This window comes from Theropithecus gelada, chromosome 6, assembly GCF_003255815.1.
Source record: "Theropithecus gelada isolate Dixy chromosome 6, Tgel_1.0, whole genome shotgun sequence".
In the NCBI taxonomy this organism is placed as follows: Eukaryota; Metazoa; Chordata; class Mammalia; order Primates; family Cercopithecidae; genus Theropithecus; species Theropithecus gelada.
Window position 1 is genome coordinate 4,747,978 of NC_037673.1, and position 72,089 is coordinate 4,820,066.

Consider the following 72,089-nt stretch of genomic DNA (forward strand, 5'->3'; position numbering starts at 1 on the left):
ATAGATAAAGTATAATAAAAAGAGAAAAACAAATAAGAGGACAGAAATAGAGAGATCATAATTTTAAAACAAAGCAACTTTCAGCATGAGCAAGGCAGGCTGAGAATAAATAAAAAGAAGCTACTTCAGAGTAGAAAATCAGATTACGGAGTTCATGACTCCAAGATTTTTACCAGTAAGAAGGGCAAAAAAGTAAAACTGGTTTGAGTAAAAAATAAAAAGCAGTTCCATAAATGAACCTCAGAGGTCAATGTCAGGACAAGTAAAAAGGCTATTTCATAGAATATCCCAGGAAACTATTGTTGGCAACAGAATGGTGGGCTTCATGGACCCGGCTTCTGACTAGAAAAGCAACTTCTCTCTCTTGGTTTAAACCTCAGCTATCTAGATTATAGAACTTGTGTCAGAGAGTACGGGTCATGCACTTGATATTAATAATGAATGCATAGATGGGATTGGTTTTTTACTGTGAAAATATGAAATTCATTTTCTCACCTTGCTTGAAAGTTCTGAGTACTTTAAACCCAATAACCGGCTGATCTCTGGATTGTCTTCATGGGATTCTTACTCAGAGCTTCTCTGAGCTGACAAACAGATGCTTCAACAATGGATGTCTGAGGAATTATAGAATTCTACCTTGTGAATGGAAAATTGAATAACTCGGGGTTCTGAACTTGAACTTGAAACACCCTTGAGAAAAGTGACCAGTCTGAAAAAGAATGTAATCTAAATTCCCATGCTTCCATGGAAATATGCCCTCTGGGAAAGTTCAAAGAGGACCAACTGGTTTTCTACAATGAACTTCGGTTTATAAATGCATTCTAAATTTGTCTGTCACCCTGGGATTCTTGTAATACAAGACAGCAAAACAGCAGGATGCCTTCTGCCTCTCTCCTCTGTGGTGGTTGTAAAGGACAACTGACATCCCTTACCACTACTTGGGATCAGGCCAGGAAGGGTCCAGAAATAGCATTTATGCTAAAGGCAATGGCTCTGAATTCATCAGCCCAGCTTGGATTTGCAATCCTTCTGTACATCTGGAGAAACAACTACCTTATTCACATGTATATATATGTTTGATGGATGTAAATAGATGACATAGATATAGACATAAACAGGTATCTGTGTGTTTATTTATTAACTTTAAAAGAAACATTTTATTGCATACTTGCAATTTGCCAAGAAAGTAGATTTTAAATACTCTTACCACAAAAAGAAGAAAAGGAGAAAGAAAGAAAAAGAAAGAAAGAAGGAAAGAAAGAAAGAGAGAAAGGAAGGAAGGAAGGAAGGACGGAAGGAAGAAAGGAAGGAAGGAGAAGGGAACGAGGGAGGGAAGAAGAGAGGGAGGGAAGGAGGAAGGAAGGAAGGAAGGAAAGAAGGAAGGAAAGAAGGAAGGGGAAGGGAAGGGAAGGAGGGAAGAGAAAGATGGAAGGAGGGAGGGAGGATATACTTATCTTGATGTATATATATCAAGATATGTATATCAAAATATATATATATCAAGATAATTATATCAGAACATCATGATGTACACCTTAAATATATATCATTTTAAAAACATAAAAAGATAAATATTTAATTGTTATTTCATTTATTAACTTTTAAGTACAGGGTACACGTGCAGTTTTGTGACGCAGGTAAACCTGTGTCATAGGGGTTTATTCTATAGATTATTTCATGACCCAGGTATTAAGCCTAATATCCATTAGTTATTTTTCCTGATCCTCTCCCTCCTCCCGCCCTCCACCCTCTGATAGGCTCCAGTGTGTGTTGTTCCCCTTTATGTGTTCATGTGTTCTCATCATTTAGCTCTCACTTATAAATGAGAACATGCGGTATTTGGTTTTCTGTTCTTGCATTAGTTGGCTAAAGATAATAGCCTCTAGCTCCATCCATGTTCCGGCAAAGGGCATGATCTCATTCCTTTCATGGCCTCATAGTATTCCATGTATTCCATAGTATTCTGTGTATATGTACCACTTTCTTTATCCAGTCTATCATTGATGGATGTTTAAGTTGATTCTATGTCTTTCCTATTGTGAACAGTGCTGCAATGAACATACGCATGCATGTGTCTTGATAATAGAATAATTTGGATTTATTTGGGTTTATACCTGGTAATGGGACTTCTGGATCAAGTGGTATTTCTGTCTTTAGGTCTTTGAGGAATAGCCACACTGTCTTCCACAATGGTTGAACTAATTTACGTTCCCACCAACAGTGTATATGCATTCTGTTTTCTCCACAACGTCACCAGCATCTGTTATTTTTTTACTTTTAATACTAGCCATTCTAACTGGTGTGAAATGGTTCTCATTGTGGTTTTGATTTGCATTTCTCTAATGGTCAGTGATGTTAAGCATTTTTTCATGTGATTGTTGGCCATATGTATGTCTTCTTTAGATAGTTCAAATAGTTGGTGAGGATTACCTAGGAATTCAAAATATGCTTGGTATCTCTTTCCAAACCTGCTAAAATATTTATTTTCAAATGGCAGGTTTCCATGTCACTGCATGGGCATCTGGTCCTGCTCTCTGGGCTCATGTGTATCTGGCTACACACCAGTGAGAAGCATGAGTGACCTGAGTTCTGCATTAGAACATTTTTCTTATCTTTTAACAGCTTTGCTACCATTTTCTAAACATAACTCAGTGATACTCTATTCAGAGTTTAATTTTATCACTGGATTTAGAATCTAGAGAAATAAATGCTCCATAATCATTACAGTATCCTGTGTTCCTGATAGAATAAAGAAAACAGCTCACATGACATCAATGGTATTGCTAAAATTTAAATGAACTTTCAGAGGTTCATGGTATGATTATAGGAATGAGTGGAGGATTATATACACAATTATCTATGCATTAATTTTTCATCCATCTATCTAACCACACCAAGCCAAGGATCAAGAATCAAAGATGTGTGTGTGTGTGTGGGGGGGGTGTATGCATATACATATATACAAATATGTATTTATGCATATATACATGTGTATCTGTGCCTGTATGTTGGTAAATATACATGTTTCTGTCCTTTGTTCTGTCTCTCTTTCTGTCATTTTATTTTGCTTAATAATCACATGATAAAATTTCTATATAGCTGCTCAAAGAGATCAGGTTAGTCAAAAATTTCTAAGCAGTTGTGAAACCCAAGGGACGTGAATAGAATCCTGCACTGCGAAACCAAGTAATCTCTGTATTGAGGTTATTCGGAACAGCCCTGCAAACTAAAGTAGATTTCACAGGAAAAGCCTATTGAGGCTAATTACCTTGATGGAAACTGATAAGTAATTGCTCATCTCATATAATCAGTTCATTTCATTTCAGTTCATCTCATTTATTCTTCATGAAAACCGACACTTGAAGATACCGGGTTTGAGACTGTGCTCCTCTACCTCTGAGCCTTGGTTTCCTCATCTACAAAACAGCAGTAGCAATCATTCTGTTGCCAAGATAAGAGAGGGGACACAATGAGGTGATGAGAGCAGAGTACCTTTTTTCGTACTGTCAATGATACTAGTGCTGCTTGCTAATAGTCAACAGCTGTGTGGGATCTCCACACAACATCCTTGGCCTGGACCCCTGTTTTCTACCTTCAGCTGGGCTTTAGATCAGGAACAAACACGGCAGGAATTCCTGCCATTGGCTTTGACCCAGAAAGAATCCTTAGAGCAGGGGTCCAAGCCAAGCCCTTGAAGAAGAGCTCAGCATCAGCCAAAGACCAAGCAACCAGGCCACGCGGGCAAGACGTGAGCTGCAATAAGGGTCAGAGCCAAGGCTCACAGGAGGTAAGCAGAGCCTGGTGGAACATGGTGGGCTTGGAAGCATGCGGAGGGCACAGTAGTCAGGAGAATGAAGCTGGTGCTGACCTTCCCCAGTAGGAGAGTGGACAGTGGGTACCTCAGACTGACTCAAAGTAACCAAGTCAGCGGTAAGTTTTCTTCCAGTAAATAACGACAGTTAATCCTCAATCGCAGGCTCAGCTCCCCCTATCTACACAATCAAGTCTTATGTACCCACGACAGAGGCAAGAATTCTAGTCTAGGGCACTGGGGTGCAGGCTTCATCTGAACTCATTCTGACAGCTCCACTGTTTGGTCAGAGGACACTCACCCATGCCTGTCTGCAAAAGTAGACTTTCCACTACTGTAATGAGTTTTCTCTTTCCTATTTCCTGTCTTCCAGGGAGTCTAGATTCATGTGTTGGCACATCTTAATCTATCCTTTACTGAGTTCTGTCCTGTGTCATGATACAGGATATTTGAAACAAAATTTCTCAGATGTGCCTGAAAAAGTATTTGCCCACTTATTCTCTTCTTTGATTTAAATTGAAGTTGGCAGTTTTTTGCTTGTTTTTTGATTTTTTGTTTTTGTTCTTTTATTATGACAAGATATCTTTTAGAATATAATAAGCTTTTGTGACTGTTTTATAATGTTTCACTTTGGATTTCCTGGTCCCATTTGTATAACTGGATTCATCTACAATAACATTTTGTATCTATGCAATTAGAAGCAAAGCATCTAAGAAAAAGATGGCAGATACTATAGCTGGTCCTTGAGGGCTGATGCACTTTGCAGATCTGTTTAGACCTTAGATCCAATATTTATTCTGCTTTTCTACTCTGTCCTTGTTCTCAACATAAAGAGACAAACTTCTTGAAGCTGGGAGCCACATGTTGATAGACATGGTGATTTTTGTCAAACTCTGCAGAAAACTTAAGTTTTCCACATCCAGTTTTTTTCCCTTGTTTTTTTTCTTGGGGGCTGTTACACAGTCTCAACTAAAACCATGAACTCTCATTTTTAAATATTCTGACTACGAGCAGGTGATAGCAACTTCACATCTCAGACAGAAACATTATGAGTAAGAACCTGGGTCAGGCACATGCATTTTGTTCAATCGTTTGATTGTGGATGATGAACCAAGCCAGGTGGGACCTTGAAAATACTGACTGATTTTTTTTTTTTCTAGGATTTTGGTCAAACATGGAACTATTAATGAAGTTCCATGAGCACTTTTAATGAGCACTTCTCTTGTGCTCCTGACTGAAATTGCATTATCAGAAGCAGCTATTAGGTGAGTTTGGAATCATGGTGAGTCCAACACCAGCTACTTCTGATTTTTAGGATGAAAGTTCAGCTTCATATAGGACAATTGAGCTCAGTCCATGGGACTTCCCATGTTAACAAAGAACTGCCCAAATTTAATAATGTTTTAATCAGTCCTGGCTCAAGCATAACCAGGTGATTTGGGTATAGTTTTTACAGAAAACTCTAGTGAAGGAGGGTAATGTGTTTCAGTTTCAGTGATGGAGAAGAGCTGAGAAGAATTACTAACCAGGATATATGCCTTTGAAATCCACTCTTTTTATTTTTTTTCCCCTGAAAAGAGATCTTTTCAATCCTCTTGGTTTGTGTCTGAAAATCTCAGTGGCCTGAGAACACAAAGGAAATTGATTCAAAGACTTTGGAAAACTTTGCAAAGGGGCTGTCATTCGACTGGCTTCCTTTGTCAGGAGCCCGAATCTGATACTGCCCCATGGAAAGGGTATGAGGGAGACGGAACTCGCCTCTGACCCAGTTCCTTTTCAGCCCTGCCTCAGAGTGATTGTGCAAAGAACAATCCCCACCATAGTCAAATCCATAATTGTTCTGGAAAGTGTTTTCCCTATGGTTTCTCATAAGTTATTTGAAGGTGAATTTTCCTCACCAGCCAAGGAACTGTCCAAGCTCCAAGAGGTTAAATGATTTCCCCAAAGACTATTACATCTTAATCCAATTACGAAGCAATCTCATTTTGCTGAATGCATTACCAAAATGTTTTCAAGCCTCCATTGTATTTGTCTTTCTAGAGGAATAGTTTTATGTTCATCGAATTGAAAGAAAACTTTTTAAATGCCAAAATGATAGGACACATTGATATTCCTCAGGTCAAGCTTAAAAATGCAATTTAGGTTTACCTGGCAACTGAAAATATTGTTAAAACAGATAAATGCACTTCAAGAATTCAAATTATCCACATGGAAAAAATACAGAAATCTGTGCTGTAGGTTTAGAAAATAGATGGGCTTAAAAAGTATTACCTTTCAAAATTGATCAGCAAAGCCCTTCTTTATTAATCCTAGTTAAAATATAATAGCCTAGGGAAGTTGTAGGGCCACAGACATATCGAATAGAGATTTTTCCTGTAGGAGCTGAAAGAAGAGTACGAGTTTAAAAGAGCTCCACAGTTCTAGGAAGGCACCCTCCTGAACACACGTGGGCAGCAACCTTAGGTGCCTACCCATGAACAAAGGTTGATGGGCAAGCCTGACGCTAACTGGACCCCTCTTTGTAGCCAAGGGAAAGGCAGCCGCCTAGAGCTTTCACCAAGAGGCGCACATTGCCAGTGCTTGAAAGGAAATCACAGGTGACTGGTCCATGCAGGTTACTTTTCTTGCCCACTCAAGGAGATTGTCCTGGCTTGTGTCTCCGAATTTCTACTAAAAGAGTGAGCCCTGGGAGGTGACCTCCTTTAGACATACTTGGTTTACAGTTCCCAACACTGACCCACACTGAGATGTGACCTTGGACCAAATACTTAAACACCTCAGTGTTTTAAAAACAGTTTGCACGGCACACATTTTACCGTTTCCAAGCCAAAAAGGGTATCTTTCCAACAGGATGTCCCTCTTCCTATTCCCAATGGACTTCTTTTGGGGTTCCACCTCCTCACCTGAAAGACCCATCCAGGCAGCCGGTCAGCCTCTCTTCTGATCCTCTCCGGGTCCACTGCCCACCTTCTAGAGTCTCATTGTCTAATGCAGCACTGCCCAACAGAGAAATAATTCCAGCTACACAGGCAGCTTAAAGTTATTTTAGGCCGGGCAAGGTGGATCACGACTGTAATCTCACCACTTTGGGAGGCCGAGGCGGGTGGATCACCTCAGGTCGGGAGTTCGAGACCAGCCTGACATGGAGAAACCCCGTCTCTACTAAAAATACAACATTAGCCGGGTGTGGTGCCACATGCCTGTAATCCCAGCTACTTGGGAGGCTGAGGCAGGAGAATTGATTGAACCCGAGAGGTGGAGGTTGCAGTGAGCCGAGATCGCGCCATTGCACTCCAGCCTGGGCAACAAGAGGGAAACTCTGTCTCAAAAAAAAAAAAAAAAAGAAAAAAGAAAGAAAAAAAAATTATTTTAGTAATCTTAGTAACCACCTTGAAAAATAAAAAGAAACAGTTGAACCTTATTTCAATAATATATTTTGTATTTTGTTTAACCCAATATATTAAAAATATTATCACTTCAAAATGTAATCAATGTTAAAACGTAGGTGAGATAGTTTACTTCTTTTTGTACTAAATCTTGTAAATACAGTGTGCTTTATACTTACAGCACATTTCAATTCAGACTAGTCTACTTTCAACTGCTCAGTGGCTGTGTTCAGCCAGTGACTAGCACAGGAAAAAGCACTGGTCTGGAGTAGAGCAGCAATGTCTGGCTGTGCCTGCTGACCCATAGTCAGTGTCCTGTCCTATCTATATTTTGCTGTTGTTGTTGCTGTTTGTTTGTTTCAAGACAGAGTCTCACTCTGTCACCCAGGCTGGAGTGCAGTGGCATAATCTCAGCTCACTGCAACCTCTGCCACCCGGGTTCAAGCAATACTCCTGCCTCAGCCTCCTGAGTAGCTGGGATTACAGGTGTGCACCACCGTGCCGTACAAATTTTTTGTATTTTTAGTAGAGACAGGGTTTCACCATGTTGGCCAGGCTGGTCTCAAACTCCTGACCTCAGGTGATCCACCCGCCTCACTTTCCCAAAGTGCTGGGATTACAGATGCGAGCCACTGCGCCCAGCCCCTGTCCTATCTGTTTTAACTTCAGTGTGCCATGATGATATTTTGAAACCTAATAATGCCCTCTATCTACAGCTGAACTAGTAAAATAAATGTCTCTTAGATTGATGTGAAATGTCCTTTGTGATATTAGTAAGCATTTTCCTCTTTTTCTCCTCTCTGGTTTCTTAATCTCTGGTCAAGCTTTAGCCCTAACACACTATAGAACATACTGCCCTCCACCCACCTGCACACCATCCCCAGAAAGAAATGCAACCAGATCCCCCTGCCTGCGAAGACCCTTAATGACCCGCATCCAGCATCCCTCCTTCATTGGACGCATCATCCCTTTACTGATGAACTCTCATCCAGTCCCTTAATGGCAGCAGGAGCAGCGTGTCGCCTTGTATTGTAGTTACTCATCTGAAACATCACAGCACCGTGTACAGAGCCAGTTCTGCGAGACCCTCCTAGAATGCCTAGTGCAGGAGTCATGTGAAGGTGGACCCTGAATCAAAACCCTTTCCCTTTTCTCTTCTTATGCTATGTAGAAGGGATCCTAGTGCCCTATCAGTAGACTGTCACCTAATTAGAGCTTGCTGAGCTAGCTTAGGGCACACATGGAGACCGTGAGCATTTGCAGCGAGTTTTAGCATAGTAGCATATACCTGGACCTATCTGTGGAAGGGGCAAGGATATGCAGAATGGCTGCCTCATTAAAGAGCTCTGGGCTTCTCCAGCTAAAGGCAGAAAACTGTTGTGTTTGATTCTATCTCTTTGGTTGCCTTGATAATCCAAAGTAATCTCAACTCATTTTATTTAGTCTCTAAGAAGCCTGTCATTGTTCTGAAATCACTTGTAAGTTTTCACTGAAACTGGAGAGTTTTTCTTTGTTTGACAGGGTACATTTATAATTTCTTCTTCTACAATGAAAGCCCAGGTGAGAGGGGTCCAAGCAAGCAGATGGCACAGAAGCATTTGTTGGGTGAGACACACCTGAAGTCACCTGCATCTCCTTGCTGGCCTATGGAATGTCTGGGCTGCAGGGGTCTCTGGATGGGAGTGTGTGCCTTGTTGGCCTATGGAATGTCTGGGCTGCAGGGGTCTCTGGATGGGGGTGTGGGTGCTGGGTCTGGCCTCAGTCTTCCAGATGCAGGCTGTGGTCGTCAGTCTGGTTCTCCTCCTCTGCCTCTTTCCTCTGTTTTGAAGCTTAAGACAGAACTTGACACAGTAATTCCTGGCCTGACCCTGGGTGACTCAGTATTCATTTTCATCTTTCCCTCTCCCTCATGACGGGAATCAGGAGCAGATCTCACCCCCACCGTGTATAACCCTTTATTAGCTTTACTGTAAGCAGATAAAGAGCTTTCTCTGGTGCAGATGGCTAAGTTTTCCTTCTTGTTTTTTCTTCTCAATGACACATGCTGTTTTCTTCTTGTTACTAGCATATCTGAACCTTTTGCACCATTCAGGAAAGAGAAAAGGGGAGCTCAGGTGAGAAATATAATTTTACTATTTATTAATTAATTTCTTATTAAGTTCAAATGTTGTCAATTCCTTACCTAAAGTCTAACAACTCTCCCCATTTTGCATCTAAGCATCCTCCATATTTGCTTTAGATGGCAACGGCAGGATGACGAATGGACCCTAGATTCCCACTGCTGGGTCAAAGGATGGCCCACTAAGCAAGTACTCAATACTTATTAACAATAATTGAGAGAAAGATGGAATATGGAGTATTTGCCTTTTAGGAAATACAGTGCTCAGGTTAATATTTTTCTAAAGGAAAGAAAAAGCCTGACAGAGCTATTGCCAGACTTCCACAGTTTAAATTTGGGCCAGTGGTCTAGGAGGTCTTAGGGGTTTGGTGGAAGGAGATTCCTGAGAGTAGCCCCTGCTCAAATATAAACTCTTTGCCAAGGATTCCATGCAAGTAGTTTGTGTCACTCTCTTGCTTCAGGTATTTTTCTATGCAGACCAGGCTTTTCTTGCATCCTGATCTATTCTCAGAATGAGGAATAAAGGGACCTTAAACAAACACAGGTATCTCTCACCTCACAATAAATCAGAAGTTCAGTAAAATAATGGGAATATCCTCTAACTTCAGAAGTTGGAGTAATTGGACTTGTAACAAACTGGGTTCAGATTTTATCAAAGCACTTGGCTTGTTTGCTCTGAGTCATTCAACAAAGTTACCAAGTTTGTTTCCTTCAGAAGGTAATGCCAAAGCAAGTTCTATTTGGTTGATTAATTGATTGGTTGATTACATGTTAATCACAGTGATCCTAAAGTTACTTCCTGCCTTTGGGATAACTGCTGGGAGCCGGAGGAGTGATCAAGATGTTTCAGAGTCACTTAAGTCCCTGGGCACATGTTCAGCCTCAGCAGCTCTGTCCTGATCAGGGTCTGTGCAGTCCTTCAGGATGACAGAGCAAAGCCACCGGAGGATGGTTGACTTCAGGCTCTCTGCACTCCCTCCCAACAGGGGGCTCTGACACTGGACACCTCATGATCAGGCCCTCAGGGCATGTGCTTCTCCCCAGGGGCAGCAGCATCTGACTGGTCATCCCCGTACCTTCGCTCCATTGCTTCATTGGTCCCAGTAGGAAGCCGAGCAGAAGCACCTGGTTTCTAGGAGCTGATGAGGGCTGCTGGCAAATGAGTGGATAGTTTCCCAGAAAAGTAGTGGTCAGCGATTATAACATGGCACTTAATGCTTGGAGGCAGGGGCACACCATTATTCCAGTGAGCTCCACGACCTCAGCAAAGCTGATGCAAGCAGCGGAGTGTTGTTGGTGGTTTGACAGTGAAGGGAAGCAACACTAGCACCGGCCCATCCCGAACAACTACAAGTTGTAGCTGCTCATCCCTGGGGAGGGCTCCCCCTTCACCAGGTGCTGTGCCAAGTTCTTTGTGTGTTCTACCTGGTGTACTCCTCACAATAAGCCAGCTGAGGCAGATACTGTCATTAACCCATGCTGCAAATAAGGAAACAGAACCTTACAGTAATGACTAAGTGACTTGTTAAATTCACAGCCAATCAAAGGCAAACCTGGGATTTGAATTCAACTGATCTTTCTGTCTGCTGCTTATGCTAAAACTCCGCCACTGTTTCCTTTCTCTTATTCGCCTGTTTTAAAGCTTCAATTCAATCATCACCTTTTCTGTAGAGTTTCTCTGATTTATAGAGAGGTCTTGGAGTTGAGCCGCTCCAGTCTCACTTCCACACGGGTACAGCAGTCAACTTGCTATGGTTAGAATCACCATAGCTCTGCTGCTCTAGAGACTCTGAAGTCCTGGGATACCTGGACTATATGTTTCTGATGTGAGGACTTCCAGCAGTTAGTACCATACAGGTAACATATATATGATGAAAGGAGGAAAAAGAAAGACAGAGGAAGGAAAGAAATAAGAAGGGGAAGAAGAAAAAAGGAAGGAAAAAAGCAGACCCTGTCATTCTTTTCATATGATTTAACCATAGCTATTTATCTGAAAAGAATATTAATTACTTCTATTGTAGAAATAAAAAAACTAAAAGACAACTGAAGGTGGCCTGAATTTTTTCCTTGTATAAAAATTAATGGGGCTCTTATCATTAAATGACCCACAGGAAGAAAGTATCATACACCTATTCACAGGGAGTAAGATGTCAGAGAGAAAAAACCTCTGTTTTCTATCAATAGCCAATTTCTGGAATTTAAATTTAATACATTTTAAGAACGATATCCTGAGACTTATGTTATCAGTGATCACGTTTTCCTTATCTTGAACTAAGATAATAAAAATATGTAAAAAACCAAAAAAGTCCATTTTCTAACCTAAAACCTTTGGAATATTCACCCCCACCATAGAGCACGGGGCAATAATACTCAGTGAATTCTTGGCCAGGCGCGGTGGCTCAAGCCTGTAATCCCAGCACTTTGGCAGGCCGAGGCGGGCGGATCACGAGGTCAGGAGACCGAGACCATCCTGGCTAACACGGTGAAACCCCGTCTCTACTAAAAATACAAAAAACTAGCCGGGCGAGGTGGCGGCACCTGTAGTCCCAGCTACTCGGGAGGCTGAGGCAGGAGAATGGCGTAAACCCGGGAGGCGGAGCTTGCAGTGAGCTGAGATCCGGCCGCTGCACTCCAGCCTGGGCAACAGAGCGAGACTCCGTCTCAAAAAAAAAAAAAAAAAAAAAAAACAAAAACTGAATGAATTCTTGTTGAAAGCATGCATAAATGCGTGAATGTATGAATCCATAAGGAAATGAATCTCTCTGAACCTTTGTGATAAAACGACAAACATTTAGGCAGTCAAACTGGAGATAGGAGTGGAGAACAAGATATAGTCGAGCTCCCCAAACAATTTCCACATAGTAAGATAGCACTGAGAAAGACAACAAGAAGGGAGTTTATTTTTAAAATACGGAAAACTAAGAGATACAGAAGATAGACTGAGAGACTCCAAACACTCTTAGTGGCAACTCTAGAAGATGAAAAGACAATGACGCAGAAGTGAATAGTCTAAAAGTTAAAGTCTAATGGTTATTTTCCAACTTAAAAGCTCGCATCTTCTGTATAACACTCAATCTGAGTTCAGAGTGAGTTAAGGAAAAAATCCATATTGGGACATAATCTAGTACAATTTAGAACAGCAAGTTAAAGAAAAAAACTAAAAGTTATAAAAAATGTTTTGAAAGGAAATATCTGCAAGAATAACAGCAGACACATCACTGGCAAATTGATGAAGAAATCAATGAAGTATCCTCAGGGTACTGAGGGAGGAAAATCAATATTGAGTTATGTTCTAATCCATGACCATTCGAATTTATGGTGCAAGAAAGACATTTTTAGTCTTATTTAAGATAGTTTACAAGCTTTCTGCGTTGAAAGGAAGGACTACACATTAAAAAAAAAAAAAAAAAAAAAGCAAAGTGCCTATGGAGGCATGGTGGGGATTACGAAACTATGCCCAGTAAAGACCCTACTAACATCTATGTGTTCATATAACCAATTCTGTGTGTAAATTTGATTTCTGTGTATTAAACAGTTGTGGCTAAAATTCTAGACAACAGGTTGAGTGGTCCTCTAGTTAACAGCTAACAAATACCATGCCCCTTGTCCTATTGTGGAAGGAGAAGACAGGACCTAAATAATTTTTGACACTGTCGAAAAAATGTAGAATAAGTCCCATTTATTTAAGTATGAATACACTTAAAGAAAGTAAAAGAGAATAAAATAGCTGTTTTAATATCATAAAAGGTAATATTAGAAAAAATAAGGAAAGAAATAAAAAGAAGAAAGAAGAAGAAAGAGAAAAGCTTTACTGCTAAAAATTATCAAGTTTTTAAATCTTCCTAACATTTCTCTCCAGTGGTTGTGAATTCCTCAGGTTGTGAGCTGGTGCTCTGCCCTCATAAGGAAGAAGTCAGCTCTCACTTTGCATCCTCCCTTGCAGCTAAGGTGCCAGCATGTGACCTTGGCTCTAACAGGAAGCATATTTGAATAGGCATGAGTGAGGCTTCTGTTCAGAGACCAGAGAATCTCAAAAGCAGGTGCTTTGCAGCATCCTTTGTGGTGAGGGTAAGGGAGGAAACCTCCTCTGCCAGGCCAGCCATAGCACCCAGGCCCAGCACTGTCAGTGCTGTCTATAGGAGTTGTGCCCACAGCTCCGTGTTCCTCTGCTGGGGCAGTCCTGCTGGGCCACGTGGGTGTTCTACCAAAGGATGGTTCTCTGGCCTTCTGTGACACAGTCTGAGGGTCTCTAGTATGCCTAAATAAGTCTCCTTCCTGCTTAAACTAGAATTGATGTGTAATGTATAGCCAACAACTCTGAATGGCATTATGCATGTTGAGGAAAATACAGTTTCACCATGGTACTACAACAATTGATCCAGGCAGCATTCTTCAGTGGACACAAAAACTAATGAATGTAAGTTTGCTAAATAATAATATTTACATAGACTCAATGTTATTTGCTTTTTTACAACAGGAATAAAAATTTTGGGATGGGTTAACTTAACACAGCTTTAACCAAGTGATCCAAGTTAGTATCCTCAATAATAGGACAAATGGACATCATCTGCCTACAGTTATGACACCCTGGGAAGGAAACATCACTTCTTTAATATTTCTGCCAAAAGAAAAGAAAAGCATGACCTCATAACCTGAATTCAATCAGGAGGAAACATGCAACAAACCCAAACTGAGGAACATTCTACAAAGTAATTGGGCTGAATTCTTAAAGTCAAAATCATAAAAGATGAAAGCTGAGTAAATTTCCTGGATTAAAGGAGACAAACTGGACACGGCAATTAAATTTAATGTCAAATTCTGAATTGGATCCTGGCATGTAACAAAGAAAGGTAGCTACAGAAAACATTATTGGGAAAATTAATAAAATTTGAATATGAAATATGGATTAAAAATAGTATTGAGTCAATGTTACATTTTCAATTTTGATTACTGTACTGATATGTAAAATCCCTTTGTCTAGCTGAGAGGATGTACTGAGGTCATCAGAAAAGATCTTACAAATATATTGTTAATTTAGTCTCCACTCATAAATGATAATTTTATCCTGAGGACCTTTTTAACCTAATGGAAATATTGGAGATGAGAAACAAGTTTCTCGCCCGAATTTGAAAATTCTGGCTCTTCCATATTCCCTCTAAATTTTGATTGCAAAATGCTCCATTCTTCCTCTAGCTCATCTCTTTCTTGCAATACCTTATTACACTTAGCTCTAAGAGCCAGCTGAACATTCAACATTCTGCTTCAAAATTTAATTGTTCAAATCCAAAAGTTTATTAAGTACATTTGCTGTCTCCCAAGTTAGCATGCATGAGGGCTTTACAATTTGTTCCACCACCACATGACATGGGTCACTGTAACTCCAGACTCCTGATTTTCCTCCACTTCCTCCAACCTTGACCACAATGCAATGACAGGAATTTCAGATTTTTCTTATAGCAGCACCAGCACCCCAATTCTGCATAGCATTTCTGCCTTAATTACCTCTTGTCATGATAATGATGTTGTAGACACTGTCCGCAGATGCCTTAAAACAATGTAAATTTGTTATTGCTCATGCATTAGTAGTCAGCTGGGCAGTTTTACTACTCTCACCTGGGATCTGTGGTCAACTGCAGGTCTCATCTGTGGTTAGCTGCAGGTTGGGTGAGTGCCTCTGCTGATGGAGGCTGGGCTGTCTGACATGTTTGGGGTCAGTGGCTGTGACCAGTTTATGATGGTTTCAGTTGCAATGGCTGAGATGACTGGGCTGTCATCCACCGGCGTCTCACATTCCTCAATCCCTCCACACATGTCATCATGGTAAATGCAAACAGCTAAATCCCAGCAAGCCCAATTATGCGAAAAGGCACATGGAAATGTAGTGTACATTGAAATTATTTTCTTCACATCCAATTGGTTCATATAAGTCACATGGCTGAGTCCAAGGCAGAGTTGGAGAGAAGTAAAAATTATAGAACTGAAGCAGCAGATATGGGGAGACTTATTAAGATCTTTCTGCAACCAACCTACCACAGGGTTACCTGGTTTGTGATGAAGAAACTACTGATAATCAGTGGGATAAGTCTTAGAATCGCCATAAGTAGCACTAGGTGAATCTGATATCTACATTGAAAAAATGAATTTTGACCTCTAACTTACATCAAAGAAGAAAATTGATTTAGTTGGACCACAGAATTCAATGTGCAAAATAAAACAATAAAGCTTCCAGACATGTCCCTGCTGATTTATTGCCAGTCTTATGATGGGAGTTGCCTTTTGAAAACACAGATCAGTTCATAAAGTCCCCTTCTCAGAAATGTGACATGGCCCCACTCTCTTCAAAATAAATGTCAATCCTTTTATCGTTGCCCTTAAAATCCTTCTAAATCTTACCTCAAGCTACATCCCAAAAAGGACCTACTCCCCCAGACATGCCAGGAGCTGCTCACCCCGGAAACCAGCTCTGTTTGCAAAACCGCGCACTGGCTCTACACACTCCCACTCGCTTTTCTGGTTGCTCAGCTTTCTGCTCCCTCTTTATTGGTAAAATATAAATTGCAATTTCAGGACACATTTTTTGAAGTATTAGGCTCTTGAAACTTTCCAGAGTACACAGGCAAAAAAAAACTCCCTCTCTTCTGTGTGCTCTCAGAATTTTACTCAGAATCACGTTGCTCGCTGCTGCACACTCCTGCAGGCACGTCTCAGTGGACTCTGCACTGCATCCCCAGAGTACAGCGTGTTTCCCACCTCCCGTTAGAGATCCAATACATATTTTGTTTGAAAGATGAAACTGATGGAAGAGAGGAAGGAAAAAAGAGAAGAAGGAAAGGGATAGGAAGAAGGGGAAGGAAAGGGACAGGAAGGAGGAAAAGGAAAAGGAAAGGAAGGAAGAGAAAGGAAAGGGAACTTGAAATCCTACAAGGTCTCAAAGTCAAAAAACATGTAAGTCAATTATCACAGACAATAAAAGAACTGCTGCAAGGGCAAGTTACTGGGCCAAATCTGTCACTATTACAACATAGTATGAGTGTGTTCATTTTTGGTCATTGTAATCATTGTTGCTTTGGTTATGTTCATCTATTTTATAATTTGTGGTGTCCATTTAGTTATCTTTTGAAAAATATATATATATATTGTGCATGTGTATGTGTGTGAGAGAGAGAGAGCGAGTTTTTCACAAATGGAAAGTAAAGATACAATTTTGATTTGGGAGGAATGGAAATTTATTTTAATGTCTGTTGACATTTGTTTCACAATGATAACCACATTATCTGCCACTATTAATTTTAGAGATTGCTAGGAAGAAAGATGTTGCATTCTTAATAGATCAAGCTAGATTTTCCACTCTGCTGTTATTTAAATGTTTGTGTCTCTCAAAAATTCATGTTAATACTTAATTCGCAATGCAGTAGTATTAAGTTGTGGGGTCTTTATAAGGTGATTAGGTCATGAGGACTCTGGCCCCATGAATGGCATTACTGCTCTTATAAAAGGGTTTGTGGGAGTCTGTTCATCTCTTTTGCCATGTGAAGACGTAGCTAGAAGGTGCCATCTTTGAAGGAGAGTACACTTTCACCAGACAATGATTCTGCTGGTACCTTGGTCTTGGATTTCCCAGCCCCTGGAACTATGGTCAATAAATTTCTATTAGTTATAAATTTTTCAATCTAAAGTATTTTGCTATAGTAGTGTGAAAAGGCTGAGACACACTGATTCTTTTACTTTTCATTGTCATCAAGGGGTAAAACATCTTTTAAAGGTAGTGGAGAGTAACCATCCAGTGATCTTTCTAGACCTCATGGCTGATGTTGGCTTGATGACCCAGAAGAAATGCTTTGAACCAACATTAGTTTTATGCTTAGAGCACACCCATAGGTTCTTATTATATTTGCAACTGGTTACACTTTAATCAATCCCAGGCAGCTGAAGTAAGTCACACAGTTTATGTCTCTTGCTTAACATAAGCTGAGATATATTTCCTGGAATATTATTAGTCCTGAAGTGATTTTCCAGGCAGCCAATGCCAAGTTTTATTTATTTTTAAAGAAGTCTGAATGCTGTCAATATTTGGCTTTGCTAATAAGACATTTGAAGAATTTCTTTATTTTTTTCTTTGCTTATGATTTAAATAGAGTAAAAGCTTAATATTTTAGAATAACATGATAATTTACATACAAATTAGATTGAGGTTACCTTACCAAATTCATTTGTTATGATTCAAATACATACCGTTTTAGTGGTCAAAGGTTTAGATTCTGTTCCTTCTAATTGATCAGTTGATTGCTTTGCTGGTACAGAAGCTACCTCTGCATGAGTGTCTGCATTATAGATTTCTGCAGAGGAACAGATGAGCTGTAGATTCGGAGAGTAAGATCTGACAATTTGGCTTATAGATCTCCACCCCTCCCGCCATACCAGCTCCTTCTTTACTTTTAGGTGCACTTCAAACACAGCATAAAGATGGTTTGGAATGTAAATAAAACAGAACTTTGATGAAGGTGTTAGTGGAAAAGGCAATACTTAATAATTATCTTTAATATATTAATTATATTAAGTTATATAAGTTAATATAAGTTAAGTTATATAAGTTGTTATATTAATTATACTTAATAATAATAATTTGGGCATAGACTCAATGTCAATTTCCCCAAAATTGTAGCAAAATTCTACTTATGAAATGTGATCAATAATTGCCTAAAAACATTCTGTTGTACTTGGAGAATGTATCCGTCTTCTAAAATGGTGTTTTAATTTTTAGGATTGCTGTTTTAGAGAATTGAAGATCTTTCATCTTCAAGAATTTGAAATCTACCATGGTCTTCACATGTAGCAAAACACAATGGGATGTAGTCATTTGAGAGTGCTATGAAAGCAGTATATGTGTACACAGAAGCCCAAAAGGCTAAAATTGGGTGGAAAAGGAGAGAAAGTTGTGTAAAACATGAAATCATCATAGTTGTGTGGACAGATACTTGACCAGTGGGCCAGACACATCACCACATGACCATGACAAAGCGACAGACATCACTCCATCCTCAGTCCCATATTTTAAGAGAGAAATAGTAATAACTGTTCCAATTTTATCTCCTGCATATTTGTTAAGGGATAATCCTACAAAACATTCACATCAACTTGGGAGTCGTAGATGAAAGCTAACTAACTATAGAGCACTAAATGTTTAAACTCCAACCCAAAGACAAATAGACTTTGTACTTTACATTACTGTGATGTGGGATGAGAAAAGAGTTCAAGTGACATTTCAATTTATCATAGCTAATCATATGAACATTATTCTATAAATGGGGATTCTAAAGTGCTAGGTTTTAAAAAACTTTAAAGGATAATTTTAAAATACCCTCAAAAATGTATAAAGCCATGCATGCAAATCCTTACGTCTCCCAATTTCTTGTGAAATGTCAAAACCAATGCAATATGAAAAGAGATTATCAAATTTGTAAAATATAAAGAGGGTCTAGTTACATGCCTGATACGTGGAGCAGCTTTGGCAGAAGACTGAGCAGGCACAACCTACTCACTATTGGGAAGCCTCTGTAGAAATAGGGGCAGTGCCTCTCAGCCCCTGAATTTCCAGGGCCCATGAGAAACTCTTGGGTCCAGGTGTCTGAGGACCGAAAACGAGCTGAGTGAGCAGAAATTCTTCTTGGTCATGTTCACCCAGAGTTGGGGGAGGGTACACTCAGTCCATTACCAAACGAGTGATGTCAATTCTTAATGTCTTCATCAATGAATGTAAGCAAACTAAAATACTAGAAATACAAAAACACTAAATACCCTACTAAAAGTAGAAAGATTAGGGGGGCTGTGGTGTGCACCTGTAATCCCAGCTACTCAGCACGCTGAGGCTGGATGATCTCTTGAACCTGTGAGGTGGAGGCTGCAGTGAGCCTAGATCATGCCAGTGCACTCCCACCTGAATGACAGGAGTGAGACCCTATAAATTTAGAGGGAAAATAGAAAAACTTAAATCATCAAAACCACCATACTAAGCCTGCCACGAGCACAAAACAATATGGAAGAAACAAAGCATTCTGGGAAATAAAAAACTGACTTCCAAATTTTGAAATGTAATAGAAGTAACATACAAGCTACCACAGAAAATCTAATTAATGAATTAGAAAGTTAGTTTAAAAACCTCCTATTATTTAGAGAAGAGGTAGAAAATAGCTTTCATCTTGTGCACCAATTATTACTGATAGATAGTGGTTGCCTATATTAAAAAAGATTCTGAGGTACTGCTTTGGTACAATTCCAATTCCATGGTTTGACTCCTAAATTTCAATTAAAAATCATCGAAGGACCATTTAATATAAAGAAAATATAATATATTTAATATAAAGAAATTAATTTAATTTCTTTTATTTAATATAAAGAAAATAAAACCTACATCTACTTGGAATGGACAATTTTCTTGCAAAGAAACCAGAATCAGATTGGTTTAGATGTCTGCAGTCATATTTACCTAGTTGGAAGGGAAAATGATTATGACTGTTGAGTTCAACACTCAGCTAACCCTCATACATGTGCAACAGCCAAAATAAATTAATTAAAAGTTAAATAAATAACATAGGAAATATATCATTTAATACCTCTTTTAACACACGAATTTTTTTTAATTTTTTTTATTATTATACTTTAAGCTCTAGGGTACATTTGCGCAACGTGCAGGTTTGTTACATATGTACACGTGCCGTGTTGGTTTGCTGCACCCATTAACTCGTCATTTACATTAGGTATTTCTCCTAATGCTATCCCTCTCCCATCCCCTCACCCCACAACAGGTCCCGGTGTGTGATGTTCCCCGCCCTGTAACACACGAATTTTTTTTTTTTTTTTTTTTTTGTATTTTTTAGTAGAGACGGGGTTTCACCGTGTTAGCCAGGATGGTAACACACGAATTTTTTAAGTGAACCAGGATAAAGAAATCAATAAAGAGGAAAGGATGGTACAGAAGAAAGATACCTGAGAAACGGACAACATTAAAGCATTTATTTAAACAGATAAAAATTGTCATGCATGTATTTTTGAAGCTTAATGCAAATACTTTAAAAAGCATTGTTGCTTTATACTTAAAATTTAAATTTGCGGCCGGGCGCGGTGGCTCAAGCCTGTAATCCCAGCACTTTGGGAGGCCGAGACGGGCGGATCACGAGGTCAGGAGATCGAGACCATCCTGGCTAACACGGTGAAACCCCGTCTCTATTAAGAAATACAAAAAACTAGCCGGGCGCGGTTGCGGGCGCCTGTAGTCCCAGCTACTCGGGAGGCTGAGGCTGGAGAATGGCGTGAACCCGGGAGGCGGAGCTTGCAGTGAGCTGAGATCCGGCCACTGCACTCCAGCCTGGGCGGCAGAGCGAGACTCCGTCTCAAAAAAAAATAATAATAAAAAAATAAAATAAAATAAAATTTAAATTTGCACTGAAAATGTTGTATGACCTCACTCCAAACTCAGAAACGGTAACTGGATAAAGGAAGAAGAGTAATACTCATCCAGGAGGTATTATTTCACTCTTGATGTTAATTAAGAAATCGAGATTTGACTATATGTTCTTTCAAAATGTGAGTGTGAAATTGCAGAATGGAAAACCTTTTCAAAAAGTCCTCCAAGGAAGGCCGAGGCCTCTGCTGTTAATGAAGAACCAAAATGAAGGATATGGAGTGAGGCGACAAGATGGCGACCACATATGATTTGAGTTCTAGTTGCCAACGTCCTGATGAAGTCTTTCTTTTTAGAGGTGCTTTCCGCAGGCAATTCTTGGTCAGCCTCTCGGTAAAAGAAGAAAACACCCGTGTCAGTGACCCTTCCCGTGATTCTTTCTGCTGCCCTCCTGGAATAAAACTAATCTACCGTTTTGGGGAAACTCTTTTCATGTGTTTGCCGATGTGCATTTAAAGGGTTTCCTTTAAAATTGTTTTTTTAATATGGATGTTTCAGTGACCAAAAACAGAAGAGTTCGGTTTCCACTACTGCAAAGAACATGTTCACCTTGTGGATAGAAAAATAGTTGAGCTTTTTATACACTCCCCAAACCACCTCCAATCATTTGTGTAAATTAACACAGAGCTAAACTTGGAAACCTGATCTAATAATTCAAAGTAAACTAATTAGGAAATAAGCATGGTTGTGAATTATAAGTAAAATGAAATATTTTCATTTTAATTTAATGTAGAATTTGTTCAATAATAATACATATTTACAGAAACTGAATTAGAAACATAGTAATTATAAATAATGGGAAAAGAAAGTTTTCCTTTTTAATCTAATATGCTTAGTCAATATCTTAAAGGTTGGCAAAGTCAAGAGCTGCAGACCCAAGGCAGCTGGCAATCTGCCTACGGAACTTCTAGAGACAAAAGGAAATTACTTACTATTTAAACACCAACCACTGGGGCTTTGGGAAAAGAAGATTCCTGTCTCTGACTCCCTCTGGGACCCTCCTAAGCCTTCCCAGGGTGCTCAGTCAGAAAATGCAGAGAGCAATGTGCACCAGGATGTTATTAAAATAATTTTAAAATGTAAGCCCCAGGGAGCTGTGAATTGGGAGAGGAGTCACACACTGATAATACATAGTTTTGTAAAGCTTAACAGAAGAAGAAAAACTGTCCTGAGAACAAAACTGACTAAAATTTCCCCTTTCAATTTTAATATTGATCAAGTAAATTTCTAAAATCTGAGAATATATGCTCAGCTAAGTGTACACTAAGTGTACATGAGCATGTGTGCACATACAGAGGCACACAGGAAATTTCCCATGCTACAGGAGGCTTGACAAGAAAAATAAGAGAATGGAAAGCGGATGAGACCATAAAACATGGCCAGTGTGGGAGAAGACGCAGTTGGACTGAACGAGACAGATACCACCTAGACTATGGAGCTTCTGTCTTTTCTGGAGTGAGTTAGGTCTGATCTGGATTTGAACTTGCTACTCTAAGGCACCTCATATATATTTTGCTACAATTAACTGTGCAGCCAGATGTTAATTTTTTTTTCTGGTCTCACCTGAGGCATCAAAGCTGAGAAAAACATGTCTCAATCATTCCACATTCTGAAAAGAGATGCAGAACTGTGCATATAGTCCATGTGGTGGCCCAAAACTGGTTCTGAGACTATTCACTCACCTCCAGAGTATAATAGAGAATGTTAATGATTTACAGTGAGAAAAAGGTTGAGGATTTATCAGGCAAAGTTATTGGAATGCTCTACATTCCTTTCCCACATCAAAACAAACAAGTGTCTTGGAGAGAAATAATCAGAGAGCAAAGGTGATCTGCTGGAATGAAGACTCACATCTATCTCCCTACCCTTACCCCTGCTGGGGGCTTTCTGAGCTGCAGAAGCTCCCTGGGAAGCCCTAGGGGAGTTCTCTGGGGAGAGCATTCAATATGCGCCTCCCAGAGTTTGTAGGAGACCAACACTGACACTAGACGCTCGCCTGGGCAGGTAGGAGCAGCCCCTGCTGGCCAGCTGAGGGGAGCTCTTGTTCCAATGGTTAGGGCATGACACTGACCTGTCCCATGGCCCAAGAAGATGCTTCCAGAAGTAGCTAGGATTGCATCATGAGGAAGGCCCTACCAAGAACCCTGCCTACCAGCGGATGCAATTCTAGCAGAAAGGAACTTTGGGGTATCCTGGAACAGAAGGCACAGGGTGCCACAATCGAGTGTAGGAGCAGAGCTCAGACCTTGCCAGGGAACCACAGGCTCAGAGTGGACAGCAGGTCTGTGAAGTTTCTGTAGATACCGTGAGAGAGAGACAGAGCCAGCATGCCTCCACTTCTTGTCAGGAACATGGCACTAACCCAGATGGCTGCTGTCTCATCAAGAAAGAGTTTCTAACCCTTTATGTCTCCACTTTCCAAGTCCTGGCCTCCACCCAAGAGGAGGAGCAAAGAAAACCAAGCAGGCTGGCATTCTCCTGCTCCAAATTCTCAAGCTGGTGATAGCCTCTCCATAGGAAAGGATGGATGTCTTGGGTGTCATGAGAAATTGAAATAGGAAACAATCTCAACTTTCTAAATTGCTAAAAAATGAGCATGTCCTACTGAAACTAACGGAAAAGATGGGAAACCTGTTTGACGAAGTGTTCAAGGGTGAGACGGGAGATTTGATAAGCTAAGAATGTGTCCAGAGGTGAGGCAAAAGACAGCAAAGTTAATTTCTTGCTTATGAATGGAAGTGAGATGTACACCATGATTACCCTAATGTGGGGTAATCATCCATAAGCATATCTGCATTTGCCTTCTGTAGATTCTTAACAATTGTCCTTCTGCACAGAGCTATAGCTGCCAGGGCTCCTGTCCTGTCTGGCTATGGCATTAGGGTTTTAGCACTCACAGTGGAGAACACAGGAGAAGGTCATCCTTGCCCAAAGACTTGCTCCAGCCTGTTTGCTCCACATTTAGCCGGCATAAATGTATAACAGATCAACTGGGTGGTTGACTAAGGAGGAAAATTCCTATCATAAAGAATAAAACGAGCCGGGCATGGTGGCTCATGCCTGTAATCCCAGCATTATGGGAGGCTGAGGCAGGTGGATCACTTGAGGTCAGGAGTTCAAGACCAGCCTGGCCAAAATAGTCAAACCCCATCTCTACTAAAAATACAAAAATTAGCTGGATGTGGTGGCAGGCGCCTATAATCCCAACTACTCGGGAGGCTGAGGCACGAGAATCGCTTGAATCCGGGAGGCAGAGGTTGCAGTGAGATGAGATGGCACCACTGCACTTCAGCCTGGGTGATAGAACGAGACTCAGTCTCAAAAAAAATAAAAAATAAATAAATAAAACGAAAGAGTCAACCCTTTAGAGCAAGTTACAGATATGGGAGTGGAAGGGGAATATGTCAAAAACATCTTCAGGGAGTCACGTTGAATCATTGATAGTGGTAATACCATTAAGAAAATTAGAAAAAAATCTATAGGGGACCTGTCTGGAGAGGCCCCTGACAAAGCGTTGCTTATATGTGTTGACCGATGCCACAGACATCCAAGCAGATGATAGGAGCAGAAGGTTAAAGAAGTTAAAGGTAAGGGAGTAAAATCCAAGGAGAGAAAGAAATAAGCCAACACTTAACCCATGTATGAAGCCTGGGTGTCGAGAGAGAGAACTGACTCCCAAGTTTAGGTCCTGTTTATCATTAAAAATCTAGACTCACACCAAGTGTTATAAATGTTACGAAGAAAATCCTACAGGAGCACAAATGAAGAAGTGATTCCTTCTGGGTGGGAGGCAGTCAAAATTTAGCCGACTCTTGAAGGATGAATGACAGATATGAGGACAGATCCAGGCTGAACCTCAGGAGGGAGCTTCCAGCAGAAGCTGCGATGTGATGTGATGCCAGCTGTAGAGGCAGGAAGCCCGGGGCGGCTCATGCTGCCAGCCTCTGGGGTCTGAGGAGGGATAAATGTCACCAGATCAGATGGGAGACAGGGACTTGGCTCTGGTACTAATTTTTGTGAAGTAATGGATCTGTTTATGGTGCTAAGAGAGGCAGAGGGCTTTGATGAGAACTGAAGGTTTTTCGGAACGAAGCAACAAGGTGATAAGGATGATAGACGGGGAGATGAAGAAAGAGTCCTCCTCCTCTCCAGAAGGGTTTCTGTGGGAGCTCATGACAGTGGGAGCTCATGGCAGAGTGATAATAAGAGCATAGCCAGCCCTGTGGCAAAGGAGAGGGCGAGGGAGAGGTACACAGGCTCGGGAACAGATCAATTGCCAGACGAAGGAAACAAGGTGAAACTGAAGACAGCTCCCAGTTGTTGAGCCTAAACGTCAGAATCATGGTGAGGAGCACAGATGGTTTAAGAAACAACAAGGAAAGACTCAATCTTGTATTGGACATGAATACAAGGCATTGCTGGGACACCTAGATGCACACCGGGAGCCAGCTGAATGAAGGTAGAGAGAGAAAGTTGAAACTGCACTCGAGATGGGAGAGTTGAAGCCACAGATCTTAGATGGGTGGTTCTCAGACTTCAGCCCATGGCCGCAGCACCTGGAGGGTTCCTTACAGCACAGACTGCTGGACCCCCACCCAGAGCTTCTCAGCCAGCAGGGCTGGGAGGAAATTGGCACTTCCTGTGCAGGAGATACTGGTGCTGCTAGTTGTCCGGAGACCACACTTTAGAACTACTGCCTTAAAAGTCACTGAGGAGGCAGTGGCTCAAAGTGTGGTCTCTGGACAACTAGCGGGACCAGTTCTTTCTATGGGGAAGGAACTGAAAAGAACTGAAACAAAAACAGGCCCCCGCCCTCAAGAGGGCGGGAAAAAAAGGCAGCCCTCTTCCCCTGCGAGTCTGGTTTAGTTGGCCTGGGCCCAGATGATGTCATCGGTATTTTTATTGCTCTCCAGGTGGTTCTGACATGCTTCCAGGGTTGAGAAACACTGATTAAGGAGGAGAAAAGAAAGTGATTTATTTAAAAATTTTTAAAAGAAGCAGACAAAAAGCCCACTTTTTTTTGGCACTGATCTAATTCTCTTTTCTTTCCTCAGGAAAAGCAGTTGAAACACCATTAGTTAACAGATTGCCCAATGAAGTCGATGACAACTGTGATAAGAAATTACTCACTATCACAGTGTCTCCAAGAGATGAACAGTGGATGATGCTTCCAAAGCACAGATGTCCCTCTCCTCCTCAACCTTCTTTCCCCAGAAAGATGTCAACACCGTGGAGATTGTGCCATGAAGACACCTGGTGTGGCATTGCAATAGATGAATGCCAATTATTAAGGGCAATTGCCCAAATATTAAGGGCAATTCCACAATTTTTGGAACAAATAAATGGATTTAACTTGAAGTTGAGTTTAATTTGATTTCAAGAAAGATTATATTTCTGGTCCTCCTATGATCATGTACTAAGAATTATTTAACTGCAGATACAATTATCTTTAGAACTAGAAGGACTCATTTTAGAATTAAAATGAATGACAACCCAGACAGATAAAGTCGAGTCGTGATCATCCCACTGCGGAGGCAGAGCCAGTGCTGGCCATCCCCTGACCACCCCAACACACTCCAGGTCTCACACATTTAATCTCTGTCTCTGCCAAGGGAGTTTTTTCTTTCCATTTATTCTTAGAAACAATTAAGGGAGTTTTAAGTTAAATACGTGCTGCCAAATTGAATCCAAGGAAACTAAAGTCAAATGCATTAGCAAACACTTAATGTCCTCTCCATTTTGACATTTCTCCCTCAATTCTGATTTCTGAGTAAGGGCTGTTCAGATGAATAAAAACATATTTTCAGAAATCTGAGCTCATAAGACCTACAGGACTGTGAAGTCGCAGACTGTGCACTTTCAGCAGTCAGTAACTCTGCTGGGTTGAATTGGCATGTTTCAAACTATGTATTTTTGTTAAAAAGGGTGTGTAAATGCACTTGCGAAATAAGTTGTACTCTTTCCTAGTAATTTATAGTTGCCTTCACAGTACCGGTTCCCAATTTCACACCAAGCTCTGCTGAGGATATGAGAGTAATAAAAAGGGGAGCCCTGGCTCTTCCGCTCCTGCAGTGTCTTTCCTGGAAGTGGACTGCGAGAAGAGCTTCTTCAGCCACCTTCTTCCTGCAGACAACCTCCATGAATTTGCTTTAGAAGAAGGCTTCAATTTGAAGAAAGTCAAATAAAACCAGGTAGGCTATCATTACCGTAGATGCAAAAGAAGGTGAACCCAGATTCAGATCTTAAGTCAGCCATTCTGCGGGAAACTCTTAGGTGTCCAAGTCAGAGGCTCTATTCAAACTACCTCATCAGTATTGGTACCTTAGTTGTTACAAATATACCACACTCATGCACACTGTTAATAATAAAAGGGGAACTGGAGAGGAGGGGGTGGTGTATATGAGAACTCTGTACTTTCTCTGTAATTTTTCTATAAACCTAAAATTGCTCTAAAAATAAAGTTTATTCAGAAACAACAACAACAAAAAATCATCTATTACATAAGATTTATCTGCGTTTTTACCTACTTCTTCAAATGTGCTGACCTTCACTGAAAATCTTTTGTTCATTTTGAACATTCTTGTCACTCCATTGAAACGCAGTCCTCCTGGTAATTTTGTTTTGTGCTGTATATCCAGTGTATTCTACATCGGCGAAAGCTTTAGGGTAAGTTTCCCAGCCAACCAACCCCACTAAATGCCCGCATGCTGAAAGCGTAGTAAAATAGTCTCTTTAACATCACAGGTTTCAATTGCACAGGTTTTTATATGTGGATTTTTTTTTCAATCAATATATTGGAAAAATTTTGGAGGTTTTCAACAATTTTTAAAAACTCACAAATGAATTGTGTAGCCTAGAAATATTTTTACAATTACAAAATGTTAGATATGTTATGAATGCATAAAATATACACATTAATCTACTGTTTATGTTATCAGTAAGGTTTCCAGTCAACAGTAGGCTATTAGTGATTCAGGTTTTGAGGAGTCAAAAGTTATGCATGGATTTTTTTTCTATGCAGGGGTTGGCTTCCTTAATCCCCTGCTGTTCCAGGGTGACCTGTACACATTGATTTCTCTCTGTCTCTGTCTCTCTCTCTCTCTCATACACATGCACACACGCATCCACACACAGACACATCCACATTACCAGAAGCCACATCAAAGAAAATTAAATGGAAAATCTCAGCAAATGGTATGAGGTAGGACTCTAGGATATTTATTTTTAAAATAGTATTGAATGTTGTGTATGTGATAATTCAAAGAATAAAATGGCTAACATAAAATGTGAAGAGGCAGATTAAACGAATTCATTTTAGCCTATTTAACTGGAGTCACAAGAAGGAATTTATAAAGACTACTCATTTATGCCCCTTTTTTATTAACCCTAATATAATAGAGAGAGAATTTAAATTTCTGTTAGATTCCATATTTCACAATTGATTATCAAGTCTTAGACTCCTAAGTAGGGGCTTTGTAGACCCAGCTTTCTCTTTTTTTCCAACATGGGATTTCTCTGCTCATCAGGTCATTGTGTTTGCAATTGATCCATGGAGACAGCAACATCTGCGAAGCTTCCATGCCACGGGGCTTCTACCTTCACATGTATCCCTCAAAGGTATCCTGCAACCACCCTGTCCATCCAAGTACTCAGTTGTAGGATTCAAAAGCAAATTGCAGGGTTTGTTGCCTGGCAGAGAAGCATAGACACAAAGCATGAGAGCAAAATCTATGAGTTGACCATATCAGAAAGAGATAGCTAAGAATACCAGCTAAGAAATAGGCAATAAACTTAAACAGTAGGCTTCCGAGTAGACATAGCAAGTGCTGGGTAGAGATGACAGCTTCGTGTCCTATTAGAGCTAAGTCAGAAAGCTGGGTCGAAGTGAATGTGAGGGAGCAAAAGGCCATTAAAATATTTAAGGAGCAGCTCCAATATTTTTAAAACGTGAAGGAAAACTTGCAAGCAATCCCCGGGACTGGAGGGAGAGAAATGCAAAGCTCCCTGGGCCTGCTCCACAATTATCTTACGCATTCCAATAACGGACATGCTGCTGAATGTTATGACTATTTGTTTATTGTTGACTGTTCTTGGCACTGCCCAGTGTAGCCTAAGATTCCTTGCCTGCAATAAAGGCTTACTCAGACAATAAACCAGGGAGAAAGAAAACTGTCCTTGAGAATAACGGCATTTCAGAGGGAAAGGAATTCCACCAGAGGCAAAGAAACCCCCATGCACCGCAGAATTCGAGTTCAATATCTCCTATGTCTATCTGTGAAAGCCGTCATGGAACCCCAGGGCAGGAGGGGGTGGTACACAAAGGTTTGTGCTGTAATTCCCTGTTTTCAGACACATTTTTCTGAAAGTATAAACTTTGCTGGCTAGGATTGTATAAACCTAGTGGGATTTTTTACTTCTTCTTGGAAGGCATTTGTCTCCTAGCATCATTAAAACTTAACAGTCTGCTTTTCATGGTAACAGTGTGGCCTTGTAGTCCCTGATCCTAAGCGTGTATGTGTATAATGTATAATTTCGCTTTGTTTCCTCTGAATTCTCCCTCTCCATCCTTTGTCAGTCTAAATGGGCTTTAGTCTCGAATTTCTCTCTCTATTTTCTCCAGCAATGTACTAATTTTGCTTCTCGATTACGACTGTGCACGGCTTTGAGGTTGCCATTTTAATTTTAGCAAATGCTTGGATTTCTGAGAACCATCAAAAAGGCAAGATCACTGGGCTCGTTGCCCTTCCTGGGACTCTCTTTTCACTTTGGTGTTGGCTGTGTTAGTGATTTGATATCAGACCAATCCATGGACCCTTCATTTTAAACCAGGAGCCCGAGGGAAACAAATAATGCCACCAGAGAGAAATGAGAACTCCAAAGCTATTATTAAATGAAAACATACTCTCTCTTAGACCTGGCAATCTGTACTAAGACATTCAGATTGCGTATCTCAATGTTATTCAACACACTCACAGCCACAGTCCTTTGATGCCACTAAGGTGGTACTTAAAAAGGAGCAGTTTTCACGTCAGCATTCCCAACATCATCCCAGATAATCAAGACCATGCATCCTCTTCAGCATCCTGTTTCCCTGGCTGCTTCTCATCCCTGAGCCTCACTGCCCCGCTGTGCTCTTCACTACTCTTTCACTAACATGCAGAAACAATGTTTTTCTTTCCAGTGCCTTTAAAATGTGGCCAAATTCTCCACCAAACTTCAGGAATTATTCATTACCTCACGTCCTTTATCCAGAACAACAGCTGAGCATGTGTTTCGGTGAGCGGAATATTCTGGCCCAGCCCTGCTGTGTCATGCTTGAATGACCATTTTTTAAAATGCCAAAAACGAGGAAAGATAAAACACTTCCAGGGCCATTTTGAGAGCTCAGCCCTGTGACCCTTCTCAGCCTCCTCTGACCCTTCTTTCTTTCTCCCGCATGCTCTGTGCTCTGCCTGTGTCTGGTCAGCCTCCTTCTTGACACTGATGCAATTCCATGACCCAGAACATTGGCCTAGCTTCCCGCTGCGCAGGACAGGAGGGGACACCTGGAAGTGCGTATAAGGCAGCTCTTCTAAGGTGGAGGGAGGTAGGAGGAAGCAACATAGATGGAAGAACCCCTCCCTCCCTCTCCAGAATTTTCTGAGGTGCGATGCCTCCCATCAGCTTTCCTGGAGAAGTCCTGTGGACCATAGGGCCGCCTGCTGAGAGGCTGGTGGGTCTCCTGGGAGTGCCTGGAGCAGGGGCAATGCTGGACATCACACCACTTCTACTTCACAGTGTTCTTGTCTCACCTCCCTTATCCTCCACCCTCACCACCTCATGAAGGACTGGCACCTACTTCTCCCCCCAGGCTCTGCTTTGTGGGGGACGCAGGCTGGCTGAAATGTCCTTCCTGCAGGACATGAAGGTCAGCCTTGGAGAGCTCGAGGGACATGAGCATCAAGCTGTCCAGCAGTGTAGAAAAATGCACACTTCTCTGAGCTTCTGAGTGTCCCGACCTGTTGTCGAGTTTGGGGTGGAAAAAGGATGACCGACGATGAGACAGGAACCTCAGAGCCTGTCAGTCACCAGGAAAGCAAGTAGACTTCTCCTCGGAGGAGTAGAGAGGAGAACCACCTGTGTAGCCTCTTTCTCAGGTTTAACTTCATTGGAATAAAAGCTGCATATGGCACTGTGTATTGATCAAGGTTCTTTAGAGGAACAGAACTAATAGGATAGATGTGTCTAAAAAGGGGAGTTTATTAAGGAGTACTGATTCACACAATCACAAGGTGAGGTCCCACAATAGGCTGTCTGCAAGCTGAAGGGCAAGAAAGTCAACCCAAGTCCCAGAACCCCAAAAGTAGGGAAGCTGACAATGCAGCCTTCAGTCTGTGGTCAAAGACCCAAGAGTCCCAAAGCTGAAGAACTTGGAGTCCCATGTTCATGGGCAGGAAGCATCCACCACAGGAGAAAGATGTAGGCTGGGAGACTAAACCAGTCTAGTCTTTCCATGTTCTTCTGCCTACTTTTATCCTGGCCATGCTGGCAGCTGATTAGATGGTGCCCACACAGATTGAAGGTGGGTCTGTCTCTCCCAGCCCACTGACTCAAATGTTAATCTCCTTTGGCCACACCCTCACAGACACCCCCAGGAACAATACTTTACATCTTTCAATCGAGTCAAGTTGATACTCAATATTAACCATCGCACACTATGACATCCAAGTCTTGACCCATTGAAATTCAACCCTTTTAGACAAAAACTCACTTCCTGATTACAGCCCTTTCTTCATGCACAGCTCAGGGAACAGAGGAGGTGAGTGAGAGGGTATCTTCAGGAGGAAGATGCTCTGGCTCTAAGCTTCTTCTCTGGAGCTGGGGCTCAGTCAAAATAAAGTGGTGGTGTCGGTCCTGCTGGCTGGCTTTGTGTTCCCAAGTGTTTTACCATGTACAAAGAAACGCAGAGAGGTGTACCTATAGAACAACCCAGTCAGATTTGTTTCCAGCCTGAAATCTCTGGGGACAGGCCTGCAGACTCTTTTGTACTCATTGCATTTTCCTTGTCCCCTTTATATTCCGGTGAGTCCCTCAGATCCAGATCTTTCAGGATCCAGTTCTAATGCTCTTCTGCAGGCAGGGTTCCCCGACACCTTTTCTATTCTGGTGGCATTGCTGCCATCACTGTTGTGTGGATGGAGGTCCTGCCTTCTGCCTTCCGTGCTGTGTCATCCTCCTTTCTAATGTGTCATTATTGTCCCCTATCCTGCACTGTCTGAGCTTATCACTCTGGTATGGATGGATTTTTAAACCCCTTTTGCTCCTGATGGATGCGAAGTTACTTGTGTCAAGTAAATGATCTGGATTAAATTAAGAGTTGAAGAGTTTGTATCTATTCCTGACAGTGGTGTCATCTGTCACTTTTTCATGTAGTTAAATATCTTACCCTTTTAGGGAGATGCTGAACCTAAATCCATGAATCACTGTCCATATCCACAGAGGTGCTGGGGAATCACGTTGACAGCCACACAACAGTACTGGTACTCAGTGAAGGGCAGCCACATGGCAGCAACTTCACAGAACATTGTAAACATAATGTCACTCAGCAGAAACAAGTTGCCTTGTTGGTGTGCAGGTCCCCATGCAATGGACTTAATTGTGTCCCCCTGAAATTCATAAATTAAACCCCCAATCCCCAATGTGATGGTATTGGGAGGTGGGACACTGGGATTTAATTGTGTTTACATGGGGTCCTGAGAGTGGGATTCTGCTACATTTGGATTTGTGTCCCTGCCCAAATCTCTTGTCCAATTGGAGGACGGACGTGGTGGTAGGTGATTGGATCATGGAGGTGAATTTCTCCCTTGCTATTCTCATGATAGTGAGTGAGTTCTCATGAGATCTGATGGTTTAAAACTGTGTGGCACTTCCTCCCCACTCTTTCTCTCCTGCTGCCATGTGAAGAAAGTGCTTGCTTCCCCTTCACCTTCCACCATGATTGTAAGTTTCCTGAGGCCTCCCAGTCATGCTTCCTGTTAAGCCTGCAGAACTATGAGCCCATTAAACTTTTTCCTTCATAAATTACCCAGTTTCAGGTGGTTCTTTATAGCAGTATGAGAACGGATTAAATACAGGTACCCATGACAGAATTAGTGCCCTTATAAGACGAGACTTTGGAGAGTTCACTCTGTCCCTTCCCACAAGCAAGAAAGACCCATAAGCAAGAAGGTGGCTGTTAGCAAAAGCCAGGAAGAGCCCTCACCAGAAACCAACCAAGCTGGCACCCTGATCTCAGACTTCCAGCCTCCAGAACTCTGAGAAAATGCAATTCAGTTGTTTAAGCCCACAACCTATGGGGTTTTGTTATGACTGCCAGAACTGACTAAAATACCTTGTTTCTCAGATGAGGAACTGAAGCGCCAAGAGGTTAATGAACCTCCCCTAGACATACAACCAAAGATGGATGGGGTTGAAACTTTCATCTATTTCAGTTAACATACAACCAACCAATTAAGTTGAAGATGATAGAAGCATTCAATTTCTAGATAGCCTAAATAAAATTACCTGAATTTCTAGATGACTGAGTCCCATTTATTTATAAACTTTTAAAAGAAACTTTAAAAAATTCTCAATCTCATTATTTTCTTACTTTAAATTTTTTCTCATTGAAATAATGTTAAATTTATAGAAGAGTAGCAAAGATACTACAGAGAGTTCCGAGTATCTGCCACCCAGCTGCCTCTAATGTCATCAGTTTACATACGTTGGGGTTCAGAAAACAATGCCTCAAAGTACAGTGCTTTGACCTGCTGGCCTCTTCGAACTAAAGGAGCGGCCCCAGAACCAAGGTCTCTATAGCCCTGCGTACAAGACTCTTGTCCCTCTACCACTTCAGAAATACAGGCAAGAGGACCTTATCTGAGGTTCACTTCCTGAACTAAGGGAAGTTCCTTTGGAAGTAATGCAGTTGTCAAGAGCCTGCTTCTTATAATTTCATAAAACAACGAAGATTAACTCATGGGAGAAGAGACTAGATTGGACATCACACCCACAGCCCAGATAGACTGTCCCAGGCATTTGTCTGTTCTTCAAGCCCACTCATCTCCCCTAAAAATCATTTACTTTTCTTCTAACAGTGCCTAGAGCCCCTGCTTCTGTTTCCCCTATGAAAAAGGTTATATAAGTCTCATCGGATTGTTAGGTATTGTGATGTCTCCAAGCACCTAATAAATTTATGTCTTATCTCCTGTTAATCAGTATATTTCAGTTCATTTCTCAGACTCAAGTATCAAACCTCAACAGGGGAGACAGAGGGTTCTCTTGCCCCAACATATAATTTATTGCTGTGTATTTATCAAAAGTAAAAAAATTATATGAGTGCAGTACTAGTAACTAAATTCCAGACTTCATTCAGACTTCAGCAGTCTTTCCACAGAACACACCCTTCTGTCCAGTGCAGGATTCCATATCACCAGGGTGGTTTCCTGGGCATGAAGACCAAACAGTGCCAGGACCCGGCCAATTCTTCAAGTTGCATTTATTCATGTTACCTTCATCTCCTCTGATTGTGGCAACTTCTCAGTCTTCTTGTATTTGACAGTTTTGAAGACCGCTTGTCAGGTGTTTTGTTGAATATTCCTCAACTTGGATTTATTTAATGTCTTGTCATGATTAGACTGGAGTTACGGATTTTTGGTAAGATGCCATAATTTTTTTTACATTGACTTTATACATGAAAACAAATTACTTAAAATTATTTTAACAAATAGAGAACTCTGGCAAAACTATCATATATCAAATGAACCCTATTCTTTGCAAAGTATACCATTTCTGTTTTGATTGGTGAGACAATAAATATTTATGGATACATTCAGCCTCTGCTGATTTGTTTTTGTTGAACTAAATTACACATAGTGTAGAATTAAACAGTTTGAAGTGTAACCATTTTAAGTGTACAGTTCAGAGGCAGTTAGTACATTTATTTATGAAGTAAATAGGCAGATAATATAGGAGAAGAATTACATCATGATTCAAAATTAATTTTAAAGCACAATATTTAGTTGTTCATTCTTTTCTTTCCACAATGTACAAATTATGTCTCATTATCCTCAGAAAAAACTGGACATCCATTTGCCAGTTATGTATATGTGTGTGTTTGTGTACATATGCATATGTGTATATATGTATCTATGTATATACATGTGCACATATATGTATATACAGGTATATATGTATACATGTATATATATGTATGTGTGTATACATATATATGTACATATATATATGATGGTCATATACACCATCAAATGAGTCGCCAGGCTGCTTGTAGAAAATGTTTTCTAGTATCTATGTGAGCAGAACTTTGGTTTATAAACTTTAGTTTGTAAAGAGAAAAAGCAATACTTATTCAAGGAGAGCAACATGAAAGCATTTGTTAAATGGCATGCTGCTTGTCCTAGGCACTTCTCTCATGAATCCTTCCACCACCCACCACACCTTTGGAACTTTCCAAATGTAAATGCATAATGTTATAGTTAATTTACTTAATTTTTCATTTTTTCTTACATGTATTAATGAAAAAAAAAGAGCTAAACTCTGTAAAATACTTGAAGAGGTTTATTCTGAGCCAAATATGAGTGACCCTGGCCCAGGACACAACCTTCAGAGATCCTGAGAACATGCCAAGGTGGTCAGGTTACAGCTTGATTCTACACATTTTAGGGAGGCAGAAGTTACAGGCAAAGACATACATTGATAAGTTATTGATAAAGACATACATTGATAAAGACATACATTGGTAAGTTTTACATTTAGTTAGCCTGGAAAGGCAGAACATCTAGAAGCAAGGGGACTCATAGGTCATAGGTTGAATTTAAAGATTTTCTGATTGGCAATTGGTTGAAAGAGTTAAGCTTTGCTGAAAGCTTTGTAGTCAGCAGAAAGACATACTTGAGTTAAGATAAGGGAGGTTGTAGAAGCCAAGGTTCTTGTCATGTCGATGAAGCCTCCAGTTAGCAGACTTCAGAGACAATACACGGTAAATGTCTCTTTTCCAACCTTAAAAGGTGTCAGACTCTGTGGAAAAGATCTAGTAAGGGAAGGAGATTCTCTACAAAATGCAAATTTCCCTCACAAGAGAAGGCGATGCAGAGCCCTTCCAAAATATGTCAAAGAAATATTAATATATAGTGGGGTAAAATAGTTTGATTTCCTTCAGGATCTGTTTTCTGTCATGCGATGCTATACCAGAGTCAGGATGGAATTCGAATTTGGTATCTTGTTGCTACAAAGAGTCCGTTTTATCAGTCGGAAGATCTCCATTTCAGTATTAATGCTGGTCTGTTGTGCTTAAATTCCTAAAGGGAGGAGGGCATAATAATGCATGTCGACTGCCTTTTCCATCATGACCTGAACTGGTTTTTGAAGTTTCTTTGGGATTCCCTTGGCCAAGAAGGGAGGTCCGTTCAGTTGGCTGGGCGGCTTAGAATTTTAGTTTTGGTTTATGTATGCCTAGCTAGAATACGTGAAAGTTTGCAAGCAGAAGCCACAGAAATTCACCTTTAGAATCCTAAATCGAGTATATCATTTTGTAAATAATATCTTAACAGCTACTGATCCCTTGCAATGACCCTCAGGAAAGCTCTCCTCTGTCTGTTAAGCCCGTGCTGTCCAGTGCTGGACTTCCCTCACAGGGAGCTGCAGATTCCCCAGCAGAATAAAGGCTAGGACTATTCTGCTCCAAGAAACTCACCTTGCTTGGTCCAATCCTGCATTTCTGGAACTTGTTTGATCACAGATATCTTGGATCAAGAAACAACTGTTAGCACGCCCTTTGGGAGGGTGTGATCCTAAAAAGTTTTCTTGTGTAGAATAGAAACTGGTTACTGATCATAATGTTTTAAAGCACCAAAATAGTTTTGTTTTTGTCTTTGTTCTTTTTCATCTGTGATAAACAACCCCCAAAAGGCATGTGAAACACAATGAAAAGGTGCTTAGCACAGCTTGGTCATGTGGAGAGCACTCAAAAGCTAACTGCAAGGGCATCCCAGGGACAAAATCAGCACTTATATCATACACCTGTGACTTTGGTTATGTTAACTAAAATCCTGGTTACTCACTTTTCAAGTTACCCCCAAGACAAGAGTAAGCCTTGATCGTCAGAAATGGTAGAGAGGAAATTGGGTGTTTGCCAAAAGAAATGTGCAAACATGAAACAAACACATGCTAACTGTTAATTCTTGGATTGTCAACCTAAGGGCATTCTTTAATGCACTGAAAGGAAACCAGAGTATAAACGAGGTGATTCCCTTGCATTTCCTCATTCCCTAGTGGGGGGAAGAAAAAGCAAGCATAAGCCATGTGCTTAGCATAAGGATTCATTGTTAAGGACCTTTTTAACCTCAAAAGGCAGCCTGTGCCAGTGATGATTTCCCTCTGGGAGGTTAGGATATTCATACACAGAAAGCTGGTGTTCCAGGAGAGCAGAGGGGTGGAGAATCATCGTGAAAGTGGTAAATTTTTAAGTCCTGGCCAAAACAGTGTGATGAAGATAGTCCTCTCTTGAGCGCAATGACCCCTAGCTGTCAATAGCAAGCGTGTCCTCCACATCCATGGCCAAAGAAACCCCTTGAGTAAAATAGGACACAAAACTCTGAGAACCTGAAAAGGGTCCCTGGGGAAGACAGGAGCATCCTTCAGGGGATGCTTGATGACAGCAGAGACTCTGAGCCAGGAGAACCCATCCAACCCCAGCATGGCCTGGTGCTCTCCAGCTGTGACCACCACTTAACACCTCTTTGTCACAATTCATCCTCATTTGTAGGTAAGGATAATAACAGTATTACTACCAGAAAGGGGTCCTGATCCAGACCCTAAAAGAGGGATCTTGCATCTCATGTAAGAAAGAATTTGAGATGAAGCCATAAAATAAAGAAAAAAGAAGTTTATCAGGAAAGTGAGGAAGGATGGCTACTCCATAGGCAGAGCAGGGTGTTCCCGAAAATAAGAGGAGGAAGGCACTCACCCTAGGTATAATGCTTGTTTATATACAGGATAACAACAGCAACAACAAATCATGGGAGATGGGCTCTACTACAAGAGTTTGTGATAAAGGATTAATTTTCATTAATTATTATATCTTGCATGAATCAATATTGTTATCTTTAAAGCAAAATTAGGAATGCTTTTGTTCTCAAGATATCAGAATATCAGGACATTCCTGAGCCTGGGTCTGTTTAGTAAACATTATTAATCTGTTCTCTTAGCTGTAAACATCTAGAGGCTGGGAATGCCAAACTCCTGGCAATGCAGCCCAACCAGCCCCAGCCTCATTTTCCCTAGCCTTCATTCAAGATGGAGTCACTCTGGTTCAAATGCCTCTGACAGTTTCTCCTTTAAAGGGTGACTGGTGGTGATTAAAGAATTAATAAACAGAGTCTCCAGCACAGAGTGTGTGCTATAGGACTGTTACCTGGAGTTGATCATCAGAATGGAGGGTGTTGCGTTCCTGGTACACTTAGGAGCAATGTGGCCAGGTCTGACTTTAAGATTCTCTGGATAATTGGGGTTGCTCTTAACCTGCCTAGGGTTAAGATAGGGAGAAGAGAACACAACAGCAGTGGACCTCATGGGAAAGAGGGGAGAACTTGAACTTCACACATCGCTGCTCTTCCATTCACTACCATTGCCCTACACGTGCTCCAGGCCTTGCTGGCTCTGAGGAGATGCTGGCATACAAGCTGGGGGCTCAGAATGAGCTTTTCTACCCATGCAATGAGTGGGAAGTTGTATAGACAGGAAGCAGGACCACTGAACCTTTAATCACTGAACAGGGGCTGCTGTGGGTGACATCACCACCATGCTGGTCACTTCTGTTTATTTTTCAGTATTTATTTAAAACGTTGGCTTTGGACAAGCTGCTTCAGTATGTTCAACTTTGGAAAAAGTCGATACTTTAGAAAATTATTTTTATAAGCCAGAGTGTCAGATGAGCACAACCTGGGCAACATGGCAACAAAAAATATAAAAATTAGCCAGGTGTGCTGGCACACATCTGTAGTCCCAACTACTCCAGAGGCTGAAGTGGGAGGATCACTTGAGCCCAAGAGGTCAAGGCTGCAGTGAGCCATGATTGCGCCACTGCACTCCAGTCTGGATGACAGTGAGATCTTGTCTCAAAAAAAAAAAAAAAAATCGAGAATACCCCAGGGAATATGGAGACCATTTTCTCTCTCTTTTCCTCTCTGTCTCTCCCCACAGTGGAGTGGCTGTGTATTTGTGTGTGTATTGTGTATTTGTGTGGGGAGAGCTACTATACCTGTTCAGGCAAGATTGCCACAACCTCCACTTTTAGCACAGGGTGAGCTGGTCTGTGGCCATACCTCAGCCAAGATCCTCAGTGTGGCTCCACCACCCTGGGCGCTAAGGAGTTCACTCTGCTTGGAAAAAGGGGGAATCTCTCAGCTGGAGGGAAATTGAAGTCCCAGGATAATATATAGCAGGGAGGCTCAAAAAGAATTTGAGAGACTATAGCAGTGTGTGGTGTTAACCTCAGTTACTCAGTGATGAGTGTGGTCACTGGAACAGTAGAAATACCACTTGAGGTCAGAAATAAGTTATGTAAAGAGTGAACAATTAACCGAGGTCGAGAGTTGGTTTGAGCAACACAGGTCACCCAGGCATTGTCCCATCAGCTCTGGGTCAGGTAGGATGTTATTTCCATCACTGCTCATCATGCAAAAGGGAGACCAGTTTGCTTCATCACATCTTGGCTCTCTTATGTCTTCAGTTTCACTCCCATGTGCCTGCAGGCTTCATGTAAAACCCAGTATGGAAACTGGCAATGTGCAGAGGGACTTGGACACTTAAATCTACAAGCTGAGCATGCGTATTTCAGTTCTTGATGTCCAAGAAAAAACAATGGTAGTTAGTACACTGATAGTGAGCAAAGTAATAACATTCAAAACAGCTACCCTATTATGATGACAAACTGTAAGGAACACATCAATTCATTAACATGGGAAGAGTTAACATGTGAATACCAATATAAATAAAGAAAAAACATATTGCTCTTACTTCAACTATTAACAAGGCTTGAAAAAGTAAACATTAATTCCTTCTGTCATTTTAGGAAATTATTGTCCCCTTTGTGTCCTAAGATATCTATTCTTATCTCATCTTTATAGATAACTGTGAGTCATTCTGGAACTGAGTTTTAGTCTTCTAACCTGGAAGTCACATATAGGAGAGTTAATCACTTCGGTCCCTAGGAGTAGTAGACTTGGGTTAAACAAAACCGATATGCATTTCTTTTTCACGAAAGACAAGCTGGCCAGGAGGTGGCAGGCTACGGGATGGGCTTCGCAGGATTTTCAGAGGCTCCTGATCTCTGAGGATGGCACCCTCCTCAGCTCTCCGCACATAATTACCAGTTCATTGTCCAAGATTGTCACTAGTGCTCCAGTCGTTGTATCTATTTCCATCCAGCAAGAAGGAGGCAGAAAAGAGCATTGTTCCTCTGAGGACATTACCTGTTTCTGCTCTGCTTATATTCTGCCAGCTAGAACTGATCTCTTGACATCAACAAGCTGCAGCAAAAACTGGAAAATGTAGTGTTTATTCAGTATGGCCCCTGTGCCCAACTTAGAATAAAATACAAGGGGTCTTATTACTCAGCAAGAAGGGAAAACCGCTACTGGGAGCTGCTGGGCCAGCTCAGTCATGTTTGTTCATCTTACGACATGAGTAGATTGTTCAAGTGTTCACGGAGGTGAAACTCATCTTGTGCTACAAGTTCTTTTTATGTTTCTGGGTTATTTGGAGCCATGACTGTGTAGGAAACTAGAATATTTCCCTTCGAAATATGTGTGAACTAAAAAAGTAAAAGTCACAAGATCTGTCAGTCCTTCACTCCCCCGCACCATCACACCATCACCTCTCAATCTTCTGACTCTCCCAAAGCGCAGGACAAAACTTCTCTGAAATGGCCGTATCTACCAAGAAACCAGGCATGTCAGAGGGAAACACAATTGCCTTCCCTGAAATTTCATTAACCGGAAAAGATTAAAACTCGTGTCACAGAGGAAGAGATTGAAAATTAAAGACCACACCCGGATCCCAGAGAGACTTTGAGCTTTTTCTGTTCACGGGTCTCTTTCAATTCCCAAAAATAATTGTTCACAAGATGATGTCTGCCCCATGGGTCCATTCATTCTCCCCAAAGGTCATTTGCTCCTACAGCCCCATCTCCCCTTTTCCTGTGATGAAGTGCATGTAAGAATCCATACCCCATTGGGTTATTGGGTAACCATATTCCTGTGATTTCTCCATTCTATGCACATTAAAATAAGTTTGTACCTCCTGGACATGATTTGGCTGTGTCCTCACCCAAATCTCATCTTGACTTGTAGTATCCATAATCCCCACATGTGGTGGGAGGGACCTGGTGAAAGGTAATTGAACCATGGGGCAACTAAGTTACTCCCATGCTGTCCTCGTGATAGTGAGTTCTCACAAGATCTGATGGTTTTATAAGGGGCTTTTCCTCCTTTCCTTGGCACTTCTTCTTGCTGCTGCCATGTGAAGAAGGATGTGTTTGCTTCCCCCTCCATCATGATTGTTAAGTTTCCTGAGGCCTCCCCAGCCATGCTGAACTGTGAGTCAATTAAACATCTTTCCTTTATAAATTACCTAGTCCGGGATATGCCTTTATTAGCAGCATGAGAACAGACTAATACAGACTTTTTTTCCTATTAATCTGCCTTTTGTGGGTTGATTTTCAACCAACCTTCAGAGGGTAAAGGGGAATCTTTCTCTTCACTCCCACAGATTTGGCACAGTGAGCAGGGTAGACCCAAACCATTCTGCTCTTCTGGAAGCCACAGTCAAGGGAACCCAGGATGTGACAAAGAAACAAAAAAAAAGATGATACGTTCTCACACTCCCAGTCTCTGTCTCTGTGAAATCTTTCTCTCTGTGAAATATCATCACTACACATCTCTTTTTCTCTTCCAAATTTAAGATTAATGAAAGAAAAGCATTGTATGGCTAGTCTTAGGGGTAGCAACTCTGGTATACTTTTGGTATGGATATGTATATGGTCTGAACCTTTTCCTTCCAGAAATAGTCTTCGTTTTTCTTTTGTCTTTGTCTTCTTGTCATTTTGTTGTAAAGAGGGATACCTTAGGAAAACCTGATAAGGTTTCTCTTCATCTTGATTTATACCCTGAGTACGTGGCTTTTGTAACCAAGTGAGAAGTTTCTCCCCCCAGTCTCTGCCAGCTGGGAGCATGACTTCAGATTTCATCTAGTGACCATTCTGAAAGGACTGGGAATCTCGAGACATGTAAAATTGTAAGCAGTACTCTTTGTTCTGAATGTGCCAAGCTCTCAGGAGAGTTTGTCTTAATAAGTTCCATCTCTATTGTCTGGCTAGTACTGGAAAAGTTCAGTCCCAGAAGTGCCCGCCTGGCAGCCCAGGGGAGCAGGCCTGTTACTGGAGCCACCTCCCCATGCCCCTGCATCCATGTGATTCTGAGACCAGAGGCATCACTCACACTACGCCATCCTTAACCACCCAGGGCAGCAAAGTCCTTTTGCTTTCTTAGCCTGGAATTTTTGAGGATCGTGAGGACTGCCCCTTCTATGCCCTCTCCAGGAATGCCTCTTGTTTATTTAGTAAAAACGTATCCTAAGCCTGGAAGGTGACCTCCTGGTCTTTCTGTAAAGAGGCTTATTAGATTGAGTCAGTATTGAAATAAGTACACCACTGGAAGCTCTAATCATCTGTGACCAGAAGATAAATTATTTGCATTAGAAGACCCCTATATTTTAAAAATTTTGTAGAAATCTTTCATTCTAAGCAAGGTCTTATTTATATTTATGGAAGGATCAAGTTAAAAGAAAGATGCATAATAATGTCATGACTAGCCTTAAAATTCTCTTGACAAAGCAGAAGAACAAAAATCTAACCTGAAACAATAGTTAAAATCCTTGAATGTTCCAACTGTCTTCTTTGGATTCCCTGAGGGATTTGTCAAAAAAGGCACCTACCCTTAGACCAGTGGTTTAAACTGGGCACTTATACTGCTGTAGCCTGAATGCGGTTCAATTCCCTGATTCCCTTTCGGGGGGCCAGTCCCTTGGAAATGTAAGTCCTTTAACTCAGGGGATAAAAAGAAAGCATTTATGAGAATTAGTTTAAATTATTTGTATGTTCCTTGACCTTTGGGGTACCCATTTATTATCATTCTTTCTTCCTCCAGGGATAGCTTTTGATTTCCTATTTGTTTTACTGTTTGTCTCTTTGAATTTTCCATCCATCGTTGTACAAGCTTGTTGGGTTTTTGAGTACAGGTAGCCAACCAAAAAGGTGAGAGCCCTGGAGAATATGGCCAGAGATGTGGGCCGCTCCCCATTTGCCACCAGCAAACCTTCCCTTCTTTCAGCCATCATTGTGAGGGGTCTGGATCTTCAAAAGCCTGCAGCTTTTGCTTCCTTTTTAGAGACCTTGGTTAACCCCATAAAGGGCTTCTTGGTTTTAGTATCACATGTGCTTATTTGTTTTGGTTTTAAGTCATTTGTTTAGGTATACCTCTGGTTTAAAGCTTTGGTTTATATCTAGAGTGCGATAGTATCTTTTTTCTCATTTATTTTTCTTCCTCTAATGGGCCGAAGAGACATGCCTCCCACCACCTCTGGTATCTGAATTGGTGAACAGATAAGCTGGGATCCTCCCAGACAGGGGACTGGGTGGGGGAACATTGCACTCACAGCTGCCATTCCTTTGGCTCCAGCAGAGGCCAGCTGCTTGTGTGACAGAAGGTTTTCTACTCGTATATTTAAAAGAATTTTTTAGAGCTCTACAGTCAAATGTTAGCTTAATTAAGAGCTCTGATTCTTTTGTGATCTCTTTTAAATACTATATCTTCAGTGGGAATGTCTTAGTCAACTAGACAAATTTTTTTCTAAGCCTTGTTAGCTAGAACATTACTGGCCTTTTGGAAAGCTTAACATCTCCCCTAATTGGCTTTTCTAAGACTTGTTCTGATTCTTTTTCATGTTTTGTTTTCCAGAGTTTATACAACTTTTTTTTTTAAAGTTATCTATTACTCGCAGCAATTTGGTATACTTTTGTAAACAGAATCAAAGCATTTATCATTCTTTCTACCTGATCCCTCCAGAATTTAGAAGCTATTCATGGATATTTTTTATGACACTATAGTTATTTGCATATATTAAATATGAATCTGTTTTCTTCTGTAGCAGGACACAATTAGAAACACTGGTTATTTTACCACAGATTAGAATGGAATATCATATTTTCATATGTGAACAGACTGCTTTGAGGGACTGAGGTTAACTTTCATGGAACCAATAAAAAGCCTCTTGGAAAGACTGGCCTGGCACCTTTTCTACACAGTTTTCTTACAAGATTACTGACACCATAGTTAAGTAAATAATGTCATTTTCTGACAGGCCTAGGAACCTCAGGATACTTGGAAGACCTTAAGAAGAGAGTAATTAACCCAAGTTAAACAGGCAGTGTGGAGCAAGTCAAATCTTTGGGTTGGCTACTTATTCTAGAGAAGCTTCTAATGGTTTGATTTGAGATTCCTTGTGAAAAAGTTTCAACAAACCCAACTTAGCAAAGTTCTATATCATAAATCACTATCCTTGCTGAACTTACGTATATAAATAATCAGAACAAAGACTAATTTTGCAAACAAATTGGTCCTACTGTGATTATCTTTGGTAAAAATGAAGAGACTAGGAAAAGAAAAATCATGTTTCAGAAAAAATAAAAAACTGTACTGTACTTGTTTGATTCTAGCCTCGTCAGTTTGTTTTTGAGTTTTTGTCTTTAAAAAAAAAATCTGGATTACAATCCTGAATTTTTAGTTTCTTCCAATATCTGGGCTTGCTTGACCCTCCAGACTAATGTTTTCCATTTTTCTCCCACCCTTCTGGCTTGGAATCACTAAAAAATTTTTCCTGAAATTGAAGCTAGTCAACTTAGCTTTTTAAAAAAATCACTTCGAATTTTGTTTTAAACTGTTGTCTGTTTGTAGGTCCATTTAATTCCCAAAAAGAATCATTCACTAGATAATTTCTGTCTTCTGGGTCTGTTCATTCCCTTGAAGATCACTTGCTCTTACACCTTTCAGCTTCCCTTCCCCTAAGAAGATGAATACATAAGCATTCGTACCCTATTGAGTTACTGAGTGACCATATTCCTGGGACTCCCCCATGCTAAGCACATTAAAATAAATTTGTATGCCTCTTTTCTCCTATTTAGCTTCCATTTGTCATTTGATTTTCAGTGAACCTTCAGAAGGTAAAGAGTAAACATTCCCTAGGCCCCACAACTGGATGCTTGTTTTCTGCTTTTCTGATACTTGAGCTGTTTCTAAAAATACTGCATCTTAACATGCATTGAAATGTGTAATTCAACCATTACAATTCCCTTTAAGTGCATTTTGGAAGTACAACTAAAACTTTAGTCCAAATGCCTGTTGTGTTGTCATTCTAAGTTTTTATCCTAGACTTGATAAACCTGTCTAACAACCTATTGGGAATTATCCTTTTGGAATACACTTCTTGACCAGCCCATGAGGATCACCAAAATCACAGTATCATGCCTTCACATCCGAGGCTCATAGACCATAGGCCTTCCTAATTTCTGGACAGTCCCAGTGACTGGCAGACTCCACATGCCGTTATCTTATCCAGGAAGCAGGATGGTCATTTTTATACGGTTTCTGTGAGGAATCCAAAAGATTTCTTTCCTCCAGTTGCCACTGTGGACACTCACCACTGTAATACGTGTGTGTGTTAACTTTGCATGTAACAAATTATTTTTTCTTAGAGTAAGGTAGGAGACCACTCCTCGTATTATCTTATGCCCAGTTTTTGCCTCTAAAGAAAGAAGAAGTAAAAACTAAAAGGCAGAAGTGAAATCCACAGGCAGACAGCCCGGAGCCGTGCCCTGGGCCTGGTAGTTAACGATCAACCCCTGACCTAACCGGTTATATCTATAGATTCCAGACATTGTATGGAAAAGCACTGTGAAAATCCCTGTCCTGTTCTGTACCTTTCTGATTACTGGCGCATGCAGCCCCCAGTCACGTACCCACTGCTTGCTCAATCAGTCATGACCCTCTCATGCAGACCCCCTTAGAGTTTTAAGCCCTTAAAAGGGAGAGGAATTGCCCACTCGCGGAGCTCGGTTTTTTGGAGATGTGAGTTCAGTTTTTTGGAGATGTGAGCCCGCCCATGTTCCCAGCTGAATAAAGCCCTTTCCTTCTACAACTCGGTGTCTGAGGGGTTCTTCTCTGCGGCTCATCCTGCTACAAGAGAATCTAAAAATAGGTAGAAATATTACCCCACTCCCTTTCTATACGTGCAGAAATTGAGGCTTATAGATGGTAAGTAACATAGTAGGAGATGGGAAGGAAGTAACATAACCTCACAGGCATAGTTCTAGACACAGTCCACTGTAGTGCCTGGTCAGGCAAGGTGGGGCCTCACACTATATCCTGAGACTTGGTTAAACTAAAATGCATTTTTAGGTGAGATGGTGGTAAGATGCTGCAGACTTTGCTTGTACTTAATTCCCTGTAAGCATAGACAAGCCAATTTATTGTGGTTTCAAAACAAATTTAGTGGCTACTTTTCTTTACACGGCTATTGTTTCTAATCCAATGACGGGTTTGTTAATATGAATTTATATGCCTCATTCTTGCCAATTTTCTCCCCAGAGATGAATTGTTATGTTGAGACTCTTAACATTTATACGAGTATTTTATTTTATGTGGTATTGGGATATTGTGGTTTATAATAAGAAATATTTATTTGGTCTCTGCCCCTGGTTTCTGGCACACAGCAATTAAAATCCTTGTAATTTTTGAGTGACAGAAATGCTATGTTCATCTTCTGTTCGAATATTTGTTCATTGACCAAAGTTCTTGACATATAACCCCTAATCCCATAGAATTTTCTAGCAATAGGAGCATCTATTTTTCCTATGGTTTGGTGTGTTCCTGGATGGGGGCTGGTCACCAGAAACACAAAGCCATGGCTAGAAGCTTGGAACTTTCAGTCCCACACCCCTATCCTGTGAGAAAGGGAGAGGGACTGGAGACTGAGTTCATAATTGATCATACCTATATGGTGAAGCCTCCATAAAAATCTTTGAACTGGAGTGTTCAGAGAGCTTCTGTGTTGGAGAATACATCTATATGCCAAGGGGGTAGGGCATCCCAACTCCATGGAGACAGAAGCTTCCATGCTTAGGTCTCTTCCAGACATTGCCCTATGCACCTTTTCATCTGGCTGTTCTTCTGTATTCTTGATCATATTCTTTCTAATAAACCAGCAATGTAAGTTTTTCCCTGAGTTCTGTTTGCCATTAAAGCAAATGATCAAGCCCAGGGAGGGGGTCATAGGAACTTCTGGTTTATAGGCAGTTGGTCAGAAGAAAGGAGAGCAGCTCTAGGGACAACATGGATTGTGATTGGCATGTGATGTGGGCAGAGCCTTTATCTTATGGGATCCAACATCAACTCCAGAGAGATAGTGTCAGAATTGAATTTTATTGTAGAACATCCAGTTGGTTTCTGGAAAGTTGAGGAATGGGTTGGTGTCGGGGAAAACACACACACACACACACACACACATCTGGTCACACAAGTGTTGTGTATGAGTACAGAGGAAAGCCGTGTCTTTCTCTGATAGTCAGATATTAACCAAACCCTGTTGGTTTTCTACTTATGGTCCCTGGGACTATAATCCGGGAGCTCCCTCAAAACCAGCTTTACCCTCACTACCTGTAATTCATTTTTTAAAATTTTTTAAATTCATTTTTAAAATTCAATTTTAAAAAAACTATTATTACATGCTGCTTTCTGAAAGCGTATTTGAGCTCTAGAATAAAGACAGCTGGTGGATGAGATACCAACAGTGTGGAATAAGCCCTTTCCTGCCTTCTCCCTCTCTTCCTTTCCACCTTCCCTTCCCCTAATTCCCTGAATACTTTTCCCCTATTACTAATAAGGCCATCTAAATTACTAGAAAAATGAAGATATAAAGGTATACAGTTCTAGGGAAGATTGTAACTATCAATAGCATAATATTAAATTACTTAACTTTTTGTGCCATTATACAGTTTGGCCTAAGTCATCTTCTGTGATTTTCACAGTCATAAGTGTAAAATGGTCAAGAAAGGAATTATTCTTGGGTACAAATGTGGATATTGAGTCAAAATTATTATGCGATTTACATTAGTTTCTATAACTAGCAACTCAGAATTTCAAAGGCAAATGAAAGTCTTATCTCTTCCTCATTGTCTCTCTATACACAGCAGAGGACCTTAGCCCATGAACTTGACCTTCACATTCATTTCCTCACTTTACCATCATGCCAGTTACCTCGAAGGAGCCCAAAGAGGAAGTGGAAATAGGTTTCCAAATACTTTGATAGGTTTTTTCTTTTTCTTTTTAAATGAAACTAATACACTTTTAAAGTTTTAATGATAAGAGAAGTTAATTCCAGTTGAATTTATAAACACTGTAAATAAAGAATAAATAGTACCCTAAAGAAAAACTCCACCAGTGTTTCCTGACAAACTAGCACATATTAGGTATCAGATATTATGGTTTTGCAATCTCAGATGCTGGGTTGATAATTCCCCAAAACGGTGTAATAGTCAGCATTCTCTAAAGGGGCAGAACTAACAGGATATATGTTTATAGAAAGAGGAGTTCATTAGGTGAATTGACTCACATGATCACAAGGTGAAGTCCCAAGACAGGCCATCGGCAAGCTGAGGAGCAAGGAAGCCAGTCTGAGTCCCAAAACCTCAAAAGTAGGGAAGCCAACAGTGCAGCCTTCAGCCTATGACTGAAGGCCCTGGAGCCCCTGGCAAACCACTGGTGTAGGTCCAAGTGTCCAAAAGCCGAAGAACGTGGACTCTGATGTTTGAGGACAAAAGCATCCAGTATGGGAGAAAGATGAAGGCTGGAAGACTCAGCAAGTCAGCTCCTTCCACCTCCTTCTGCCTGCCTTATTCTAGCCACACTGGCAGCTGATTAGATGGTGCCCACACAGACTGAGGGTGGGTCTGCCTCTCCCAGTCCACTGACTCAAATGTTAATCTCCTTTGGCAACACCCTCACAGACACACCCAGGAACAATACTTTGCATCCTTCAATCCAATCAAGTTAACACTCAATATTAACCATCACAAGTCCACCCCTTGTCAACTTGAACGCATACACATCTCCTGAAATCAGACATAATCTTCAATGAAGATAATAATAAGGTCATAATTACATCTAACATAATACAGCTATCCTTCATACAACGGAAGCACATTAATCCTTAACCTAAATGCTGTTACATAAAGTTAACAACACTTAAATTCTGGTATAAGTCAATAAATCTTATGTCACATAATAAAGGAAAAAAGAAATAAAGATATTTTTAGTACAAGTTTATACATACACAAACAGGTTCTTAACAAAATAAGGAGGAAACACTCATGACAATTACAGTCCTCGTTTCTGCAACTGGTCATGCAGTCGTAGCTGGTATTGATGACTACCTTCTTCTACTACCCATTCTGTATTCCCTTTTCCTTCCACAAGCACCTCAGCAGGCAGTGTTCTTTTACCTGGTGGGGTGACCCAAATCTTCATTCCCGAAGCATCTCTCCTGTATTCCATGCATACTCTTCCTTACCTCTGTTGTGGAGTAGTAGACTGATTTCGTCTTGATAGTCTGGATCAGTCACCCCAGCCAACACTGTAACTCTCTTCTTAGCCTGTTGACTTAAAGGCAGGAGGAGCCCAAAGTGTCCAGGTGGCAATCTTAACTTCCAGTTTAATGGAATCATTGTCGTGTCTCCTGGTGGCAGCATTCCTCCCTCTGGAACCAAGACCTCTAGGCCAGCAGAACATAATGTTGCAGAACAGGAAGCAAAAGTTTTGCTAGTGGATTACTAGGGGTGACGGTGAGTGGTGCCTCTTCCACTTCCACCCTACTATAGTCATTGGAAAGGTTATACAGATAAATAATCGATATTCATAGAATGGAATATTACATAGCAATTTAAGTAAGCAAACTGGGTCTATAAGTATGAATATGTATTACATCAATAATAAAATGTTGGGATGTTAAGAGAAAAATGGTGGGCCTCAAAAGTCATTCCATATAACAAATGAATGGTTGACAATCTTTATTTGGACAATTAATTCTCAGGAGATTAAATGGCTCTTCCAAAATATAAACCATGGTTCCCACAAATAGACATCCAGGGCCAGCTGACAGTGCTTCAGACATTCTAGACTGATTATCTCTGTCCTGTGATGTCCCATAAAGCATGCAGGAAAAGCAAAAGATTCACAAGTATTCTGGATTTAAAAAAAAAAAAAAAAAAAAGGATATGCTTACACTATTACAAATGACAGTTCTTGTTTTACATAAATGCATTAAGTTCTGTGACTATCACAGATGGCCCAGTGACCAGGACTAAGTTTGCATCTGAAAGCACCATAGTATGGAAGAGGGAGAGCTCTGCCCAAGGGCCTGTGTAAGATTGATTTGTAGGGTTCATGTAGACAGCCTAGAGTGCTCCAAGCACCCCCACAGACTGCCGGCTCCTTTAGTCGCCCCTCTGGCCACACGTGGCTCCTATGCCATCTGAAGCCTGATACCCAGAATGTTTCCACAACCTTCCAAATAGAAAACTTTCATTCTTGTTTTGATTCCATCAGCAACGTAGTGGTGGCACTTGGCACCCTTGGCCAACATGGGATCACAGATTTCATTGGCTTCATGGATGCAGGTTGTATATGACTTTCACATGTTGAGAAGTATTCTCTTGGCTGCAAGCATATTCATTTTACCCTTTCCAACACGAATTTCTTATAAAATATTTCTTTGGTGGCTATTATCTCCATAAGGACTTAGAAATGGAAGCAGGTTTGCTAATTCTGGCCTCTCTTCATCCTGGGCTTAAGTGCAAGGATAGATATGTACACTCACGTGCTGTATTTTTGTTTGTTTTTCACATTCTGCCCGTTTTCCAAGAAATTCTCCATAAAATCTATTTTCATACCTCAAGAGTTCTTAGTTCATGTAGTTTTGAGTCAAACTTCAGGATTTTACTTTTGTTACTTTATATTGTGTATGTTTTACATACTTTTCCATGTTAAAAACTTGCCAAAAATAATGCTGGAATGTAATTATCAAATGAAGAGCACAACATTTGGGTCCAACTTTGTCAAGTAACCCTGTGCCAACATGAACTAAGAGCCCTGTTTTCAGAGAACAAGCCAAAGTAGAACTGAGCTCAGCAGATCAATCAGCCTAGCACTTACTGGCCTCAGGCAGGATCTTGCCCAGTTCTCTGTACCTCAGGGAGGTTTTTCTTTCTTGCGAAGAAAATGTGTTCATCACATAACTTTGATCTACTTGTGGGCAAATCTGAGTTTCAAAGATTATGCTTTAAACCTTCTCTCCTACTATAACTTCCGTTGGCAAACTGTGCTTGGCTACTCTCCTTAAAACGAAAAATTCTTAAAGTAGAGGCAAGTAGCTTTCATGTATGTGACCAGTTACAAAACTGTTCCAGTTTTTATCCCTTCTAACTGAGAATTGTGTACTGACTCTATCTACTTGACTGGCAAAATCGGAGATGAGGAAAGGAGGTGGTACTCAAGAGCACTGGTTTTAGTTATTTGGTCCTCAATTAGCTTTGCCAACATGAGCACATCACTCAATCTCTCTGAACCTCAACGTAGCTGTAAAATTCACAGGGTAACTCCTCCTATGCACGTCATAAGGCTGACATCATGAATGGAAAGCCTCTTGTAAGCTGTCCACAGTTACACAAATATCAGTGTTTCAGTTTAGGTTCCCCCCAAAAACAGACCCTGATATAAAAATTCAAGCACAGATAGTTTCTCTGTCAACAGATGATGGGAAAAATGAGAAGAGAAGCAAAGAAAAGCGGTAAGTGTTTGAGCCAGCCAGTTACCAATCGGGGAACCCCGAGAGTGAGAATGAAGCATATACCTCAGTGTATACATCCCAGAGAAGGTTGGGCACTGAGGTGTCCACCACCAACTCCAGTAAGTTATTGGTTAGAGGGTGGGAGTGATTTCCTCCACCTCCTATGTTCCCTGAATGAACAGCCTGCGGCAGAATGAGCCCTTGGTGAAAGAGAAGCCGGTGCTCAGCAGCTGGAAGTCAGACTAGTCTGCTTTGACATTATGGTACAGAGGACATGTGGGTGGGGCAGCAACAGCATCTGCTGCCACCAGCATTGTCATAGAATCCTCTCAAGCTTGTGCACCACTGATAATTCTGTTACCTAAGAGAGTTAGCAGCTTACTGTTCTCTTGATCAGTCAATTGTGCTATATATTTGATTGATACCAAGTAGACCTGCATTTTTCATTGTGAATAAATGTTAGCATGTTTAATATTTATTTCATTATGTTTATTTAGATTTAGGGTATATGAAGTTCTTGTTAAGATCTTTTGCCATTTTTCTACCGCATTCTTCCTTGTTTTCCAAATTGATTTTCTGAAACTTTATTACATTAAAACAATTAAACCTCCAGCCTGGGTGACAAGGTGAGACTCTGTCTAAAAAAAAAAAAAACAAAGCAAGATTAAAATTATTTAATTAAAAGTATATTCTCGCCAGTCATGGTGGCTCACACCTGTAATCTCAGCACTTTGGGAGGCTAACATGGGCTGATCACTTGAAGTCAAGAGTTCAAGACCAGCCTGGCCAACATGGTGAAACTCCATCTCTACTAAAAATACCAGGCATGGTGGCACATGCCTGTAATCCCAGCTATTCAGGAGGCTGAGGCAGGAGAATTGTTTGAACCCAAGAGGCAGAGTTTGTGGTGAGCCAGGATTGCGCCACTGCGCTGCAGCCTGGGCTAAAGAATGAGACTCCATCTCAAAAAAGAAAAATAATGTATATTCTACAGCAGATTGATGCCAGCAGTTGATACGATCACTACTTAGATACCTTTTTACACCATCTCAGCAAATCAGGAAGCCACTTGAGCAACTTTCATCTAACAGTTCCCTATAGAGCATGTGCACATGAAGACAAACTATAATTCAGTATGGGTTTGACAGACATAAAAAGAGGATCTCAGTTGTTCCATTAGTAAAAAAGAGCTTGTCCCAGTCTTTCCTAATAAAGTTTTTGGGATATTCAATTAAAACACTTACAGCCAAGAAAAGACCAAGGTGCCTCAATGATTAAATATAACATGATATCCTGAGTGGAATTATAGAATAAAAAAGAACAGTAGGTGAAACTAAGGAGATATGAATAAAGTAAAGGATTTAGTTAATAATAATGTATTATTTTGCTTTATTAGTTGTGACACATGTATAATACTAACCTGAAATATTCACTAACAATAAAGGAAACCAGGTGCAGAGTATAAGAGAACTCTGTTATCTTTACAATTTCTCTGAAACTCGAAAACTATGCTAGAATCAACAAGTTTACCTAAATAAAAAATACTTCCAAAAATATAAACAAAACTTAGAGTTAAAAATAGTCATTAAAATGGAAATTAACAACAGATGGGAGAAACAATATGCTGGCTACAAATAAATAGTTAATACATTAGATAGTTGTACTAAAAAGAATTTTTTAAGGATTAAGCCCAGAGTGAAAAACTAAAATAAAAACAAGATGAAAAACAATAAACAGATATAGAATCTAATTAGATAAGATTTTGATACAAAATAGGAAAAGTAGTTAAGAACTATGTAGGGCAGATTGACAGAAATAAGGACATGTCTAAATAGGATCGCCAGAAGAGAGCAGGAAAGAGTGACAGAAAGCCAATATTGAAACTGGCGATGGCTAATAGCTAAAGGTTTCCAGAATAAAAGAGACGTGAGAATCCAGATTCCACGTGTACGTCATATGCTGACTAGAATAAATGGAAATAAATGTGTTTTAGAAAACCTGAAAACTAAAAGTCTTTTGCTCATAGCTTCACTGGCTGTGCACTGCACATGGACTGTTTTGTAATGGCACTTTTTAGTTTGTAAAGTATATAACATGAACGACTGTGTATGGTGGTTCTGCAGGAGAGAAAATAAAAACACCAACAATGGAACCACTGTTAAATTGAGAGTAGGCATCTCACTCCCAACAAAATCTGCCAAAACAATGCTCTGAGGGGGAAAATTCTATCAACCCAGAAGTTCATATTGACTGGAGAATAATTTAACTTTAGGAAATTAATAGAGTTCATCACATTGTGGTATCAAGGGATTAAACAAAATCTACTTTAATAGTTTCACAAAGTTTTTTATAGAATTTTATACAGTATAAAGTTGGCCTTCAGTATCCTCAGGTTCCACATCTGTAGATTCTACCAACCTCGGATCAACAGTCTTTGAAAAAATAACTAACAATAAAAATAACAATATAACAATTTTAAAAAATATAAATAAAGAGATATACAGAGGCCAGGTGTGGTGGCTCATGCCTATAATCTCAGCGCTTTGGGAGGCCGAGGCGGGCAGATCACTTGAGGTCAGGAACTCGAGACCAGCCTGTCCAACATGGTGAAACACCCTCTCTACTAAAAATACAGAAATTACTCAGGCATGGCGGCACATGCTTGTAGTCCCAGCTACTTGCGTGGCTGAGGCAAGAGAATTGCTTGAACCCAGGAGGCAGAGGTTGCAGTTAGGTGAGATTGGGTCACTGCACTCCAGCCTAGGCAACAGAGCAAGACACAGTCTCAAAACAACAACAACAACAAATGAGCAATACAGTATAACAACTATTTAGATGGCATTTACATTGTATTAAGTATTATAAGTAATCCAGAGTTGTTTAAAAGTATACAGTAGGATGTGTAGACTGTTATACATGCAAATACTCTTATCCCTTGGTATTCATGAGGGATTGGTTCCAGAACCTCCATGGATACCAAAATCTGTGGATGCTCAGATCTTTTATATAAAGTGGCACAGTATTTGCATAGAACTATGAACATCCATATAACTTTAATCAACTCTAAATTACTTGTATTACCTAATGCAATATAAATGCTATGTAAATACTTATACTGCTACTTTTTATTTGTATTAATTTGTATTATTATTTTATTCTTTTTAAAAAAGTATTTTCCATTCACAGTTGGTTGATCCCTTTTGTTCAGAACTCTCAAATACACAGGGCCAACAGTATTATGTCATTTTATATAAGGAACTTGAGCATCTGTGGATTTTGGTATCCACTGGAGTCTTGGAACCAATCCCCTGTGGATACCAAGAAACAATTGCATACTCCGGATCCACACTTAGTGATTGACTAATGCATGGCTGTTGTTATAAATAATTTGGAATAGTAGTGTTATTCTTGTTAAAGTTTGTAACGAAGCAAGGTTATTTGCCATTATTTTTGTAATTCACATTTTTCTGTAAGCAATAAGTATTACTACAAGACCAGAAGGAATATGAGAAGTCACAAATAACAGAAAGTTTTAGCAGTAAATAATCAGTATTTACAAAACGTACATTTGTGTGCTGAAAAACACAAGAAAATCAAGACTGGTTAAAAAAAATAAATGAAAAAACCCCAGTGCTTCTAAAAATTAGAAGTAACTGCTTAGAAAATGTTATTGGAAAACAATATTAATAGGAGGCACAGAATTTATATACAGGACTTTTGTGAACAGAACTATAAGACCTTTTCAGAGGACATAAAGATGTGAATAAATGGAGAACCTCCCGTCACTCAGTGGGGAAGAGGCACCAGCAGGAGGTGAAGAGTTTGGGAAAGACGTTTCAGGGGGCACCATAGCCAAAACCCATGCAGGAAAACATTGATAGATCTGAGAACCCATGTGCTTAAAAGATTTAGAAGAAAGCTAAAAGTCCATTGTCCACTGGGAAGAAAACGTGTGTAACATAAACAGTATAAGAGAAAATGTTCCTATTTTAATAGTAATGAGCTCCACCTTAGTTTACCTGGGCTGCTAAAATAAAATACCCTAAACTGGTGGCTTATAAACAACATATTTATTTCTTATGGTTCTGGAGACTGGGAAGTCCAAGATCAAGACACTATATCCCATATCTGGTGAGGGTCACTTTCTGGTTCATAGATGGCCATCTTCTCACAGTGTTCTCAGCTGCTGGAAGGGCAAGCAGCTTTTAGGGCTCTCTTTTATAAGGGCACTAATCCAATTCCCAAAGACCCCACCTCCTAATACCATTACCTTGAAGGCCACAACTTCAACATATGAATTTGAAAAAGATATAAACATTCAGACCATAGCAAGCTCTTACAGATTAATTAGAAAAGGCTATTCTGTCTTAAAAATAGTTTCACAAAGTGAATTTTCAATGGTCAGAATTCCAAATGGTATTCTGTGCATCATCTTCACTTGGCTTTCCTGACACCATTCACATTCCCAATGATCCCAGCCTCTTCTGTCTCAGCTCTGGAGTGTAGGCACTGACTCTGTAAGGTTCTGGTCTGGTTCTGCCCTTCATCTCTGTCCCCGCTTGTTCTGGTCTTGGCTTGCAGCCCTGTCTACCCAGTGGCTTGTGTTTCCAGATTCCCTTTGGGCTGATTTCCCCAGTGGGCATTGTCTCACATTATTTACCTGTTGGTTCTTACCTCAAGCCAGCCCTGCCTTTCCTCTGCCCTGCAGAAACTCTTCAGTGTTTCTTGTGTATGGATGGCATATTGGATTTCTTTTCCCATGTGTCAGTGCCAAGGCCAGTTTTCTTCCATTTACCCCATTCTTCTTTTCACTTACTAGAAATTCAGGAGGCAGTAAGGGGGGTCAGATCTTCATCCAGAACCTGACCTGAAACACCAGTGGCAAGGCTGTAACTGATGCTCAATCAGTAACAGTTCAATAGAAAATCATAAAACAAATGTTTGTTTGTTTGAGATGGAGTCTCACTGTCCCCCAAGCTGGAGTGCAGTGGCACCATCTCTGCTCACGGCAAGCTCCGCCTCCTGCCTTCAGCCATTCTCTTGCCTCAGCTTCTGGAGTAGCTGGGACTACAGGCACCTGCCACCACGCCCGGCTAATTTTTTGTATTTTTAGTAGAGACGGGGTTTCACTATGTTAGCCAGGAAAAACAAATGTTTTAGAAGTGGCAAGAGAATTTTATTTGAGCTGAAAAAATTTAACAAAGGTAATAGTGCTGGATGTATTAAATTGGTTATATTTAATAAACCAAACACATTTGTTTTTCTTGTATTGCTGAAACAAAATTAACCATTCTTTATATGCCTCTCTAAGTCATTGTTTCATGGAAAAACAAACAAACAAGTTATATTTTATATAAAGTCTAGTCTTTTTAACCATTCTGTTAAATTAATGAAGAAAAAGTTGTAGATATTTAATGTGTAGCTCTTGATGAGTATACACCTATGAAGCCACCACCACAATCTGTGCCATGAACCTATTCCTCACCTCCAAAACTTTCCTCCTACCGTTTTATTTATTATTATTATTATTGTGATAAAAACACTTAACATCTTCTACTCTCTTCATGACTATAAAATGTATAATAAAGTATTATCAACTCTAGGCACTATGCTGCATAGTACAGTCACAAAAATTATTTATTTTGCATAATTGAAACTCTGTATCTTTCAACTGTCACCTTCCTATTTTCTTCTATCCAGTTCCTGGAAACCAGCATTCTATTTTCTGATTCTGTAAGTTTGACTATTTTAGATTCCATATGTAAATGAAATCATATAGTATTTGTATTTCTGTGATTGGCTTATTTAACTGAATATAATACCCTCCACATCTATTCATGTTGTTGCAAATGGAAGAATCTTCTTTTTCTTTTTTAATGTGGAATAATATATCATTTTGTATATATACCGCAATTTTTTTCTTTATTCATTCATCGAAGGTCATTTAGGTTGCTTCCATGTCTTGGCTATTGTGAATAATACTTCAATGAATATGGAAGTACAGATAACTCTTCAATACACTTTTTTCAGTTCATTTGAATAAACACTTAGAAGTGAGATTGCTGGGTGATATGTTATGTTTAATAGTTAATAGTTAATTAATGCTAATAGTAAATATTTTTATTTTTCTGAGGAATCTCCATACTGTTTTCCATAATGGCTGTATTAGTTTACATTTCTACCAACAGAGTACAAGGACTCCCTTTTCTTCTATTGCTTCTTTGATCTATATGTCTGTGTCTACAACAGTACCATGCTGTTCGGATTACTGTAGTTTTAAAATATATTTTGAAATCAAGAATTGTGATGCCTCCAGCTTTATTCTTCTTGCTCAAAATTGTGGAAACTCTAGTTTTCAATCAACATTTGAAAATGTTTTCTGTTTGTTTAATCCTTTAATCTCTAAACATTTTATTTTCTGGTTGTTCATTTGCAAGCATCATCTTTTTGGTTTTTAAAAACTGCCACTTGTTATATTAAAATTATTCATTAAGTATGTTTGTTATTGTCATTGTTTACAGTGGTCTGTCTTTCTCTTTGATGACGTTGAATAAACACAATGAAACTTAGCAATGTGACTGAAGGTGCATTTTTTTTTTTTTTTTTTTTTTGGTTCCTTTAGGAGAAAGTGTAGGATAAGGCTTCGGGTTTTTATCATAGCAACGGTGAAGAAAGAGGCGAGAGCCTGAGGTCTGCAAATGCCCCTGAAATATCAAGGCCACTTGTCATGAAAGGTGTCATATTTTAATGAGAACGGCTCCAGTATTCCATGAGCCATACTTGATTCTCATAAGTACCAGCCTGCAGGGCAACATAGACACAGGGCAGGAGGAACTGAGTTGGGAAGACCCCCAGCCAGTGGCTGCCCTCCAAAGATCAGGAGGCATATCTTTCTTTCATGGTTTATTGTCTTTTTCATATCTTCTTTTCTTTATTACTAAAATTCAAATTCATTTTGTTAGTAGATTGTGATAAAATAAAATTAGACCCAGGAGCTCTGAGTCAAGTACTATATTTGCCACTCCCTAAATGATAAAATAATGTTCTCTGGTTTGGGATATTTTAAGTTTTCCTCTTTGTGAATGGAAAATACTAACCACCCAACAGAATTGGTGCACAACTTACATGAAATACACTAGAAATGAGTGGCTCTCGACAAGTGTTAGCCAAATCTGGAAGAGTCTCACAGTGCCACTTGAATTAATTCCGAAGTTTCACTCCTTAACAAACGTAAATAGTGGTATTGAAGAGTTGAGAAGCTCTCTCCTCTAACTCCAGACATATGATCAGTCCTCCTCTTACGTACAATTCAAACTCATGTGCAAAGTGGCCAGACTTCTCTGTTCTTGGCAATAAGTCTCCACCTCTTCAGAAACCAAATACTGGACAGCTGGTGACAAAGGGTGACAAAAAAAATGTTCATCTTATGAGGTGTGATGAGAAAAAGCATAGATTGAGTTCCTATATAAAACCTGTGCCCAATATCTAGCATGAACATCAGTGTTTGACCAGAAATAGGAGGCTAAGACTAGAAATAAAATAAAATAAAGCAAAAGAAAAACATAACAAAGATGAGCATGCCTATTGCATTCTAGGAACTGTTCAAAAACTTTTCATATATTCGCACATCCAAAGCTTGTAGCACTCTTGTGAGTAGAGGCTGTAGTTAACCTTATTTAAAGATGGGTATGGAGACATGGAGTGACTTGCCCAGGTCCCACAGGGAGTGGGGTCTGGCGTCTGTGTTCCTTATTGCTGCTCTAGATAGCATCTCTGTGCTCCAGAACAGACCTGTGGTTACAATACTCTGGATTTAGGCACCATCTGTCGAGAATGGAAGAACACAGAATTTAGGGCCTACCCTTTAAAGAAAAAGAATGTGAGAAGAAGCCATTTAGTTAGAAAAACAAAAAAGGCTACCGTATTTGGCAATCAAGATGACATGAGTGACATTTACAGAGAAGTTTCTGGTATTTGCTCGGGGTATGTAGGATGTGGAAGGGGAGATGCTCAGGCTTTTTGCAGTAAAGAGAAGAACATTATGATAGTAGCTTAAGCACACCACGGACTCTGAAAACCCTTTTAATGGTAGGAAAGAAGTGGGTGCGCTCTTAAAAGAAAGAGAGCCACGTAAGAGGAAAATACAGAAGAAACAGGAGAGAGAACTGAGGTACCAGCAGCAAGAATCCAGAGGAAGCTAGGAGTTCAGGAGATGGAATCCAGAGCATGGGTAGAAGAAACGGCATTGATAGAGAGGAGGAGTGCTTGTCCATCTAAGACAGAAGCACATGAGAGGAGCTTGGAACCAGCGACACCACCTGCAATTCTTCCCCAGCTGCAACATCACTAATGTGATGAATGTGCCCTTAAGTTTATCCGACACATACATAAAGTTCATTGTGTGGATTGGTGAGGCAAGAGGACCACCCTAGTCAGTGGGTGGCAATATGGGATCAGCTCATTCAACTCATCAGCCCTATAGTGTAGACAGTTCTACTGAACACTTGTGGCATACTTACTCCTGAAATTCTGTGCCCAAAAAGGAAAGTTAAAAGATGTTTCTTGAGATGGTGTCTCATGTAACAGTGAGACATAAGCAGTTTCCAAAAGCTGTTGTCAAGACTCAGAATCAGAATGGTCTGGCCAGCTGTGTGCCTCACATGTAAGCATTAACGAGTGTCTTGTGTTTATGATGCTTTGAAGTTGTTAAAAGAGATAGATCATTAGATTAACACATACTGTACAAATATTCCATTATCCTCCAAATTCCCCACTGAGAAAAAGAGGCGACTGCAAATCTAATTTGAAAGATTGGTTTGAAGAAAAGCTATGGCAAGCTTCCCAGAGTCTTGTGGTTTTCTGGGTCCCTGACCCTGCATTTGTCTCCTGGAATCACCTCAGCAGTGTGAGCAGGGCCACCAAGCCCAAGCTGCCGGGAGCAGCTGGAGAACACCTCTCCAGATTCCTCAAGCGACCAAAAGGAAATGAATTCAGTCACCATACATATTCATACATGCATGTGTAAAATAAATGTGCATTTTTATATTCAGCCTACTTAATTAGAGAAGTCCCCTGGGCTGTGACTGTCACTGAGTTAATAGTGAGCTTTCTTAGGATTTGCCAAGAATAAAGACATCAAAATACATAGCAAGTCAAGGAAAGATAAGCATTGTTTAAATAGAAGGGCTTATGCTTCAGTTCTTTTATGAATCACTAGCACTTTCACATTTTGTGATGTTTTCTTTAGAGATTCAATACATATGTAGAATATAGCACATGATAAAAATGTGGTAGCAGGATAGAAACATTGGATTTTTAAAAGAGATGAAAAAATGAAAGAAAGAAAAGCAATGAGGCTAAAATTACTAATTAATGATTCATTTAGAGGTCAGATAATGAGTATTGGATAGACAAAGCATGCATGTTCTATTTAATTTCATTTATTGGTTACCACTGTGCCTGAGACAATTTATAATCACCTTTCTAAACCCAAGACATGGGTAATCTTTCCACGTCTCTGGAAAGATTGCCCCTTCCAGGGCTAACTAATTGCCAGATATATTGAAGGACTTGCCTGCAAATGTACCTTCCATATGCAAATCAACCAATCCAGAGCTTATAGCTTGGACCACCAACTTTGACACTTATACTCAGGGCTGCTACTTTCCTGTCCTAATTATAGGATCCTGTCCTAATTATCCAGCATCAGATGGCAGATAAGGGACACCTCTTATCCCCCAGTGTGTGCTGAAATTATTAAAACTAGCCAATTCAAAGCCTGTCTATACTGTCTCAGCCTGTTCTTTCCTGAAGAAACCACAATGCAGGCTCTTGCTCATGTTTGCCTCTTACTCCCTCTGCCTCCTAGCTAACCTAGTATTTCCCCATGTGGACCTCCATGGTATGGCATTCCTACTCCTCTTGGGATCTGTGAGTAACAAACTATCTTTTCAATGACTATTGAATGACATTTCAATGACGATTCACCATACCTAAATAACAATAATAAAATACATGTTTAGATAGAGAAAGTGATGACAAATAAATGGAGACATCATGTATGCAAGTCAGGCTTCAAGAAGAATATAGCATTGGCCCAATGTGTAAAACACTGAAAGCATTTGAAAGGCAGAGAAGGAAAATGCTGTGTCCAGAGAAACAGCACCAGAATCGAAGTCAAATTAAGAAATTTTGCTTGATCAACAAAAAGGTCAATGGATGGAAGTTAGACCACATGAAGCTTTGTACAGATGAGTGAAATGGTAGTGGAGATTAATTCTATAGTAGAGATAGGAGAAGATAGTGCCTGAGTGTACTACAAAAGTCACAATGGAACCTGAAATAAATCAACCTTCCTCGATAGATAGGTAGGTAAGTAGGTAAAAACAACATTTAAGTGTCTTTTGCCTTTACATAAATTGCCTTTCTCTTTTATTTTTTTCCATAGACATGTAAAATTGTTAGTCTCATGTCCCATTTACAGATAGGAAAATGAAGAATCCCAGAGTTAAGAGACTGCTCAATGTCCAAACATGGTAAAAAGCAGATTTGTTAGCATCCAAATCTAACTTAAAAGTTAATACTGCAGAACATTCCAGTTAAAGTGAAATTGAAGGGCATATCAAAACTACAAGAAAAATAAGAGAGAGAGGTGGAGCGAGAAAAGAGAGGAAAAAACTAACATAACCAATGTAAATCTAAGATGGATAGATAATCTGCAAGGATTTCTACTCATCAAAAGGACAAACACCACCGCCAGTTTTTCAATGACCATTGAATGACGGTTCAATGATGAGACATCATACCTGTATAATGATAATAAAACACATTTTTAAATAGAGGGAGTGATGACAAATAAATGAAGACATTTGTTTTGTAGTCAGTATTCCACCTGTTCTTTGCCTCTTCAAATAGTACTCACATTTAAAAATGCTGGAAAAATACCAAGTTTGTTTCCCACTCCATGTCACATGAGTCAGTATTGCCAATTCTGTAACAGCTCAAAACCTAGAGACCTATTCCTCTACTTCTGGCATTGTTTTTCATAGTAGACAAGCACCTTACTCCACACCTCTGCAATTCAATTTGGAGATAGAAGCTTCCAGAAGAGGATAGGCTTGGAACTAGCTTTTGAGCATGCTACATTGCATTTCTGTAGATCTGGGTGGGGAGGAAAGGCAGGAGATGGCTGATGAATACAGGCTGGATGTTGTGCTAAGCCACACATCCTACCAATGCAGAAGGGCAAGGAGCATGTCTTTGTGTTAGGAACGTACTAATTCCACTTTTCTGTTTATTTTGAAGTATACAATAAATTGTTGCTAACTATGTTGGTCCTATTGCAAACACATCTTATTCCTTCTATATGACCGCATTTTTTATGCCCATTAACCATCTCTTTTTTATCTCCTCCTCCCCTTCACTCTCCTTCCCAGTCTCTGGCAATCATCATTTACTCTCTGCCTCCAGCAGTTCAGTTTTTCTGGTTCCCACATATTAGTGAGAACATGTGATATTTGTCTTTCTGTGCCTGGCTTATTTAACTTAATGTTATGACCTCCAGTTCCGTCCATGTTGCCATGAATGACAGGATTTCACTCTTTTTCATGGCTGAACAATATTCCATAGTGTATATATACACCACATTGTCTTTACCCACTCATCTGTTGATGGACACTTAGGTTGTTTTTGTATGTTGACTATTGTAAATAATACTGCAATGAATATGCAAAGGTAGACATCTCTTTGATATGCTGATTTCCTTTATTTTGGATATATGCCCAGCAGTGAGATTGCTGGATCATATGATAGTTCTATTTTCAGTGTGTTGAGGAACCTCCATACTATTGTCCATAGTTATTGTACTAATTTATATTCCTACCAACAATGTAGAAGGGGTCTCTTTTCCCTCTATCCTCACCAGCATCCATGATTGCCTATATTTTTGATAAAAGCCATTTTAACTGGAGTAAGATGATACCTCATGATAATTTTGACTAACATTTCTCTGATGATCAGTGACGTTGAGCACTTTTTTATATACTTGTTGGCCATTTGTATATCTTCTTTTGAGAAATGTCTATTCAAGTGTTTTGCCCATTTTTAAATTGTATCATTTGGGGTTTTTCTCCTACCAAATTGATTGAGCTCCTTATATAGTCTGATTATTAATCCCTTGTTAGATGGATAGTTTGAAAATATTTTCTCCCAATCTGTGGGTTGTCTCTTCACTTTTTTGATTGCTTTCTTTGCTGTGCAGAAGCTTTTAGCTTGATGTGAGCCTATTTATCCATTTTTACTTTTGTTGCCTGTGCTTTTGATGTCATACTCAAGAAATCTTTGCCCAAACCAAAGTCCTGGAGAGTTTTCCCAATGTTATTTTCTAGTAATTTTGAAAATTTAAGTCTTAGATTTAAGTCTTTCATTCATGTGACTTGATTTTTCTATATGGCAAGAGATGGAGGTCTAGTTTGATTCTTCTACCTGTGGATATCCAGTTTTCTAGGCACCATTTATTGAAGATACCATCCCTTACTCAATGTATGTTCTTGGTGCCTTTGTCAAAAATAAGTTGACTCTGAATGTGTGAATTTATTTCTGGGTTGTCTATTTTGTTTCATTGGTCTATGTGTCTGTTTTTACACTGTTTAGTTTACTATTGCTCGGTAGTAAAATTTGAAGTCAGGTAATGTGATGCCTCCAACTTTGTTATTTTCACTCAGTATTTCTTTGGCTATTTTTGGGTCTTTTGTGGTTTCATATAAATTCTAGGATTTTTTCTATTTCTGTGAAATAGAAGTAATTGCTATTTTGATAGGGATTACATTAAATCTGTAGATCACTTTGAGTAGTATGAACATTTCAAAAATATTGATCATTCCAATCCATTAACATGAATATCTTTTCAGATTTTTATATTCTATTCACATAGTTTCATCAATATTTTATAGTTCTCATTTTGGGGATCTTTTACTTCTTTGGTTAGTTAATTTCCAGGTATTTTATCTCATTTGTAGCAACTTTAAATGGGATTACTGTCTTGGTTTCCTTTTCAGATTTATTTGCTGCAGGTATAGAAAAATGCTACTGATTTTTGTATGTTCATTTTGTATTTTGCAACTTTACTGAATTTGTTGATCAGTCCTAATAGTTTTTTTTTAGGTAGAGTTTTTAAGTTTTACTAAATATAAGATCATATCGTCTGTGAACAAGAAAAGTTTGACATCTTCCATTCCAGTTTGGATGCCCTTTCTTTCTTTCTCTTGTCTAATTACTTTGGCTGTGACTTTCATCACTATGTTCAATAAAAGTGATGGAGGTGGTCATCTTGTATTGTTCCAGATCTTAGAGGAAGGGCTTTCCATTTTTCCTCTTTCAAAATAATACCAGCTGTGAGTTTGACTCACACTCCACTTTTAGAATGGGACAGAGTCTAGAAAGAAAATAGTATAAATTCATTTCCACACTGCTCTAAAGATACTACCTGAGACTGGGTAATATATAAAAGAAAAAGGTTTAATTGACTGACAGTTCTACATGGTTGGAGAGGCCTCAGGAAACTTACAATCAAGAAGGAAGCATGGACCTTCTTCACAGGGCGACAGGAGAGAGGACAGCATGTGAGAGTGCAGAAGAAACAACCAACTACAAAACCATCAGATTGCATGAGAATTCAGTCACTATCATGAAAACAGCACAGGGGAAAATCTCCCATAATCCAATCACTTTCCTCTGTTGACACATGGGGATTACAGGTCCCTCCCTTGACATGTAGGGATTACAATTCGAGATGAGATTTGGGTAGGGAAACAGAGCCAACACGTATCAAAAATCAACAAAGAAACACTGGACTCAATCTGTACCATAAACTAAATGGGTCTAATAAACAATTACAGAACATTGTATCCAACAGCTGCACATTATACATTCTTCTCCTCAGCACATGGAACATTCTCAAAAATAGACCAAATGTTAGATCACAAAACAAGTCTCAAAAAATTTCAAAAAAAAAGAAAAGAAAAGAAAAGAAAAGAAAAGAAAAACGTGAAATCGGTCAATTATCTTTTCTGACCACAATGGAATAAAACTGGAAATCAGTAACAAGAACTTTGGAAACTACACAAACACATGGAAATTAGACAATAGGCTCCTGAGCAACCACTGAAACAATGCAGAAAATAGGAAGAAAAATTTTAAATTCTTTGGGAGTTGGTGGGTGGATTACTTGAGCCCAGGAGTTTGAGATCAGCCTTGTCAAGATGCTGAGACATTGTCTCTACAAACAATTTGAAAATTAGCCAGCCATGGTGTCATGCAACTATAGTTCCAGATACTTGGGAGGCCAAGGTAGAAGAGTCCCTTGAGCCCAAGAATATGAGGTGGCAGTGAGCTGTAATAGTGCCACTGCACTCCAGCCTGGATGACAAAGTGAGACTCTATCTCTAACAATTATAAACAAATAAAAATACATAAGTAAATAATTTCATGAAAATAGAAGCACAACATCCTGAAATGGATAAGATACAGCAAAAGCAGTACTAATAGGGAAGTTTAATCAATAAACATTTAAATCAAAAAGTAGATAAAACTTCACGTACACAACCTAATGAGGCATCTTAAAGAATTAGAAAAGCAAGAGTGAATCAAACCCAAAATTAATATAAGAAAATAAATAGTTAAGATTGGGACAGAAATAAATAAAATTAAGGTTAAAAACATGATACAAAAGATTAATGGTATGAAAAGATTTAAAAAAAAAAAAAAAGATTCAACAAATGACACACTTTTTACCAGACTGACTAGAAAAAAAGAGACATGATCCAAATAAATAAAATTAGAGATTAAATAGGAGGCATTACAACTGATACTATAGAAATTCAAAGGCTCATTAGGGAATATTATGAGTAACTCAAAGCTAATAACTTAAAAACTTAGAAGAAATAAATACATTCCTAGCCATATACAACCTATTAAGGTTGAACCATAACGAAATACAAAACCTGAATAGACCAGTATCAAGGAACAAAATAGAAGTAGTAATAGTTTCCCATCAAAGAAAAGCCTAGGAACTGATTGCTTCACTGCTGAATTCTACCAAACATCTAAAAAACTAAAACTGATCCTATTCAAACTATTCCAAAAAACTGAGGAGGAGAGAAGAACACTTTCAAACTTACTATACAGGATTAGTATTACCCTGATACAAAAGCCAAATAAAAAATGCAACAAAAAAAGAAAACTACAGGCTAATAACTTTGATAAGCACAGATGTAAAATTCCTCATGAAATTAATAGTAAACCAAATTCAGTAATGTATTAAAAAGATCATTCAACATAATTAATTGAGATTCATGTAAGGGATACAAGGATGATTCAACCTACAGAAATCAATCAATTAGATACAACGTATCAACACAAGGAGAGACAAAAAATTATATGCTCATTTCAATATCTGTCAAAAAAGCATTAGATAAAATTCAGCACCTCTGCATGATTAAAAAAACTCTCAGACAACTGGATATAGAAGGAATATACCACAACATAATAAAAGCCATATATGACAAACCCACAGCTATTATCACATGAATAGGGAAAAATGGAAAGTTCTCCTTTTTCAATATCCCATTTCCTCTGATTTTTAGAAATAATTTTAACTTTTATTATAGATTAAAGTTACATGTGTAAGTTTGTTACATTGGTATATTGCATGACACTGAGGTTTGGGGTACAAATGATCCTGTCATCCACGTAGTGAGCATAGTACCCAATAGGTGGTTTTTCAGACCACACCCCTCCCTCCCTCCCTCTTCTAGTCGTCCCCAGTGTCTATTTTCCTTTTTATTTCTATGTGTATTCACTGTTTCACTTCCACTTATGAGTGAGAACGTGAGGTATTTGATTCTCTGTTTTTGTGTTAATTTTCCTAGGAAAATGATCTTCAGCTCCATCCATGTTGCCGCAAAGAACATGATTGTATTCTTTTTTAAGGCTGCATAGTATTACATGTGTAGATGTACCACATTTTCTTTATTCAATCCGCCATTGATGGATACCTAGGTTGACTCCATGTCTTTGCTGTTGTGAATAGTCCCGTGATGAACATGTGAGTGCATGTGTCTCTTTGGTAGAATGATTTGTTTTCTTTTAGATATACACCAAGTAATGAGATTGCTAGGTTGAATGTTAGTTCCGTTTTAAGTTATTTGAGAAAACTCCAAACTGTTTTCCACAGTGGCTTAACTAGTTGTTTTTTTTTTTTTTTTTTTTTTTTTCCCCACCAACAGTGTATAAGCATTCCTTTCTTCTGCAGCCTTACCAACATCAGTTATTTTTTGACATTTTAATAATTGCCATTCTGACTGGTGTGAGATGGTATCTTACCGTAGTTTTGATTTGCATTTTGCTGATGACTAGTGATATTGAGCATTTTTCATGTTTGTTGGCGCTTGTACATCTTCTTTGAAGAAGTCTCTGTTCATGTCCTTTGCCCATGTTTTAATTGTATTATTTGTTTTTGCTTATTGATTTAAGTTCCTTGTAGATTCTAGATATTAGACCTGTGTCAGATGCATAGTTTGTGAATATTTTCTCCCACTCTGTAGGCTGTTTATTTACTCTGTTGGTAATTAATTTTGCTCGTTGGTTTCATTAGGTGCCACTTCTCAATTTTGTTTTTGTTACCATTGCTTTTGCTGACTTAATCATAAATTCATCCCTAAAGCCAATGTCAAGAAGGGTATTTCTTAGTATTTTTCTACAGTTTTTATAGTTTGACGTTTTACATTTAAATATTTAATCAATCTTGAGTTAATTTGTGTCTATGATGACAGTTAGGGGTCAAGTTTAATCCTTCAACATATGGTTAACCCATTATCCCAGCAACATTTGTTGAATGATTTATTTTCTCTTGAATATATATCATACCAAGTAATGAGATTGCTGGGCTGAATGCAGAAGAATGAAACTTGACGCCTAACTCTCACCTTATACAAAAATTGAATTCAGGTCCTTTCACCATTGCTTAATTGTATCAATTTTGTTGAAGATCAGACAGTTGTAGGTGAGTGGCTTTATTTCTAGGCTCCCTATTCTCTGCCATCGGTCTGTGTGTCTGTTTTTGTACCAGTACCATGCTGTTTTCGCTACTGTAGACTTTTAGTATGGTTTAAAGTTGTTGGGTAATGTGATGCCTCCAGCTTTGTTCTTTTTGCTTAGGATTGCTTTGGCCATTTGGGCTCTTTTTTGCTTCTGAATGAATTTAAGAATAGATTTTTCTAATTTTTTTTTTTTTTGCAGCATTACATAGATATACACGTGCCATGGTGGTTTGCTGCACCCATCAACCCGCAACCTACATTAGGTATTTCTCCTAATGTTATCCCTTCCCTAGCCCCCAGTCCCCCATAGGCCCTGGTGTGTGATGTTCCCCTCCTTGTGTCTATGTGTTCTCATTGTTCAATTCCCACTTATGAGTGAGAACATACAGTGTTTGGTTTTCTGATTTTGTGATAGTTTGCTGAGAATGATGGTTTCCAGCTTCATCCATGCCGCTGCCAAGGGCATGAGCTCGTTCTTTTTTGTGGCTGCATAGTATTCCATGATGTATATGTACCACATTTTCTTATTCCAATCTATCATTGATGGACATTTGGATTGGTTCCAAGTCTTTGCTATTGTGAATAGTGCTGCAATAAACATACTTGTTCACGTGTCTTTATCATAGAATGATTTATAATCCTTTGGGTATATGCTCAGTAATGGGATTGCTGGGTCAAATGTTATTTCTCATTCTACAGCCTTGAGGAATTGCCACACTGTCTTCCACAATGGTTGAACTAATTTACAGTCTCACCAACAGTGTAAAAGTGCTCCTATTTCTCCACATCCTCTCCAGCATCTGTTGCTTCCTGACTTTTTAATGATTGCCATTCTAACAGGTGTGAGATGGTAGCTCATTGTGGTTTTGATTTGCATTTCTCTAATGATCAGTGATGATGAGCACTTTTTCATATGTCTGTTGGCTGCATAAATGTCTTTTTTTGAGAAGTGTCTGTTCATATCCTTTGTCCATTTCTTGGTGGGGTTGTTTGCTTTTTTCTTGTAAATTTGTTTAAGTTCTTTGTAGACTCTGGATATTAGCCCTTTGTCACATGGATAGATTGCAAAAATTTTCTCCCATTCTGTAGGTTGCCTGTTCACTCTGATGGCAGTTTCTTTTGCTGTGCAGAAGCTCTTTAGTTTAATCAGATCCTATTTGTCAATTTTGGCTTTTGTTGTCATTGCTTTTGGTGTTTTAGACATGAAGTCTTTGCCCATGCCCATGCCTGATTGGTATTGCCCAGGTTTTCTTCTAGGATTTTTATAGTCCTAGGTCATATGTTTAAGTCTTTGATCCATCTCGAGTTGATTTTTGTTTAAGGTGTAAGGAAGGGATCCGATTTTAGTTTTTTGCATAGGGCTAGCCAGTTTTCCCAACACCACTTATCAAATAGGGAATCCTTTCCCCATTGCTTGTGTGTGTCAGGTTTGTCAAAGTTCAGATGGTGGTAGATACGTGGTGTTATTTCTGAGGCCTCCATTCTGTTCCATTGATCTATATATCTGTTTTGGTGCCAGTACCATGCTGTTTTGGTTACTGTAGCCTTGTAGTAAAGCTTGAAGTCAGGAAGTGTGATGCCTCCAGATTTGTTCTTCTTGCCCAGGATTGTCTTGACTATGAAGGCTCTTTTTTAGTTCCACATTAAGTTTAAAGTCATTTTTTCCAATTCTGTGAAGAAAATCAGTGACAGCTTGATGGGGATAGCATTGAATCTATAAATTACTTTGGGCAGTAAGGCCGTTTTCACGATATTGATTCTTCCTATCCATGAGCATGGAATGTTTTCCCATTTGTTTGTGTCCTCTATTATTTCCTTGAGCAGTGGTTTATAGTTCTCCTTGAAGAGGTCCTTCACATCTCTTGTAAGTTGTATCACTAGGTATTTAATTCTCTTAGTAGCAATTGTGAATGAGAGTTCACTCATGATTTGGCTCTCTGTTTGTCTGTTATTGGTGTATAAGAATGCTTGTGATTTTTGCACCTTGATTTTGTATCCTGAGATTTTGGTAAAGTTGCTTATCAGCTTAAGGAGATTTTGGGCTGAGACGATGGTGTTTTCTAAATATACAATCATGTCATTGGCAAATAGAGGCAATTCGACTTCATCTCTTCCTATTCAATTCCATTTATTGCTTTCTCTTGCCTGATTGCCCTGGCCAGAACTTCCAATACTATGTTGAATAGAAGTGTTGAGAGAGGGCATCATTGTCTTGTGCTGATTTTTAAAGGGAATACCTCCAGTTTCTGCCCATTGAGTATGATATTTGTTGTGGGTTTGTCATAAATAGTTCTTATTATGTTGAGATATGTTCCATCAATACCTAGTTTATTGAGAGTTTTTAGCATGAAAGGCTGTTTAATTTTGTCAAGGGCCTTTTCTGTGTCTATTGAGATAATCATGTGTTTTTTGTCATTGGCTCTGTTTATGTGATGGATTATGTTTATTGATTTGTGTATGTTGAACCAGGCTTGCATTCCAGGGATGAAGCCAACTTGACTGTGGTTGAGAAGCTTTCTGATGTGCTGCTGGATTCAGTTTGCCAGTATTTTATTGAGGATTTTCACATCAATGTTCATCAGGAATATTGGCCTAAAATTCTCTTTTTTTGTTGTGACTATGCCAGACTTTGGTATCAGGATGATGCTGGCCTCTTAAAATGAGTTAGGAAGGACTCACTTTTTTTCTATTGATCGGAATACTTTCAGAAGGAATGGTACCAGCTCCTCTTTGTACCTCTGGTAGAATTCAGCTGTGAATCAGTCTGCTCCTGGACTTTTTTGTGTTGGTAGGCTGTTATTGATTGCCTCAATTTCAGAACCTGTTATTGGCCTATTCAGAGATTCAACTTCTTCCTGGTTTAGTCTCGGAAGGGTATATGTGTCCAGGAATTTATCCATTTCTTCTAGATTTTCTAGTTTATTTGCATAGAGGTGTTTTTATTATTCTCTGATAGTAGGTTGTATTTCTGTGGGATCAGTGGTTACATCCCCTTTATATTTTTTGTTTCATCTATTCGATTCTTCTCTATTTTCTTCTTTATTAGTCTTTCTAGAGTCTGTCTATTTTGTTGATCTTCTCAAAAAATCAGATCCTGGTTTTGATTTCATTGATTTTTTGAAGGATTTTTTGTGTCTCTATCTCCTTGAGTTCTGCTCTGATCTTAGTTATTTCTTGCCTTCTGTTAGCTTTTGAATTTGCTTGCTCTTGCTTCTCTAATTATTTTAAT

At 39.6% G+C, this 72,089-nt stretch overlaps 1 long non-coding RNA gene across 1 annotated transcript; it reads right to left on the reverse strand.

The window, feature by feature from the left end:
* Positions 1-28,137: 28,137 nt before the first annotated feature.
* Positions 28,138-36,612, reverse strand: LOC112626912. The gene is made up of 2 exons (XR_003119984.1): positions 36,505-36,612; positions 28,138-28,463 (listed from the first exon to the last, which is right to left on the reverse strand). It is a non-coding gene; the product is annotated as an uncharacterized LOC112626912 (long non-coding RNA).
* Between the last annotated feature and the right edge of the window lie 35,477 nt (positions 36,613-72,089).